We start from the raw sequence: 66998 nt of genomic DNA, 5'->3' as shown, positions 1-66998 counted from the left end.
ACGCGCGGGGGGTACCTTAAAGTCCCCGAACTGAGCCAGGTAGTTCTCCATCAACCGCAGGGCTTGGTCGGCCAGCTTCGCCTCGTAGTCATCCCACAGGAGGTCATTGCTCTGCAGGGTGGAAAAAGGGGGGACAGGGGTATAACGCCTGGATTTCCCCCCCAACCTCCCCTCCAGCTGTACGTGCAGGGCTGCATCCCCAGGGACCACCCCCCCCGGCTCAGCTCGCCGGCCCCCCCGATGCTCGAAGGGGACCCTTGGGGACAGCGGGGGCACGTCAAGGGGCTCACGTCTGCGATGGCTTTTAGCTCCTCATGACCGTCCCAGTCGGTGCTGTAAATCTCCTGCAGCGTTTCGGCCACTTTCCGGGAGCTCTCGTGCATCACTGCGGCCCGGTTAGGGGATGCAAAATTTTACTTATTATTATTAATTATTATCAATTAATTATTACATTTTATTATTTATTATCATTTATTATTATTTATTATTTATTATCCCGGCTAAGAAAACGCAGCGATGCTCAACACCCTCCCGGCTCCTCCGTGGTGCCCACGGGGTTTTCCCAGCGTATTTACGGGGACGGGGTGCCGTACCTTTCACCGCGCCAAGGAAAGCCTTGAGGTCTTTGTAGAGTTTATTACCTTCGTTCTGCAAAGCAACGCGGCGAGGGGACAGGTCAGGGCCGTCCCCGAGGGCTCGTGGTGATTTCCACGAGCCCGGCAGGGTCGGAGGGGCCCTGGGAGGCAGCGGGGCCAAGGGATGGTGCAGGGGTGTCCCCGTCCCCCACCCTTCCCCGCTCCCCGGCGTGACCTGCTGCAGCTGGAAGTTGTACGCGCTTTGCTCGAACTGCTCGTCTTTGGTTTCCACCGTTTTGCCCAATTTTTGCAAAACCTGGGATGGAGAGAGATGGAGCCGTGGGAAAAGCCGTCAGCCCCGAGCTCGGCGCTGGGCGCTGGGCTCTACCTCCCGGTGGGGAGCGGGGTCAGCCCCGGCCAACGCCCCTCTTGGGGGATGCTGCCGGATCGGCAGACCTGAGGCCGAGCAGGGATTTGGATGGGGGATGCAAAATTTCGGCACATCCCTTGGTGCTTTTATTTTTTAGAGGAAAAGGGTGACTTTTTGGGTGCTAACCCATCACCCTACCCTGTAAAACCTTATGGTTGCAGCCCTATGTACCCCCAAACATCCATGCACATGACTATGGGTGCAGGCGAAGCCCCGGGTGCTGCCTCGTCGGGCATTGGTGACACCGTGCCGAGGATGAGGATGGTCTGCGGCTGAAGGCTGCCTCTGGAATCACCATCCCAGGAGCGCAGCGAGGCTGGGGTCGTGCAGGAGGGAGCTTTGGGGTGTCCAGGAAGAGGTTGACTCCCCCGGGAAGCAGCCGGAGCCTGGCCTGCGCCGATAGAGCCGCGGCGGAGCCGAATTTAGCACTGAGCCCCAGCCAGGAAACCCGGGAGCGTGTGGGTTTGGTGGGGGGGGAGGCTTCGCATCGCCCCCAAAATGGGAGTCGCTGCCTGCTTTTTTGGGGAGCGAAAGGGAAAGAGACACCCCCAAACTGCCTCAAAACAGCCGAGAATTGCCCCGTTTCTGCCTGCTTCCGGAGCCCTTCCCCCTCGCTTCCTGTGCGGCCGGTGCGGACTCTGCCAGCGTTCCTGGGACCATCCCCACGCCGGGTCCTGCTGGGGACTGTCACCTCCGGCCAGCCCCAAGGGACCCCATGCCAGCAGCGCACGGTGCCCCCCGTAACCTCCGGCAGGTGTTTTTGGGTGGAAAAATCCCACTTTTAGAGCACCCAGCGGCTGCCAATGCGGCTTGGGGGACTTTGGGGAGAGGCCATCAAGCCCAAAGCCTTGGAGCAACGATGACGTTGACCCAGAAGCGCCCAAATTAACACCTTATGAGCACCCATGGGTGCTGAGTGGTGCCCGTTGTGCCACCCCCTCAGCGCTGCGGTGGAAAAAAATTAGAGAGTCAAATAAAATAAGGGATTTTGGGGCTGGGCGCCGCGGGCGGGCATCGCGCCGTACCTTCTCCTGCGCCCGGCTGAACCGTTTCTGGACCTGCTTGGCGAAGAGCCCGGCTCCCCCGCTCTTGCCCTCTGCCATGGCTGCAGCTCGGTTCCTGCTCGCAGCCGTGTGCTGCGGTTTGATGTTTTCTACGGAGGAAGTTCGAGGCGAGGCAGCTGCCGGCATCCGCCGAGCACCCGGGCACCCCCCGCCGCGCTCCCCCCGGAAAGGCTCCCCTGTGTACCCAGCAACATGGGTGGGCCAAAGGGGTGATGGGGAACCCGCTCCCGCCTCTTAATTCTTCCGCGAACGTCTGGTTTTGGGTTTAAATTTGGCTTTTGGTGCAATTTGGTGCTGGTATTTTATCCCCAGGGTTGTGGCACAGTTGATGCTCCAGGATGCAGCCACGGGGTGAGGTGGTAACAGTCACCGAGTCCGACATCCCTCATTGCAAAGGAGGTCAGTTTTGGAAGCGAAATGGAGCTCACGGCAGGGAAAAATCCCAACTGGATCCCCACATATCCCTCTGTATGCCCATGAAGGGGATTTGCAGCATTTTCCCCTTTCCCATTATCTCAAGGACTTTCTGGCTGCCCCGAAAGCGCGGAGTCGGTTGCTTTTCCCCACGGCTCTTTGCTAAGGTGCGAGGAAGAGGAGGGACACGGCTGAAGGGATGCTCTGGAAGACTGGAGGGGAAAAGGATGCTGAGGGTTGGAGGAGGAAGGATTGCCGGGCTGTGGGACAAAGCATCCACCAGCGCGCCACAAAGAGGAACAGATTTTATTGACACCAACTACGGGTTTTAAACCCCTCCAACTGAAACGTGGGGGAAGATGATGTCCATCGCCCGAGCCGGGGACCGGGCTCTTCTCCTGCCACTGCTCAGTTCTGGGCCATCACCTGGAAGGAGAAGAAAGGCAACGGTTGAGCCGAGCAGGGATAGAGCCGGTGCATCGGTGCAATGACAGTGCCAGGTCTCAGCCCCTGGCCGCCCGAGCCCGGCCGTCGCCTTACGCTTGCCATCCAGGAGACGTAGGCAGAGACGCGGGTGAAGACGGTGGGTTTGCGCTTGACGTTGCAGCCCAGACTGGAGACGAAGCTGGTGACGCCGTGGACCTGGTACTGCCCGTTCACCGCGCAGTGGAGGGGACCGCCCGAATCACCCTGCCGGACCGAGGAACCCGTATGAGATGGGAGGAATGGGGATGCCGGTGGGATGCCGGGGAGGGGGGGGAAGCGGGATGCCGGGGACGTACCTGGCAGCCGGAGCGTACGCCGTCACCGCCGGCGCAGACCATGGTGGTCTTGACGATGGAGCCCCAGTAGGAGGAGCTGGAGCAGATCTGGTAGTCCACCACGGGCAGGTACGCCTGCAGCAGGACGCTGGAGAGCTGCCCGTTGGCTGCACGCAACCGGGCGCCGGTTAAAGCCGTGCTGGCAAAGACCTGCGAGACCCACGGCCAGAAACACGGCAACCCCCCGCCCTCGCCAAAGCAGAGCCCGCGGCCGCTGCCGAGGGTCCCCCCAAACCAACCCAATGCTGGGCATCTCCACGCCCGGAGCGAAGCCCTGCATGATGCCTCCTGGGACCTCAAAGGGCTTAAAAATATCATTCAGCTCCCTACGTTTCCCATGGTTTTTGGGTGATTTAGGGCCGGGGTGACCCATCGGCACTCACTGCGGGTAAGACCCCAGCCCGTGATGTAGCAGGGGTAGTTGTTGGGCAGGACGGATCCCTCCTGGGGCAGGACCGCCAGCTGCACGTAGCTGTTCAGGGTGGCGTAGCTGGACAGGCGGATCAGGGCGATGTCGTAGCTGGCGAGAGCAGGGAGAGGATGTTGCCCCCCCCATTCCCAGCGATGCTCCCGCCAAATCCCCCTCCCCACATGCGTTACCCCCCGGCGACGTTGTTGGTATTCCAGTAGGGATGGATGACGATCTTGCTCACGCTGAAGACCTGCTCGCTGCTGTCTTTCACGTTGAGGTTGTGATCGCCGGCCACGACGCGGAAGTTCAGATTACTGCCAGGAAGGCGACAAACCACAGGATCAGGCCATAAATGATTATTAATTGAATCATGAGCTGATATGGAAAGGATCAGTGCAAGAAGAAGATGCTCCCAGAGATGGTCCATGTAACCCCTTAATGGAGGACCAGCAAAGACCTTAAAGGACTGTTGCTCTCTGGGTTGGGGCAGCCAAAATTTCTCCTTGGAAAGGTTTTTGGTGGCAAACGGCTTTTCCACGAGAGGAAGGAGGGGTCCCTGCGCCTGCTCACCGATCCACGCAATGGGCTGCTGTCATCACCCAGTTCCTCTGGATGAGGGACCCTCCGCAAGTGTGATGCCAGCCGCCACTGGAGTAATACTGGAGGGAGATCTGGGGAGGGGGGGATGCGAGACATGGGGGAGCCTCACCGCATGGTCCCGGGGGGATGAGACCCCCATGGGATTTACCGGCTGACCCAGGGCAGGACCCACCTGGGAGGGCCAGGCGTGCGAGCGTGCTTCCGTCCCGCCGACCACCCGTTGCACCCCATCGAGATCCGGCTCGGAGCAGCGTCCTGCGGGAGAGAGGAGGGGGCGGCGGGGGGGGAAGGGAGTGAATCGCAACCGGGGGGTCGTCACCAGCTAACAAGGCCGATGGCTTCCCGCGGAGGACGCACCGCAGAGGGCGAGGGCGGCGAGGAACAGGAGCTGCAGCATCATCCTGGACCACGGCGGCGCTTCGTCTGTGGCGGGGGCTGCACCGCCGGCGGCTTTAAAGGGGACGGAGGAGGAGGGACGGGAAGAAAACCAGGTGACATGGCCCTGTCAAGCGGCGTTGGTCCCTCTTCCAAAACACACATGGCCTCAAAGGTCGAGGCCGAAAAACCCTGGGTGCACCCCAAGCCTCCCTGGGCTTTAGCCAGGCAGCCCAAATCCCCGGGGGCACGATGCCCTGCTCTTGCGTCTTCCTCGTCTGTGCATCTCGGGCAATGTTGTCATGAGTTTCTTCCGGTCTCGAGCCCCGCTGATGCCCCAGCTGCGGCTCCTGCATCGCGTTTATTCGTGGGATGCCTCCAAGAGTTTTATCCAACGCATGAACAGTGCCTGCATCGCCCCCGGGGCAGGGAAATCGAGGCAAACACAGGGCAAGACCTTCACCCCCTCCAAAAAACCCACCCAGGACAGCCAGCACTGGAGCAGCGACTGGACATGACCTCCATGGGGCATTATTTTGAGGGTAAATGAAACACCACATGGTTTGTAATAAAAACCTGGTTTCTGGCCAAACCAGTTTTATTTTTTCCCCCTTTAAAAAGAAATTGAGGCCGTTCTCGGGGGTGAACCTGCGGCATCAAGGTTTTCGCTCCACCGGTGGAGCAGCCGCTGGAAACAGCATTTGTGATAGCGGCGATTATCGGTTCACCCAGTGTGAAAAAAAAAAAAAGAAAAAAAGAAAGGGAAGAAAGCACCTGCTGCATTTCTGCTCTTATCTCTAAGGAAAACATGAGATTTCATGGGGAAAATGGTCTCCAAGTAATCACTTATTTGCTTTATCAGCACGGAAGGGAACACAGCGAGGGACAGCAGCGAAGCCTCCGCCCCGGCACAGGGACAGCGCAACCCAAATTTGAACCACCCCAAAGGTGACACGTCATTGCAAAAGTGGCTTTAAACCCACTTTAGGGCTGCAAAAGGGAGTTTGCAGGGCAAGAAGAGGGAGGGAAATCAAATCAGAGGAGGGATGGGAGCTTGGAGGACGCTGGAGACGGGATGTCCGTAAAATAAATCATCTCTTTATTTGAGGTTGTGTATCCAAAGACAGGTTCTCCCACCCCCACACCACTTCCAGGAAGGGTTTCCCCCCCCCACTATAAATGAAGTGGCAACGAAAGTGGCGGCTACAGTAGTCAGGCTTGAAGAAAACCAGGGAGGGAGGAGATCTCATGCCTGGGTGCTGGCGAGAGCCTCTGCGGGAGGATGCTGCGGTGCCTTCGAGCTGTGCCGTCTGGGGAAAAACCCTCCTCCAGATCAGCGCGAGGACGAGCAGAATCGCACCCAGGAATCATCATCATATAATAATAATAATAAAAATAATCTAACTTCCCCCCCTGCCCCCAAATCAAGCCTGATATCTAAGGCAGACAGCCCAACTTCTCCCATCCTGGCAGCGGCGATGAGCGATGCTTGCAGTGCCATGGCGGGCGAGGGTCGGATCCTGGCAGCCCCCTGGCAGTACCGGGGGGGATTCCCTCACCCGCGTGGGGCCATGACAAACCATGATCCACCCTCCCGCGGGATGAGCCGCATGGCCGGTCACCATCCTCCTCCTCGCTGGCAGGAGTTTCCCCACCCGGCTTTCACGTGCGGGGTGGTGCGACCGCGTTTTTCAATGCCCGATATGAATTTAAGAGTCTCTGGCTGGAGCCGGGGAGGGGAAGGATGAGCAGCAGTCGGGTATCGAAGAGCATCCTCGGGCACCTCTACGACCGGCGCGTTCCGGGCTCTGTGGGGTACCGCTGGCCGAGCTCGGCTCCCCGGGCTTCCCCACTCCGAAGGCACGGGACTGAGTTCAAGGCAACCGTGAAATGCAGCATATTTCAGGCTTTCGCTTCTTAAATAAAGAAAAAAGGGGAATTTTTTTTTTTGGATTCTGGTTTCCTGAGCACGGATGGGGATGGCCGGGGGCTCGGGCCTCTCTGCTCCCCGCCTAGGTGAAGGACCAGAGCTGGTGGCGGTCTGCTGGGTTGCAGGGAACCATCGCCGGGTGCTTCCCTCGTGCCGTCAAGCACGTACCAGAGGCTGGGTTTTTAATCAGCTGGCCCTGCCGAAAAATAAAGACGGCATCAGCTCAGTGATGCCGGTGGGACGAAGAAAGGATGCGACCGAGGGGAAGCGGCAGAGAAGCATCATCGTGAGGGGGATGATGCCACCATCCCCTTGGGTGATTCCAGGGATGCAGATACATCTCCTCACCTGCGCCAGGTCCCACTCCTCGCTGGCTGGCACCCGGCCGGGCTTCCCTCTGTACTGGCAGTCACCCAGCTCGGCCGATCCCGAGCCCGCCCGCAGGCAAAGCTCCTTCCCAATGTTGTGCCGCAGCTCCCGCTGGCTCGTGTACTCAAAATACTGGGGGGCAAGACCAGAGAGGGGACGTCACGCTGCTGCGCCCCAAGAAAGTAACCCCCAGGGCAAAACCAGGGGGGTCGCAGGAGGGGGAAATGCCGGGGGCTGATGGGTGCCCACCTGGTTGCCCCCCATCCGTGGCAGGGGTACATGATGAGCGGTTTCCCACCGTGGTTGTTCTCACCAACGTCCAGGCAGCTCTCGGTGCCCTTGTTTTTTATCTGCAGGGAGGGGGGGGGGGGAAAAAGGGGCAGGGAGGTGAGCTGGGCTCCGAGGTGCTGGGGTAAGGACCCGCCTTGGGTTTGGGCTTTGCGGGGCGCTTAATTATTGCTGTACAAACACGATCCTGGTACTAGGCGCCGTGTCCGGGTCCCTTGTCCTTTCCAGGACGTGAGGAACGCCCGTGCCAACACCTCCGTCCCACCGAGTCAAAGGTGAGAGCTGCCTGGGACGAGGTTTCAGGAAACAAAGGTGAATTAAAACCCGGATGGCAGCCAGCGCCCAGCCCTCGCCCTGGCTGTCACCGCGTCCGATGGCTGCTTTCACATTGCCCCGGCTGAGGGAGGTCGGACTCAGACCCCAACACCCAGCTCGGAGGAAAGGGGCTTTTTTTTCTTGGCAGCTCCATCCTCGGGGATGGAGCCGGCGCTCCGCATCCTGCCCGTCCCCACCTCAGTTTTTCAAGTCCAGCCTGTGCGTGTCGATGCCGGCATGGTGCTCGTGGAAGCTTTCAGCTCTTTCGCCCGATTTAACCCAAAGCCATGTCCCTTCGGGTCCCCCACCCCGTAACTCGCCCCAAACCAGCTCTGCTGGATTCCAGCTCTTTCACTGTCAGCCAGAGCCCGAACTGGCCCCGCCAGCCGGTGACGGATGTGGTGACGGATGCGGTGACGGATACGGCTGCACCAAAACCCTCCAGCATGCTGGTTTAAATGCAAAACCCTCAAACCCAACCTTTTGAGGACTTCACTGCTGTTGCTATTTCTAGCCAAGGACTGAGCCCAGCGGGATGCTCCGAGCAGCCCCGTACTTACCGCTCCGTAAAAAGCTGGAGTCAGGTCGGGGACGAACATCTCTGGGTAGACGGTCTGGAGGTACCAGGTGAAGTTCTTGCAGTGGAGTTGCTCCCTCAGCTTGCGCCGGTCTGTAATGTCACCATACGTCTTCTATCGACAAAGTCATGTGAGAAAATTAAACTAACCTCTGAAGCTAGCAAGGGGAAAAAAAAAAAAAAACCAACAAAAAAACCCTCCCAAGCCGGGGCTCAGAGCTGAGGGGTCCTCCCGGCTTTGTCATCGTCCGTCACGGCGTGCCCAGGACCCAGACCGGTGGTGGGCTCTTACAAGACATCCCCAGCCCCTGGCAGGTACCCCAGGCCCTGGCCGCTCACCGAGAGGGCTGGGACAGTTTGGCATCACAATGTTTTGGTGTTGTAAAAAAAAAAAAAAATTACAAATCGGTATTTTTCTACTAGGAAACATTATGGCCAAACAGAAAAAAAAAAGCAAAAAAAAAAAAAAAAAAAGCTTTTTGGCCAAATCTTGGCCAAACAGAAAAAAAAAAGAAAAAAAAAAAAAAAAAAAAGCTTTTTGGCCAAATCTTTCCACCTGCATTTGCCTTCCCGCCTCCAGGCTGAGCCCACCTCTTCCCTCTGCTCAGGCCTGAGCTCCCAGCAGGATCAGCCCCCGCCGGAGAACAAGAAGCCCGCCGGCGTGCCCGGTACCTCTCTGGCCATCTGCGCAGCTTGCTGGTTCCTCCTGTAGAAGATCTCCTTGTAGTCGTCCATCCAGACCTCGGCCAGGCGGACCAGGTTCCTGGAGATGACCTGGGTGCCCTTGGGGAAGGTGTGGGGGCTCTTGGAGCGGAAGACGTGACCCACGACAGAGCAAGGGATGATCTCGACTTGACCCCCGCACTGCCAGACCTACGGGGAGGCAACGCCTGAGATGTGGGGGGTCCAACCCCCCCCCCCCCCCATGCCCCCCAACAAGGAGCATCCCTGAAGACGCCCTTTGAAGACGACACCGACCCATCCTTACCCTGAAGGACATTTCCACGTTCTCACCCCCCCAGATCTCCATCTGATCGTCGTAGGAGCCGATGTGCTCGAAGTAGGACCTGGAGATGGCAAAGAGGCCGCCGGCAAAGGTCGGGGACCTACGGGGGAGGGAGAAAGGGGGACAAAATAGGGTTAAAATAAAAATAGAAAAGCAGAAGTCTGCGTTTTGGGGACATCATGGCCCTCACGGTGGGGGTGAGCACCTTGCAGATGTGTCCCCCCATCTCCCTGCCCCATCCAGCTGCGCCCCAGATGTGGTGGCTTTGGCGGAGGGGCCGGTCCCAGCTGCCAGGAGGGGACGGAGGTGGCGGTGGCAGCCTGACACCGAGGGGCCTCGCCGCCAGCTCTCGACTCAAAGCGAAAGGGGGATATTGTTACCGAAAACCTAGCGCCGAAAAGAAGGGGGGAGATTAGAGCTCAGCAGCCGGCGCCCCATTCACTCCTCCGGCTTCTCTAATCTTTTCCATCTGATCTTTAGAAGAGGCTGGAACAGAAACTTGCTTTTATTCAGGAAAAATAAAAAAAAAAAAAAAAAAAAAGGATTCGCTGAGCTGCTGCGTTCCTCCGAGCGGAGATGAGACACCGCCGGGAGCCAAACCGCCGGCTCGCGGTAAAAGGGACCTTTATTGGGACGGGGACGTCTCCCGGGTGACCTCTGCACAAAGCCAGCCCTGCCGCTGGCCAGGGGACGGGATGCGGACGGGGCCAGGCAGGGTGTCCGGTATCTCCCAGTGGGAGCACCCGGCTTATCGTGGGGCACCGACAGAGAGGCGCAGTGGGATAAACCGTTCAGGGTTTCTCTGTGTGCAAAATAAGGGGATAAAAATAGGGGTTTCGGTGCAGTCCGATCTGCAGGTGACATATTCTTGCCACTGTGCCAGCGCAGGTGCCCACCCTGTGCCCAGGTAGCTGGGTATCCAAGAGCGAGAAGATACAAGACAGCGATAAAACCCTTAACGAGAGACTTTGCAGGAGTGGAGAGATGGCTGGGGGCAATTCAAAGGTGTTTTTGCAAAAGGTCCTTTATGGCTCCACGCTCGCCAGACCCCAGGGGAGGTTTCTCCTCTGCCAGCCCCACGGCTCTGACTGGGCCTGAGCATCCTCTCCTGGGCACAAACCACCCAAGATCCCTCAAGCCAAGCACTGCTTGGGGGAAACTCCACTGGGAAGGGACAGCATCACCCGCCCGGAGGCACCAAAAACCACAGCGACAACACCAATTTGTTGGAAAAAGGAGCAAAAACAACCGGAGGAAGGGGCAGTTTCCCAGCACAGGGCACCCAGCTCTTTGCCACCCCTGGCTGTCCCTCCCCAAGCACCCCGCAGCAGCCACGCACCCTCAGCCGGTTCATTTTGCAGCCTTTGGGTCCGGACACGGCGTTCCCAGGGCTCATCCAACCTTTGCTACCATCACACCAGCTCCGAAGCAGATAACAATCCCTGCCCCGCGATGGCTTACTTGATGGGGAAGGTCTCATCCTTCCTCCGCTGCCTCTCCCGGGGCGGGATGACCTCCCAGCCGAAAGTCAGACTCCAGTCGAAGTTGCCCCGGCTGTGCTGTTTGCCGTTCTGGACGGGCTTGGAGAACTCGAAGGTGTTGAGATCGATGGTGACGATATCGGGGCTTACGACAGCCATGGGCTCTTCGGCGATGCGGGATAAGAGGGGCTCCAGCCAGCCGTGGAAACACTCGCCTGGGACCCAGGGAAGGGTTGGCCGTTGAGTGGAGACAACTTCACCCCCCAGCTCCCTGGGGACCCCCGGGAGGTGGTGGGTACTCACAGTGGGCATCCAGGAAGGTCAGGACCTCCCCGCTGGCCATGCTGGCCCCCAGCAGCCGCGCCGTGATCAGCCCTTTCCTCTCCTCCTGCCGCACGACTCGCACGATCTGGAGCTGCTCCACGTAGCGATCCAGCTCGTCCTTCAGGTAGTCTGGGGTGGGGTGGGGGGGAGAAAGAGCAACCGGCTCCGTCAGAGGGGGGAGATGCCGGTCCCTGCATCCCACCGGCCCACCCCGCTGCCCCCATCCCATCCCTGCCCCTCGCAGGAGCTGCTGCTCAGACCCTGGCCCCGGGTTCAGGCCCGGGGACACACGGAGCCTCTTTTCCCCCAAATCCAAGAGTGTTTTCCGCTAAAGAAAGTGAGTTTTGCAAAGGAGCCGGCCACCCGTCCCGTCTAATCCCCCGCTAGAGAGAGATTAGGGGAACGATGGGGTGAGAAGGTCTCGTGCCCTGCGGTTGAAGTGTCACCGGGACCGAGCGGACTGGCTGTCACCGAGGGAAGGGACAGTAGACAAGGTGTCACCGAAAGAAACCGGGATTTCTCTCCTTCCTTGGCAGATGCAGCCAAGCCAAAAGCTGGGAATGGCCAAGCCAGAGCTGGGAAGTCCAGAGACCTGTGCTGGGAAGGGACCCCAAGTCCGACTCGTGTCCCCACCACAGCGGGAGCCAAGCTCACGGGCAATAAAGCCCTGCACTGCCCCGAGGTTTCTGCTCCTTGGGAGCCCATGCAGACGCCATGGGCGGAAAGGAAGCATTTATCTCTGGGGCGAGGGCAAAGTCTGCTCCTCTCCAGTGCCCTGACACTGAACCACATCGTTAATTTGCTCTAGGTGTAGCTAATGAGGATTGAAGCCTGGCGGCAAGCCAGCCAGCAGACGAGGTGTTTGCAGGATGAGGGAGGAGCGCCCGGTTTTTCTCCAGGGCTGGGTTAACAGTAGTGCCGGAGAAGGGAAAATCCCCGAGGGCACTCCCGGGTGGATGTGAAACAATGTGGAAGAACCGTTGGCTGCATCCTGGGCTGCTCGGAGACTCGGCATGAGCCGCTTCTCCTCCGAGCGGCTCAGAACCGCTGCTCCCGGGGATGGAAAGATGCTTGGCATCACCCTGCATCCCGCCGCGGCTCCCGCGTCCCGCCGCAGCTCCCACCCACCATCCGTGCTGGCATCGTCCACCAAGATGATCTCCTTCAGCAGGAGGGCCGGGGAGGCGTGCAGGACGCTGTACACCGTCCGCAGCAGCGTCGACCAAGCTTCGTTATGGAAGATGATGATGACGCTGGTGGTGGGCAGGGGGGGGCATCGCTTGAATTTCTGGTCGATGCACCTCCGAGAGAGAAAAGCAGCGGTCTAAGCAAGACGGGAAGGGTGGCACGCCAGAAACAAAACACCCCTCATCCCCCCCCCAAACCCCACGGCAGGAGAGCGGCTCCTGGCCCCGGCAGCTCTCGGCTCATCGCCGCTTTGATTTCAATTGATTTCTACCTCTCCCCCACCGTGAATCACATTCCTGCTGCCTGCGCGGCCCCGGTGTCCCCCCCATTGTCACCGCTACACCTGCTAAGCATGGATAATCGCCTGTCGGCGTGGGGGGGGGGGGCCGGTTTCCACACCAGGACTGGGTTTCTACCTCCTATTCAAGCCTTTTTTCCATCCCAAAATCCTCCCCCCTAAAGCCTTCCCCAGCCCACCCCCCGCCCCCCGGAGCAGGCAGGGGTTGGGGGGGAGCCATGCTTTAATCCGGCAGCCCGCAGCCGGAGGGCAGGCGAGGAAATCTCTTGAGTTTATGCCGCTTCCTTCGCCCCCCCCCACCCCAGCGGGGTCTGAGGCTGTTCCACTCGGCTAAGAAAAGAAAAAGTCCGATTACTGGAGCCGGCTGAAATAAAAGAGGGAGGGGAGGGAAAGAGGGGGGGGGAGATGCCGGAGCCACCCAGCCGCGAGCAGGTACACGGAGACACAAAGAGCCGCTGCTGGCTTTTGCCCACTGCCATTAAAAACCAACCCCAAGGGGACAAAAATTAGGGGGAAATAAAATTAATAAATATAGGTATTTTTTTCAGCCCTCCCTCCATTCGATCCCCTGCCAACACTTGGTGACATCCTGCTCCCGATCAGCTTTTATTTCCCCTTAAAGTTGCCCTCCCGGGAGCGAACGGAGGCGCGGGGCTCTTTGGGTGATGGCTCTTACTCCGGTGGGCGGCTGTCGGGTCCCAGCGCTCGCTGGAGGGAGATGCGGTCGCTGGCGAAGGCGTTGAAGCAATGCTTCTCGTAACCTCGCTCCTTCTCCTTCGTCTCCTCCGGCGTCCATCGATCCTTCTTGAAGGCTTTGCCGTCGGCTCCGGGGCTGGCAGGGTCTTGGGGGGGTCTCTCCATCAGCGGCCGAAGCTCCGCCGCCGTGTAGACGCCGGGCAGGCAGGAGCGAGCGCTGGGCGGCAGTTCCTCCTGCCGAACCGGAGCTCCGATCTGCAGCTTCGGCATCGAGTCTCGGATGTTGTTGACCGCCCCCAGCATCAGGTCAAGGACTTGGTCCTTCCCCTGGACGATGTTCTTCAGCCAGGGTTCCTCGCTCGGGTCCTTGTTCCCCACGTCCTTCTGCAGGATGAAGAGGAAGATGACGAAGATGGCGCCCGCCAAAGCCACCTTCAAGGGGCTGTAACGTCTCCGGAAGAGCCTCATTTTTTTTTTTTTTGTTTTCCGTGTGGTTTCTGGAGTGTCCTCCCTGCAGCGATGGGCGTTTCAGGGACGTGGGGTCTCAGGGTGCTTCATGATGATCTGCTCTGCTCCACTAACCTGGGGAGAGGGAGAAACACCCACAGGTTAATTCACAGACTGGATGCACTTGGGGTGCATCCCCTTGATATTAACATAATATTAATTATGTATTAATACAAAGTTCATTCCCTGCTACAGAGCAAGCGAGACCCCTGCAATCCTCTTCCCCCCAGCCCGTAAATCCGCAGTGAAAATAAAACACCAGGAAAAAGTGGGGTTCAAAAGACGCTGTGAGATGCGCTGGATCCGGCCACCACGAGCGCGGGACATCCCCGGCAGCTTGTCCTGCGACCGAGCCAGCTGCTGCAGCATCCCCCCTGCAACCTCCCCACACACACCGGGAGCAGCGTAACAAAGCTAAAATAAAGCCGCAAAATTGGCCGAAATATTTTTGGCCGCGCGGAAAGAGCCTTTCCCCGGGTATTTTTCCTGCCTGCAGCATCGCTAGGAAGGAAAACATGTGCAAAGACCCCACGGCGCTTCGGTTTTGGCTGAAATGGAGCAGCAGATTCGGTGTCCGGTACCCTGCCCGGTGCGGCGGCCACCGAGAGCTCAGCACCGGCTGCAAAGCCTCTGCCGGGACCCGGCAAAAGCACCGCGACCGGCCGAGCTTTTCCACCGTGAGCAAACCTCCTGTGGCTGCTCTTTGTGAGCCGCTGCCGCCGGAGCATGGACAAGCTCCGCGGGAGCCATTCACCGGCATCTCCTCCTCCTCCTCCTCCACTTCGGGGTTCCCCCTCCTCCTTTATTTCTTTTTTCCTTTTCTTTTTATTGCCTTGGAAATGGTGCGGCCCCGGAGTGGAGAAGGGCACCTGCCAGCAACTTCAAGGCCGAGGAAGCTTCAGCTTGTAAAGGAGGAGGGACGAGGCGGTCCCCGGGGTCACTGCTTTCAGTGCTGCGGGGATCAAAGCCGGCGGCCGGAGCACGCTTCACTGCCAAGGGCGCCCATTCCCGAGTCGCGGCGGGACCGGGTGGCACTGGCTCCATGGTGGAGGGGCAAGAATAAGCAGAATTGAGGAAAAAAAAAAATCCACCTCAATTTCTGCTCGTATCTGAGCAAAGATGCTCCCACCCCACTCGCGCCCCTGAGCCCCGACGCTTTCATTGCGCGGTGCAAGCTGCTGCCGTGCAAGGAGGCAAGCGGCAAAGAGCAACCTGTTTTGGGGAGGAAAACCCTGTTTCCACTATCTCTCCGCATCTCTCCTAGAGTCTCCTTCCTGCCACGTTGCTGTGACCACGTTAACGAAGCACGCTCGTTAGCCGTGCCACGCTAATAAACCCCGGGGCGGCACTCGGGCACGCAGGGAGAGGGCGCGGGTTTGTGCACAACAGCGGCGCTGCAGCTCCCGAGGGGGCTCCGACCCCAAACCCCCTCCTCAATCCCTTCCCAAAAAGGGCCAAAAAGCGAAATAACCCCCCCCCAAAAATCCCCCCAAAAAGCGCTGGGGTGGATTTTGCAACGAGCTGCAGTGCGAGCTCCTGGCACACTTGCGCTCTGTGCCGCCAGCCCTGCAAACCCACGGGTTGATGCTGCTCCGTCCCATCCAGCCCATCCCGAAAATCCCATGTTGGGATGGGGCTCGCCCTGCACCCAAGAAAACCAACACCCAAATTATCCGGTGGAGCCCATCGGGTTCGGAAGAGGGGGGAAAAGGGGTTTGGTGGAAATTTGGTGGCAGCCGGAGCATCCTCCGTGGCGTGGGAGGGAGGAATCGTGGGGAGAGGCGGAAATCGAGAGACGCTCCCCCAGCAGGGGGGGGAAAAAAAGGGGGAAATAAATAAAATAAAAGCAAATTAACACCGACACGACGCCGTGAGCAAACAGGGTGGCTGCGGTCAATGTGGCCACGCACTCCACACGGCAGCGAGCCGGCGGCCACGATTGCGACGTCGGAAGCGGTCGGGATTGCAAAAAGCCAACAGCGGGAAGCGGGGTGCAATCCTGCAGCACCCCGCAACCCCGCCGCCGGCTGGGATGGGGGACAAGCCAGGTTCGTTACCGGCGGTGCCGAGAAATGGTTGGTGCTGCCGGCGGGATTCGGCTCCTCATGCCGGAGCATCGCGGCACGACTCCGGTTTTCGGAACCGATGATGCCAGGGGGGTGCGAGGGGAAGGTGGGCGCTGCTCGGCATGAAGGGGGGTCCCACCAGGCTCCCGCCGTCGGCCTCGCCCTGGTTGGGATGAGCCCTCGGGGGCCTGGACCTGATCCCGGTGGTGGGGGACCGGGACCCCCGGAGACAGGCTGGGTGGCAGCTCTGCCCGGCTGGGGTGGGGTGCTTGGATGCTCCGTGGGGGTGAAGGGGGGCCGGACCCTGCCCACCACGGTGCACGGAGCCACACAGCCCCGGGGACCCGCTGGGCTGCCCCGGGGGCTCCGCCCGGGGCCCCCCTTCCCTGACGGGGCTCCATCCCGGGACCCCAGATGCTTCCTCCGGGAGGGGCTCTGCACCGGAACCCCCCGACCCCTCTTTGTCCCGGGGGACTCCATCTCGGGACCCCCCAGCCCCTTCTCCGGAGGGGGGGGGGAGCTCCGCACCGGGATCCCCCGGCCCCCCCTTCCCCCGGGAGGGGGGAGGGGTTCCGCACCGGGACCCCTCCGGACCCCCGTTCCCTCGGAGAGGGGCTCCGCACTAGGACTCCCCGGACCCTCTTCCCCCGGGAGGGAGGGGCTCCGCACCGGGACCCCTCGGACCCCCTTTCCCCCTGGGCGGGGGCTCCAGACCGGCCCCTTCCCTAGTGCGCACGGGCACAGCCGGTGCACGGGATCTGCAACCAGACCGGGGACCGGAGACCGGAGACCGGGACCGGGACCGGGACCGGGACCGGGACCGGGACCGGGACCGGGACCGGGACCGGAGCACCCGGCCCCCCCTGCCCGACCCCGGCAGCTCCCCCCCCCCCGCTGCGCCCCCCCCCCCGCTCACCCGGCTCCGCAGCGGCGGCGGGCGCGGGGCCGCAGGTGCCGTCCCGGCAGGGCGGGGCGGGGCTGGCGCGCGGGCGAGGCGGGGCTACCGCCGCCACCTGCCGCCGCCCCGGGGTACAGGTGCACGGGGCGCCGCCGCCGCGGTCCTAGCGCCGCCCGCCAGGGGAGCGACGCCGCCGTCCTAGCGCCGCCCGCCAGACCCGCGCCGGCCTCCCGGGGGCGACGGCGGCCTGACACCGGGGTACCGGCGGGGACGGGGGTCTATAGGGGTCGTATGGGCTGGGCACGGTGGGTACCGCGAGTGGCAGGGGCCTATAGGGGCCTGACATCGGGGTACCGGCGAGGACAGGAGTCTATAGGGGCTGCATGTGCTGGGCATGGGGGGTACCGTGAGTGGCAGGGGCCTATAGGGGCTATAGGGGCCTGACACCAGGGGCGCAGGGGGTGACAGGGGCCTACAGGGGCCACAGGGGCCACAAGGGCCTGGCACTGGGGGTGCTGGGAGCCACAGGGGCCTATAGAGGCCATAAGGGCTACAAGGGCCTGGCACTGGGGGTGTTGGGAGCCACAGGGGCCTACAGGGGCCACAGGGGCCACAAGGGCCTGGCACTGGGGGTGCTGGGAGCCACAGGGGCCTATAGAGGCCATAAGGGCTACAAGGGCCTGGCACTGGGGGTGTTGGGAGCCACAGGGGCCTACAGGGGCCACAGGGGCCACAAGGGCCTGGCACTGGGGGTGTTGGGAGCCACAGGGGCCTACAGGGGCCACAGGGGCCACAAGGGCCTGGCACTGGGGGTGCTGGGAGCCACAGGGGCCTATAGAGGCCATAAGGGCTACAAGGGCCTGGCACTGGGGGTGTTGGGAGCCACAGGGGCCTACAGGGGCCACAGGGGCCACAAGGGCCTGGCACTGGGGGTGTTGGGAGCCACAGGGGCCTACAGGGGCCACAGGGGCCACAAGGGCCTGGCACTGGGGGTGCTGGGAGCCACAGGGGCCTATAGAGGCCATAAGGGCTACAAGGGCCTGGCACTGGGGGTGCTGGGAGCCACAGGGGCCTATAGAGGCCATAGGGGCTAGAGGGGCCTGGCACTGGGGGTGCTGGGAGCTGCAGGGCTCTATAGAGGCCATAGGAGCATGACCCCACGTGTGCTGGGGCCTATAAAGGCCTGGCACTGGGGGTACTGCCAGGAGCTATAGGTCCTATACTGCCCGACTGCCAGGCGGAGGGGACAGAGGCACCGGCATGGTGCGAACGCCCTTCCTACCCGTGCTTGTTCCTTAGTTTATGCCACGTTTGCTGTTATTATTGTTATTTATTAATTATTCTGTGGGCGCTGCGGAGTCTCCTGAGCTTCCCGGCACGGGGGCAGCGGTTCGCTGTGGCTGGGAGTTTATTTACTGTTGGTTTTACCGGGATGCAATAATCGCTGGTAATATTTTTTGTGAGCACACCGGTTGCTATAAATAGACTATAAACATGGGAACTTGCTAATTATTCCCATCCCTCTGTGTCATCCCTTATTTGTCTGTCTCTTCGCATCGACCTGCCGATTGCACCAGCTTGCTGCTCTCCACTGGTGCCCCGAGCCCACGCTTGGGGACGAGGCCGCGATCCCCCCTGGCATGCAATGGGGCGGCAGCCCCAAACGGCGAGCCCCCCGCTCCGAGCGCCCCGTTTCCCACGTCCTCAAGACCCATGTTTAACACTAGATGGTGGTAGCTTCATGAAGCTTCGGCCTGAGGATCAGCAGCTGCTAGACACAGCATGAAAACTCCCCGGAAAAGCCAGGTGAGTTATCAGTGGTGTGAAAAAGCCGCTCAAAGCCCCTTCAGGGACGATGTGACAGGTACAAGCCCATCGGCAGGGGATTCCTGTGCTTGCAAGGAAGGGCAGGAGCAGCCCCTAAACCTCCCCTGCACCCCAGGAGAGGCTGCGATCGAGAGGAGCAGGAGGGTGGAGAAGCAAGGGGGTGATGGGGAAAACCCCAGCGGCTTCTCCAGTATCCCGGAGGGACGAGCCCTGGGTGGGTTTTAATCGCCCACCTGAGGATTTTGCTTTGGCTCCTGCGCTGTACAGAGGATTTGGGAGATTTGAGCTGGAGCAGAGTGAGTATTAATTTGGATTATTGGGATATTAACTTGAATATTAGCTGCCTTACAGCGGAAAAGTTGGGCAGGGCTCCGGGGCACCGTAGACGCACAAATACCCAGCAGCCTCCACATTAAAGCACTAACGAGTCGCTAGAGAAAGGCAGGGGGAAACTGAGTCACAGAAAAGGCACCTGCCTCACCCAGCACGGCGCAGAGAGGAGCCAACGCTCACCCGCCATGAGGCCACCCTTGGCCTTCATGGCTTTTCAGAGCTAAATTTAAACCCTGGGTTTGTGCAGCGGCTGCCTGTAATTCACTGCCGCTTTGTTTCCTGCCTCGCTGCCGTGCAAAGGTTTCGCTCTTAGCACAAAAACTGACGGGGAAATTCCCTACCCCAAAGTTCGCTGCTGCTGAGCTTTTTTCAGCTGCGACTCGCCGAGCCCGATGTCGTGCCGCTGCCGCCCGGCTGGGGGAAGGAGGGCCCCCCGCCAAAGTAAGTGCGCTTCTGTGGAAAATGGAGCTTTTTTGGCTTCACGGGGTCCACACCGGGCTGTGTCGCGGGGGACGGGGTGGGGACGGGCTTTTCACTGCGTTAAACCAGCCCCGTTCCCCGGCACCGAGGGAGAACGCGGCTGAAGGCAGGTCCTGCCCCTCCGAGATGCTCGGTGAACCCCGAGCATCTGATTTCCCCAGGATTTTTGTGTTCTCGGATTGCGTCCTTTAATTGCAATTTGTGAAATGCTTTTCAGGTTACGCAGGAGATTAAAATCTCCTGGTGCACCGTCCTCCTAGTGTCACAAAAGTAATTTGGGGGAAATGAAGAAACAGTTAACTACTGAAAAAAACAGCAGGGATCGTACAAAATCAATACAGGCTTGCTTGGGAATGACAGCTCCAAATCACACACTTCTTAATAATTAATTGGCATAGTTATATATAACTCTCAGACAAAATATACCCTCTTAATTTTTAATTTGACGTGTTAGCTATGGAGTTAGCTGTTTTGGAGGGTGCAAAATCTTTATCCTTGGTTTTTAAGAATCAGTGGGACCCAAACAGCCGAAAATACCATGCAGTTACCGTCACAGCTTTTTTGTGGTGTGAGAAGCGCAGAAATACCTGTGCTGGAAGCGAACCTTACCATTTTGTCTGCAGTTTTCCTTGCGCCGGGTGTGTTTCCTTTGGGCCGGTTGGGATTTCTGCCCTTCGCCCTTACCGGGCAATCCACATCGCCCTGAGCGTCAGAGGAGACTCCATCAAACCGATCAGCCGAGCCCCTAATTACAGAGCCGGAGCTTAAATTTGCAGCGCTGAGCAGCAGCGAACCTGGAAAATATGACAGGAAGCAAAGCTGATTTGCATATTTATGCTAATCGAGATTGCACGAATCTTTCAAATTAAAATGTACTTTGCAGATGGCTTGCAGATTTGTACTGAGCTTTGGTTTTATTTATTATCTTTCAGACTGGTAATAATTGGTGCAATATGGTAAAACTGGAAAGTCTAATCCACAATAAAGCTGTTAAAGCAAGGAAAAATGTGTTGAACACAATGCAGAGGGATTTTTCTTCGTAATAACAATATTTGGTTACCGCATACCGTGTGGGCATGAACTAGATTTTAATTTCCAGGGTGTTTTTGAGAGCAGAAGAGGCAGCTCAGGGCTGAGCATCTCAAGAAAGGGGAATTGTGCCCCCACGCTTGGACGTCGTTCCCTGTATGGGTTTGTTTCCGGGAGTTTGTTTGCTCTCATGCCACCGCACAAAAAATTAAATCCCTTGGTACTGAGTGAATGGGAAATGCAACTTTTTCCAGGTAGATTTTTCAGTAAATGGGACTTTTTGGTTGTTTGGAGCTGAGCTCGTGGCAGCTGTGGGCTGAGAGGTGGAAAAGCCCAGCTTGGCTGTTCAGTTATCCCCTGACTCGGAAAGAATCGCTTCCCTTTTCAGTTTTTTTCTGTAAATTGTAAGAGAACTGGGAGTGCTTCTTTCTTTGCAGTCCCCCACGCATGAGCACGTGGGATCTCCAGGGATCCTGCTGCACGACCGAGCCCGGTCCTCCCCATCCCACCGGCTTGGGGTAACCTCAGCGGCTCCGCGGATAACCTTGGATAACGCACAGCCAGTGATTTCCTCTTGCTTTTCTCCTGATCAGGCGCGATGGAGATGGAAGAAATATTCCTCCAGCTCTGCGAGGAGGTCGCCAGGCTGCAGGATCTGTGCACCAAGCAGGGCAAGCTCCTCCAGAAGCTGACTGCCAGGAAGGGACCCGTCCTCGGTAAGCAGCGGGGCCGGGGAGGGTGCACTGAAAGTGCAGATCCGGGCTGACAAGTGTAAATTGAACCTTCGTCCTGATGCCGGCAAGAAGTTTGCTGCGGAAAGTGGGGGTAACGTGGAGCTGGTTGAAGGCAGAAACGTGCTCTGCAACCCGTGCTGGCTGTCGTGGCTTTTTGGCTTCGCCTTCTCCATCAAACGCGGAGTAACGTGTGTGTGTGTCTGCTTAGAGTCATGTTAAAACCGTCGCAAGCGTGCCGCTGCTTATTCATGCGTCTCTCCCCTGGGGAGAGGGGGAAGGAGCGTGGGGCAGATAGTACCCATTGCCTAGAGCCGTTTTGGGAAGCAGGGGTGGTGGTGGAACCTCCACAGCCTGGAAACCACCCAGGGAAACGTTCTCGCCCTCCCCAACAGCCTGCCTGGTTTTCCAAGAGATCTCCCTCCCGGTCCCCGGGCCGTGGTCCATGTGCTCATCCGTCCCCCCAGCAGTCACATCATTCCCGCAGGGTGTTTTCTGTGGTCAGGAGGGATTCGCTTGGGCAAACGACTGCCGTGTGCTGCAAAACCAGCTGCCGGGCAGGCTTTCGTGCTGCCCACCCCTGCATTCGCCTCCTTTCCCTGCAGCTCTGCCGTCTGTGTGCCCTTCCCGGGGCTGGTGTGCAAATAAATGTCTCCAAACAGGACCCAAACCAAAGCCGTTACTGGGATCAGCCCAGCTTTTGGGGACGCAGTGATGTCTCAACATCTCCTAAGGTAGCTAATACTCCTCCGACTCTCAGCCCTCTCTGGCTGTCCTCGGATGCTCTTTCTTCGCTGGTCCAGCTTTGTATTTAACCGAGCGATGGGGACAGGCGAGCTTTGCCAGCAAGGAGGTAGCGCCCAGTTCTTTTGCAAGCGCCAAAGGAGAATTAGGCAATGGGAAGGCAAAACACAAACGCCGTTAAAGTCCCAGGAATGACCGCTCTGGCTTGCTTTCTTTCAAAGATATCCCCGTGTCGCTGCCGATCCAGTGCACGGAGGATATGGTCACGGAGGAAGGGGAAAGGCCACCGGACAGCCACCAGAAATGCTCAGAGGCCCTGGCATCCGCCGCCTCCGACCCGGAGAGCTCTGCTCATCCCCTGGCGCAGCCGCATGCTGCCGGCACGCTGCCCGGCTTCGACGGCAAGTACCTGCCAAGCGCCGTGAACGGCAGCGTCTTCGGTGGAGGAACTGGAGGAGCGGCTCTTGCTGTAGCCTTTGGCAGCAACAAGACGGAGAGGAGGGAGAAGGTGGATGTAGACACGTGGCTGAAAACCTGTAGGATGCTTCCTACCGTGAAAACCCTCAAGGAAGAAGTGAGAGCCTGCTGCAGTCCGCAGGAGCTGGCGGCACCAAACCAGGTTGTCGTGGACTCCTTCCTGACTCTTCTGGACCTTTATGAAGCCCCAGAAACCCTTCGGAGGGAAGATGCTCCCAGCGAAAGTGCTCTGCCTGCTGAGGCTAAAGTCCCGGTAGAGATCCGAGGCCCCGTGAAGGTAAATTGTGAGGCTGACGGGGATTTTTGTCTGTGACTTTTGCGTGCTCTTCCCAGTGTAATGGCATCTGTCAATCTTCAGCATCCTCTCCATCAGCCCTGCTGTAATGCCTGGGAAGCTGTGGCAGAATGGAGGTGTAGGGTTGTGTCCTGAAAAAGTCTCTAGGCTCCCATTTCTCTGGTTCCCAGGGGAATTAGGTACATAAAAGCCCCTGGGATCTGGCTGCCAAGCAGCACCTGATGCACTTTGGGAGAAGTCCCTCCCGTGATCCTTTCTGAGGCATTGAGGAACCCTTGAAGCAGTCGATTCAGTCTTGGGGTGAGAAACTGTATCGACCTCCTTTGGATCTGCAAATTAAATGAGCTCTTAAGTATTTCCTTTATTCTCTCTGATTTATATGCCCCCAAACGGATGATTTCTACAGACATCCTAAACTCTGGCCCCTCAGTCCTCCTGGTAAGCCTTCGCAATGTGTGTTACGGGTGGGACACCAACCCTGGACTTACCGGCGAGGCTCCCTATAATGCCAAGCGCATTTCTTTTCGTTCCTTCTTCCAAATGAGGCCCTTAGAAATTGTTTCACGACTGCTGTCGCTACATATTCATGGGGAAAGCTATTGATTTTGAGCCTGGGCTATATTTAGAAGGTAGTTTCTTTCTAAGAAGGAGGAGAAGAAAGAAAGAAGTGGAAGCGGTGTCTGTCTGGTAAAGCCCTAATGTGCCTTATCAGCACTTAAATGATAATGGCACAAAAAGGAAATTACAAATGCGCTCCAGTTTGCTTCTTACAAAAGCACTTTTCTCATGTTCTAGCTTGGATAGTGATTGTAGCTGCTGAGGGATAAGCGATGGGCGACGGGGGATGCTCAGGTGCCATACGGAGACAGGATCCTCCGGTGGATTTTGGCAAGGATGGAGCAAGGGGGGGGACTCAAACTGCCCCAGCCTCCAGCACGGGGGAGCAGCCCTTAGCCCAGCCTTTCTGCGGGCACAAAAATGTGGGGTCTGCTTTTGGAGGCTGCGCTTCGGCGTGGCAGACCCCGGGATGGAGGCTGGACACAGCTCGGGGCTTGAAAAGAGGCTGCCTCTGCCGTTCCCACTGACCGCTTTTCCCCTTCGCTCCTCGCAGACGTCCTGGACGCCGGGCTGGATGCTGGAGGACGGTACGCTCGGGCAAGGCCCTGTCCTTGCCTCCAAGGATGCTCAGGCTTGTGACATTTGCCAGGAGATTTTCCCCTCGGACGCAACGGGCCAAGCGGACTATTTAAAGCACGTCTTAGCCCATATGAAGTAGGACTTGTCTTCACGATCGGAAATTCGTGTATTTGCACCTTGACCGACGTGACGGGCTCTGGACCTTCACGAGATCCTGCCGCTGGCTTTGACCGGGGCCAGCTCAGGCAGCAATCCTTTTCTGTGTAATCCGATGTGCTCCCAAACTCGGTCCCTGATGCGCTGCTTGATGGGCCGGTTGAGGGCTCTGGGTGTGTTTTGGCTTGTTGAGCTTTGTGGATATCAAAGCCGCTTCTGTCCTGGGGTCCGGACATGTGTGGGGCTGGGCAGGGGAGCTGTAACTCAATGGGAAATGGAAATTTTTCAAAATTCACCTTTACCTGGGTGGAAATTAATTTTCCATAAATTGTTAGGGATGTTTGAAAAGTCACAGTGGCTTTTTCCAAGAACATGGAAGGCTGGGTAGGAGAATCACAAGGTTTTCACGGTCACTAAACCTGAATTGGCCTTTTGAGAGAGGCTCAGCGATGCGATGGCACGGACTGGATCACACCTTCCAAGTGTGTTCCCAGGAAGGGCATAACCGAGAGTTCTTCTCACTCCTCATGAAAACCTCATCAGCTCCAGCTCAGTGGGAGTTCAATTGATCCCTCTCCGGGTGGGAAGAGGCTTATCAGCACCCATCGGCATGGGGTCCGCTCTCCCGGCTCGGGTCCCGCTGGGTTTAGAGAGCAGCGGAGCAGCAAGGGGCTCCTCCAGCGCAGGGATGTGACCGACACGTGTGTTATTGTCCCGTCTTTCTATTTTGCCTCTTGGAGAAAGCGTCTTTGGAACGAAAGGCTCTGGGAGGCGGTGGGTGGCTGTGACTGGGGGATGCGGAGGATGCAGCTTCTGGTCCTGTGGCCGGTTCTTCGCCAGAGCCTGGCTGAACCTCGCTGGGCTGTGGTTTGCCCTCAGGCAAGGTTTTGATCTTGCCCTGACTAATAGGAGCAAGTAATTGCATGTAAGCGTGTCATCCGTGCGACCAGAGTTAAGATTATATTCGTTCATTAACAGCACCCGTAGTCTGAGTGTTACAGAGCGCTCTCCGTCAGTGGCTAGCCGTGTGTTTTGCAAAGGAATTCACCTGCAGAGGTGAGGAAACTGAAGCACGAAGCACAGATTGGCTCCAAATCCCCAAATAGACCTTTTTTTTTTTTCTTTTTTGAAAAAACGTCATCTCGGGCCTTTGTGTTTTGCAAGTTGCTTCTGACATGGACTTGGCATCCCATATTTGAGGCAACTTGCATTGAAATCGATAGCCAGATTCTCCTCTACTTCCACGGATCAGGACCAATGGCGATCTCCAGCTCCAACGTCTCATCTTTAGCAGCGCAGATAACAGTCATGAGTCAAGTCTCCTCCCAGAAACGGAGCCGCATTTATGAAGTTGCTGCGACCGTGGCGGAGCTGATGACAAACATCTATGTCCCCCGAGGATCTTGTCCTTTCAGACAAGACGTGCACGGGGCAGGGCGCTGGGTTGAGAGCCCTGTGGTCCCTGGCTAACCTGGGCTTCGCGGGGGGCGAAGCTGTCTCTCCAAGGACTGTTTTCCAAGACAAATCCTACAACTTCTTTCTTTAGAGCCGCAGCTTTGAGCTTGGTTTCTCCATTCGCGTGGATGTTGGAGCTGCTTTCTGCCCTGGGCAGAATCAGGATCTTTATTTCACTGAAGGTCAAAGTGGATTTTCTCAATGTCACGGTGCAGCTTTCCCACTAGCATCTCCTGCTCCAAGTTTTCTCCTGTGGCGCCTCAAATTAATTAGGTGCTGGGATGATTTTATAGTGTTTTGTGCTCTTCTACAGGGCCTGGAAGCAAATATTGTTTCCCAGCGTGCTGAGTTTACTGGAAGCACCAGATCAGAAAGCGAGCTGGAGCAAGAAAAACCATAAATTTATTTGGTATAAAATTGTAACAGCCATCCATAATTCGCCGGAAGGAAGAAAACCAGCCCGGTTCTTCTTGCTTTGAGAGCACGTCCAGTAAATTTAATTTAAAAATCGCAAGCACAGATGGCTTTTCTCAAGAGTCAAAGCAACCGTGGCGCAGTGCTGGTTTCCACGAGCGGCCGTGCTGAGGCAGCTGCCCTGTGTGAGGCACCGTATTGCCCAAAACGATGTGAAAAATCACACCGGGTGTGTTTGGGGTCACCCGTGATGAAATTTTGGCCTGATGCTCCATCCCTGGTGACTCGGGATGGTCAAGCAGTTGAAGTTCAACAAACTAACTTCGCTGCTTGGCCTTCCTCAACGTGCTTCGTTATATTTTTAGATGTCGTGTTGTACGGTGCAATTAGTCACCCCCTTCCCGGCCAGATGGTCCACAATGACACAGGAGCTTCTTTTTTTAATCCAGCACTTTCCACTGGCGTGAACGTGCCTCTGCTTCCTAAATAACCTTAAGTATAGGGTGCTTGTCTTAACTGCAGAGAGTGGGTGGCATGTTATTGTTTTTGCCCAGGCTCGGCTCACCGGTGGGTGTCATTTTAGAAAAGGCAGGAGCTGGATGAGGACAGTTTCCCGTAAGGAGAAATTGGAAAATCGAGACTGGATTAAACCTGCTTTAATTCTCGCTGCTGGGCGTATGCGTCGGGCAAACACAGCAATATGCGCCTCCTCCCTCGGCTCTTGTTTTCAAACCAAGGCTTGAAAAAGCTGGAGCCGGCAATAACGCTCCTAGTGAAAACCAAACCAGCAAAAATGCAGCTGAAAACCAGATTTGGGTGGAAAATGTTCAGTTGTTGAGTTTTCTAATTAAGGAGCCTGGGATATGGTGAGGGAGAAGGGGCTGCCTAGGTGCTGGGGGGGAGCGTGGGTGTCCTGGCAATGTGCACGCACCCATGCACACACGTGTGCGCATGCGCGTGGCCACAAGCTCTGTGCACCAAAGCGTGTACGAACGCCCCCAAACTCCGATATCGGACTCTTTTGGGGCCACATTTTCAGAGGAGCCAAAAGAAACGGGGATCCCACGGGGCAGGAGGGGGAGATTTAATCCCTCTAATGGGAGAGTGATGAAAAATTTAAATTTTCTGCAGCAAGAACAATATTTCTCAAAGGAAAAACTCTCCGACTACTGTGGTTGTCGCCAATCTCTTGATCGTTCCGGGAATTGTCATGGGAAATAAGGGAAAGGGGGATCATCCCCCCCCACCTGCAGCAGGAACCCATCTGTGCCACCAGCAAGGATGGGAAATCGCTAATGGCTCTGTTAATTAATAACTGACCCTCTATTTTCATCTCCCATTAATGGGAGAGAAATGTTTCTTGGTCCCGTTGCGTTTGGACATGAGCTCAAGGAGGCTGAAACTGGAAGATGGCACAAAGGATGTAAATTTTCAAGCAATTCAATAGTTTTCAATGATTGTTTTTAGAAGGGTTTTAGCTGACTGCAATATCTTGGGCTGGTGGTTTTGGGAGAGGATTTTACATTTCATTTAAGATTTTTGCCAGAGGCCTTTCTTGGGGAAAAACAAGCAACTGGGACTAGTGGGGAGGGCTAAGGGGGCGATTGCTGCAGCGGGGCAGGCCTTGCTGCCGGTCCCCCACGTGAGTGATTGAAGGGTGTTTTTGAGCTCAGTTTCTCTTGAAAATATTAAATGCTTTTGGGGTTGTAGAGGACACAATGTTGTGTCCGGAGCCCTCAACCTCTCGGGGCACAGCAGCGTTTCAAGTGTTTGCCAAGACTTTTGTAAAATGCCCGTTGGAGGGGGAAACCTCCGTTCCCCCCCTCGCCCTGGTTTCTGACCCTTTCCTGCTGGGACAATGGGATCTTTGGAGGCGCAAAGAGCTGGCTTTGCCCTGAGCGGAGGGTGGGGGTGTGGGGGCAGCGCTGGCTGCAGCTCGGGGCTGGCAGGTTGGGTGGGAGGATGCTGGAGGAGAGCGGGAGGGGTGCTGGAGGGGGCCTGGGGGGGATGCCGCAGGGAATCTGGGGGTGATGCTGGAGGGGATCTGGGGGTGATGCTGGAGGGGATCTGGAGGTGATGCTGGAGGGGATCTGGGGGTGATGCTGGAGGGGAACAAGGGGAATGATGCTGGAGGGGATCTGGGGGTGATGCTGGAGGGGAATAAGGGGAACGATGCTGGAGGGGATCTGGGGGTGATGCTGGAGGGGATCTGGGGGTGATGCTGGAGGGGAGCAAGGGGGATGATGCTGGAGGGAATCTGGGGGTGATGCTGGAGGGGAATAAGGGGAACGATGCTGGAGGGGATCTGGGGGTGATGCTGGAGGGGACCTGGGGGTGATGCTGGAGGGGAACAAGGGGGATGATGCTGGAGGGGATCTGCAGTGGTGCTGGAGGGGATCTGGGGGTGATACTGGAGGGGACCTGGGGGTGATGCTGGAGGGGACCTGGGAGTGATGCTGGAGGGGAACTGAGGGGGGAGATGGTGGAGGGGATCTGGTGTTGATGCTGGAGCGGGATCAGGGGGTGATGCTGGAGGAGAGGTTTTTTGGGGGGAATGCTGGAGGGGCCCGGGGGCGATGATTCTGGAGGGGGACCACTAAGATGCTGGAGGGGATCGGGGCGGGGGGGGCGGGGTGATGCTGGAGGGTGCCGGGAGGATGATGCTGGAGGAGGCCGGGGGGAGGATGCTGGTGGGGGCCCGGGGGGTGGGGGGGGGGGGGGGGCGGGGAGGGGACTGCCGAAGCGGGGCTGCAGTGCCCTCGCCGGGCGCTGCCCCCCAGCCCCCCCGAACCCCCCGGCCCTGCCTCCTCCCTCCGCCCGCCGCCTCCTCCCGGCCCTGGGCGGGGTTTGGCCCCGGCTCCGGGAGATGGTGGAGCCGGTGTGAGCGGCACCGGGGCTGCAGCCGGCTGCGGCCCCCCCTGGCCGCCAGCCCCGGGGGGGAGCCCGGCCCCCCGGCCCCGGCCCAGCCATGCCCGCCGGCAGCAACGAGCCCGATGGGATCCTCAGCTACCAGGTGGGGGGCAGCGGCACCGGGGGGGGGCGGGGGGGGGATGCCCGGTACCCCCGGGCGGGCCGTGCCGCCGGTGCGGCCGGAGGATGCTCCGTGGCTGCTCACTGCGGCATTTCCGATGGCGGGGGGGGGGACACAGGGGGAGCAGGGGGTGGGGGTGCATGGGGGAGGCAAGGCGTCTGCAAGGAGGGGTGCGTGGGGGGGGTGTAAGGGGTGTGCGAAGGGGGTGAAGGGCGTCTGCAAGGTGGGGGGTGTAAGGGGGGTGGTAGGTGTCTGTAAAATGGGGTGCCGGGGATGTGCAAGGGGGTGCCAGGCCTCTGAAGGGGGGTGCAAGGCAGCAGCAAGGCATCTGCAAGGCGGAGGGGCGGGGGCACAAAGAGGGGGAGGTGAGGGGTGCCCAAGGTGGGTGCAGGAGGGATGTGAGGAGGGGAGGAAGGCCCCTGTGCGATGCCTGTTGGGGGGCTCCCCGCTGGGCCCCCCTTGTCCACTCCTCCACATCCAGATGTGACCCCCTGGTGATGCTGCGGCCCTTTGGAGGGGGGACAAAGGCCACTGTCCCCTCAGAGCCCTGCTGCCACCCAGTCACCGGGGGGGGCTCAGCTATTGTCCCCACCAGGTGCTTGAATGGATGCACCCAGTGCTGGGGTGCAGGCAGGAGGCAGCTGGGTGGTCCCCCCTCTTTCAGCATCTCTTTGTCCCGGGGAGGGCCTGCCTGACCCCCCGCTGCACCCGTGGGACCTGGCTGGAGGAGCTACTCTCAGTGGCAAACGAGAGGTGGGGAATTAATTAATCTGCCCTGAAATTACAGCTCAAGGGACAGAGTGAAAGGAATTTACAGCTCCCCCAGCAAGGGATGACAGTCACGTCCTGGTGATGCTTGGCCGTGACCTGCGTCCCCCCCTCGCAGCCCCACTTTGGGGCTCCGGAGACCTGTCCCCTCCTGTTGCAAGCACCCGGGTCCAGTCCCCGTCACAGCTCAAATCCTGGCCCAGGAGCCGGAGGGGTCCCTGCGGGGGGGACGGTGCTGACCCCCACGATAGCAAAGGAGGGAGCCATGGGGACGGTGGCTTCATCCAGGCGGGATGGAGATGGAGAGGGGCGAGGAGGGAGTCTCCTGCTCTGCTGCCAGAGCAGCCCCCCCAATTTGGCCCCTGTTACCCTCATCCCATAATAACACCGGGATCAGTGTTATTAATTACACTTTGGGCACGATTAATTACATTAATCCTCCCTCCTGCTGCTGGTGGCCGGTCCTGCTTGTGTGTGACGGGACGAGGGGGCCGGGACGCGAGGTTTGCCTGCTCGCGTGATGCTTTCGGCCTCCCCCGGCACCAGGAGGACTCAAAGCCAGACCTGAACCTCTGCTTTGTGCTTTTCCTTGTCCTCAATTACACCAAAGCTTCCCCAAGGAAAGATTTTTCTTTCTTAACCAGAGGAGTTGCGCTGAGACAGGTAAACCGAGGCAGAACACAAAAATCCCTCTCTCTCCTGCTGGGACAAAAAAAATCACAGCAAAATGATAACTTGGAGAAGTTTTCTTGAGATGGACGTGGGGAGAGGATGCACCGAGCTTGTGACACGAAGGGGTTCACTGCAGCCGTGTCAAAATGGGCTTTCCTCCTTTGCTCCAGCGATTTCTGATTTCATTTTTACAAGCAATAATTACTTTCAGCCTCCCACCAAAACCAGCTTCAAAGCAGCCAGCCAGAGCTTTGCGCTTAGAAAATAGTGAAATGGAACAACTCTGGCTGCTCCAAAACTCAAAAGTGAGCGATGCAAAGCTTGGCGTCCCCTTTCCCAGCCCAGTTTCAATGATTTGATGTTTTCCAGGCACCTGTCGGCAGCGGAGAAGGACGGAGAGGGAGGGCGAAGCATCTGCGAGCGCTGGTACCCATCCTGGGATGGGATAACTTGCTTTCCAGAGGCATCTCTCCTTCCTGCTCCATCCCATCCCAAGCCCATGGGTCCACAACCCTGCAGCTCTATTAAATCCTTAACTCCTCCAGCAATTTCCTCAGTGAAATAACCACTCCGAGTCCATTTGAGTGGCCTAACCGGGACCAAGTGAGTTTTGAGTGGGGCCGTTTCCTTCGGTGGCATCTCCATGCAAGGCTTGCCGCGATTTCGGGGATGCTGCGATGGCCGGGGAAGGGCGATGGGGTGCTCGGAGCATCTTGCCGCAGACCCGGACATGCCCACTTGTCCCGTTTCCTCCTATTTTTGCTCCTGAAGCTTTAATACTAAATAAAAAAAAAGCAGCGGGGATCTGAGCTTGGATCACGATGGGATTTTAACTGATTAGACCTCGGTGTCAGCTTCCTTTGCCGTGTTATTTTACACCCCGTGTCGCCTTTCAGGGCAAGCCGGGCAGTTAACCTTTGTGCCAAGCGGCGCTGGGGAGGAAGTTCATTAGAGCAAACGAATTTGTAGGATGGAAATGACAGATTAGCTCAGCTCGGAAAATAAAGTAGAGCTGGAGATAGCTGGAGGAAGCGAGGAGAGTAAAAAATGTCGCTTATCTGGACATTTCCGTACCGTGCTAGGACTTGGTCTGGCTAACGAGGATTTCTTGAAGCACCAAAGGGATGGAGGCCGTGCCAAAGCGAGACCTTCCTGAAATGCCCTGATTTTTTGCAGGAGATTTTGATGAAAATTAGTGCCGCCCCGTAACGTTTATTTTCCCAACCGTTTGCACCTCACTTGTATTTTGGCAGCTTGTGCTTTTAAATACACCCAAACACTGCTTATGCCTTTTGGCCCAGCAGGATGCGGCATTTACACCCCATTTCTCTATTCTGGATAGTTTTTGCTCAAAACGGGGCCGTTTTCTCCCCATCCACTACGTTTTCCAAGTGGGAAGAGTCTTGGGGTGTGTGGCTTTAAATAACTGCCTGGATCTGCATCGTAGGTACTGGTTCCCTAACGGTCACTTCTGAGTCTCTGGAGCTGGTGCACACTGGGTGCCCCCGAGCTCCTCTCGCTGAGGGCTACCCTGGTGTCCCGGGGGGAATCTGGCCCCCTGAGTGATCTGGAGGTTCAATTATCCCCAAAAACCGGTGACCGACATGAGGATGAACTGGAACGGGGGTTACAAAATGACACTTCTGGAAGAGTTACAGGTAGCACGGCCGGGGCTCTGCCGAGGGGCTGAGTGTCCCCCAAACAGTGGGAAAACTCTCCCCGAAATCCCATTGGCATTTCCCCGGCGCGCAGAAGGATGGGCAGGGGGAGATGCTTTGTGCCGGGGAGGGCTGCCGGGGGCAGGTTTAGCGTCGCTGGTCAGAGCACGGAGGCAAAACGGTTTCTAAGAGAGAGGCAGCCTTTCCCCGTGTCGCCCGCGGGGCGTTTGAAAGCTGTGACTGCCAAATCGCTCCGTTTATTCCCACTCCGACACCTGCATAACGCGCTCCAGCTTATTTAAATTGCGATTTTACTTAAATTGCGATTTAAAGCGATTTTATTAAGCCCTTTTGTCCCGTGCCTTTTCCGAGGTTGGGGTTTGGGGTTTTTTTTGGCAAATCTGGAGGGGAGCAGGATGCGTTGCTCAGAAGGGACGGAGGGTGGCGGAGGCTGGCATCGGAGAGAGGATGGGAAAGCCACAGGCGCGCGATAATCCGGCTGCCGGGTAACGTGGGCGAGTCCCGGGAGCTGGTGGGGAGGTAGCAACAAGTCAGCTCTGAAATTAGTACTCAGGGACCAGCAAACTCATTTCCAGACAGGAGCGGTTGTTCCTCTTGCTTGTCAAATTAACTGGGAGGCGTGCGCTTTCCCGAGCATCGCTGCCGCATGGCGGCAGGTCATGCTATTCAGTCGAAGCAGGAATTTGGGGGATAAAAAGCAGATTTCACATTAGCGTTTGCAGCTTAAATCATAAGTTATTTATTCTCTTAAGTCTTCATGGTTAATGCATCATTATTAGTACAACGGGCAGCGTATGCCAGCACGGCATTTGAAGTTTTACTTGAAAATTACCGATTTGGTTGTTTTGGGCTGTTTCCCAGTGCACGGTGTAGCTCTTGCTTCTTGAATGTTGTCCAACAGCCCTGCCGGTTCCCTCAGTTTTCTCGGTATTTTGCTCTTCTTCAAACTTCAGTTTCAGAAATCGAGCAACTGGGTGCGAATCTCGGCGTATTTTTTTTTGTTTGAACAGTTTTTGGTTGCTCTGATGACAGCAACGGTCTTGGAAAGACGAACCTCAGCAATTCAATAGTCCCAAACCTTCCCCTTGTGCTTTAATAAAGGAATAATTTGTAAACGGATGGAAACGAGAGGGTGTTTGGGCATTGCAGAGTTTTTCTTTGCATGGGTGAACAGATTGTGGTTTTCTTGGATTAGTTACTGTCCATGCAGGCAAGGAAGGAGAAACAGAGCAGCGGTAACATATTTTCTTTAGTATTTAAGACATTCATAGCAATTAAAAGTGCAGCCTGAAGAGGGGAAAAAAAGAGATCAAGTGTTTCCAGGCAGCCCTTCTTCAAGCCGTGGTTGCGACTCGAGTGTGAGATGTGGTCGGGTTTTTATTTCTTTGAGCGCAGTAATCCTGGTAATCCCCTTCCCCAGCCCAGGTGGCAAGGGGAAAAGAGAAGCAAAAAGCGACATTTCTGTTTGCTCCTGTAGTTCTCCTTCGGCTTTTAAGGCACAACTGCTCTTCATGCAGTGCTGGCAGTGGTATTTCAGCCGAGGAGGGCATTAGCTCTCAGCCCTTGGCTTTCGCAAGGAGAACAATCACGTTTTCTGTGGAAAGCGCGCTTGCAGCGAGGGAAGCCGGAGCCTCCTTGGGCTGAAGATGAAGCTTTGCCCTTGCAGGTTCTTGAGGGCCTTTGGAGGTTGTTGGTGGCCATGTCCTGTGGCCAAGTGCCATCTAGTGAGTCCTGCAGGTATCACGTTTGGAGACTGAAACTTGCTGTGATCAAAAGTGCAGGGTGGGTTTTTTTCCCCGGTTTGGAAATCCCTTTTTTTTTTTTTTTAAAAAAAAAAGGAACTGCAAGAACAAAGCAGGAGAGGTTTTTTTTCTGGTCTGAAACACTCAGCCCTCTCCCCCTGTAGTAAATACTTCCAGACTCACACTGTGGACAATATAGGTGATGTTACGGGCTGTTTTATTTGGGTACGGGAAGAAAAACCTCCAACAAGTCCGTGTTTTTAGGGCTGTGCCTGGAGGAGGAGGCACGCAGAGGCGTGATGCTCGTGGACTGGCGTGGCCGCAGGGGTGGGTGATGGCTGGGAGGACGTAAGGGAGCTCTACACACCCAGCCCCAACTTTTACCTTCTTCTCATTGCTAAACAGAGACATGACGAAGAGGCCGTGATTGACCAGGGAAGAACGAGCAATGTTGTCAATATTCACTATGAGAAGGAGGAGTTGGAAGGTGAGTCTCTGCTGAGATCCTGGTAGAGCGGCCACCAGCCCGGCGTGTTCTCCCGTTGCGCAAAATCCCTACGACGTCCCTTGCTCGGTGTACACATCATGTGCAGCAAAACTTGCTGTGCTTCTTAATAAAGCCACACAGTTATTTTCACATTTTTTAATATTACAGCTTTTAAACAGAGGGAAAAAGCCCCCGCGGAGGCCATGGTGTGAGTTTTAGCTGCGGGGCTGGATAATTCACGGCTTGTTTTCTCGCGGAGGCTGCTCCTGGCGTGGAGAGGTCAGGAGAACAGTGTAACGGCTGCAGACGTGGGGCTGTGATTTTCTTTTTTTGTTCTGGAGTTCGTTATCATGGGACTGATTGATCTTCTCTTGTCGCCTTGTGCCATACAAAGATTGTAAAAATAATTACCTTCTGTCGCTGCTTAATGAGCAAGTCTGAGTGTTGTCCAGCCGAAGCTGGAATTTGAGAAGAGGTTCGATACTTTCAGGGCACTTTTAGATGACCCGGAGCCATCACTTGTTGTTGCTCTGTTGTTGCAAAGCTCGAGTGAAATAGGCTTGGCAAAAAGGACAGGTCTGTGACATTCCGGGATCCAGTGAAAATAAAATGAAGAGAAGTTGGTGTTTCCTCCTGGGAGGGCTGCACTGATTGAATCGTGGCATCTGTGTCAACCATCTCCGCAATATTGGGAGTGCTGCAAATGCCACTTTTTCGCAGGCCACCGGACCCTGTACGTGGGCGTGCGGATGCCGCTGGTGAGGCAAAGCCACCGGCATCACCGACCCCACAGCCAGAAGCATCGGAAACGGGAACGGGAGAAGGACTCTGCCCTGACAGAGCAGGGCTGCCACTGTAAGTCCTGCCGCAGCGTTCACTAAACTCCTCGGGGATACGTGGGCGTGGGGTCTTCTGCAAGCAGGTCCACGTGGCGAGTTTGAGTGACTTGCTGTTCTTCCGAGGGAAAGTGGCATTATTTAGCAAGACCTTCTTTTTCCAAACTTTTCTCATTATTTTTTTTTTTTAAGGCAGTTAAATGCATAATAGATTTAGGCTCGTCTTCCTTAGAGGGATCCTGGCTTTAAAACTGGAAATGTGGGGAAGGAAAGCTGGCCATCCTTATGCAGAGGTGGAATAGATGCTTCTCCTTCTCCATGGCTCTGTGCAAGCCTGGACGAACCCAAGGGAGAGGGGCCAGCCCAATATTTATGGCTGACCTGGTGCCGATCTGATGGCCACTTTGCATGTGAGCGTGACGGGCCGTATTCAGGCACGGTAACGGGCCAGGGCTTTGTCTTCTGCCCCCAGACACCCCGTCCCAGCGGGTGCAGTTCATCCTCGGGACCGAGGAGGACGAGCAGCACGTTCCCCACGACTTGTTCACCGAGCTGGATGAGATCTGTGTGAAAGAGGGCGAAGATGCCGAGTGGAAGGAAATGGCAAGGTAAATCCCTGCTGCCGGCTGCGGTGGGAGAGGAGTCCCCGCGCCAGCAGTGCCCGCGGGCTGTGCTTTCCGCTCTCCGGGACGCGAAGCTTTTGCAGCTCCAGGTGCCGATGCGAGGAGCCTTCTCCTCTCGCCACCCCGTAGCTCTGTCAAAGGGATTGCAGAGCTGGGGCTGTTTTCTCACAATGGGGCTGATCGTACCCGATGTCTGCAGGTGGCTGAAGTTTGAGGAGGACGTGGAAGACGGCGGCGAGCGCTGGAGCAAGCCCTACGTGGCCACGCTGTCCTTGCACAGCCTCTTTGAGCTGAGGAGCTGCATCATCAACGGCACGGTGCTGCTGGACATTTGTGCCAACAGCATCGAAGAGATTGCAGGTACCGTGGGCGCCGCATCCCTCTGGGAACGGCCGAGCTCGGTTTGTCGGGTGCCCTTCACTCCCGAATCAAACCCTGCCCCAATGGCGGGTCCCTTTCTAGAAGTCCCACTGTGTTTTTAAGTCCTGAGTTGGTTTTGGATGTAGACTGGGCATGCAACAGTCGCACCAGCTTTTTCTTCCAATGTGGGATCCTTTTGAAAGCAATTTGTGGGGTTAGAGAAGCAATTAGAGAATATTCTCCGGCCAAAAAGGAGTGTGTGTCAGGGCTTAGCAGGCTGCTCTGAGAAATACGGAGTCTGCGTAAGAGCTGAACCTCCTTAAATAAGCTTTTTATTACAAGCCATTTCCTCACGTTCTTTTTTTTTTCTTTTGCCTGAACATCTAGGATTTAAGAGTTTTAAAGGCAGAGTTTATGTGGCAGATGACCAAACAGTGTATTTCTGTGGGGAAGATAATTGAAGTTAATTGAAAAAGCAGCTTTGGGGAAATTATCTTTGACTGGCAGGTCTCCATTCAGCCCTTTCAAGAGCTGGAGAAGTCGGAGCCGTTTTTAGCACATTTCTCCCTGGGCTCGGCAAATTGCAGTCGATCAGCCAAGGAAACTCTGGGAAAGCCTGTGCTATGGATTGCTTATAGTTTGGTTAAATGTGTAGAGTCAGACAGAAAGGCCAGATCGGGCAAGAAAATGGCATTATTTAGAATGGCAATAATTATCTTAGTGGAGTGATGAATAAGCACTTGGATGATGTTTTTTAGCAGAAGAAAATTCTTGCTTTCGCTGCAAAGGCGGAACTGTATTAAAATGTCTTGCTAAGCAAGGCTGAACCCGCGTTAGGGTATCCTGCGTGGCACAGCCTTCCCCGGGGGCTGTGGGGGTCGGGACTTGAAGGGGTTTCTGCTCTGACGGCTTCATTTCCCTTCGCCATCCCCAGATATGATCCTGGGCCAGCAAGAACAGTCCGCGGAGTTTGACGAGCGCATGCGGGCGAAAGTTCGAGAAGTCCTTTTGAAGAAGCATCACCATCAGAACGAGAAGAAAAGAAACAACCTTCTCCCCATCGTCCGCTCGTTTGCTGATGTGAGCAAGAGGCAGTCAGACCTGCACCTCCTCGACAAGCCAGGTGAGGGTTCCTGCAGGGTTTGGCACCAGGAGAGGGTTCCTGCAGGGCTTTGGCCCCATTAGACTTGTCCTGGCAAAGGAGAAGCGTCCCAATTGCTCCTTGTCCGTCTTTCTGAGGGTCTTTCTTTTTCCTGCCAGCCCAAACACTCACCCCTCATCCTTCTCCCACCACTGCAGAAGCTAAAAATGGGGTGAACCATGAGACCGGCGCAATGGATTTAAGCAAGGTGAGACGCTCGTAGCTTTCTTACGCCTTTAGGGCCAGATTTGCTCTTGCAAACTTGGCTGCAGAGCGGGCTGCAGAGTGCTGTGGGCTTTGCTTTTGGGGTAGTTGCCTGAAAATCGCTTGTCATGCCCAGGCGGAGCTGCACTTCATGAAGAAAATTCCCACTGGGGCTGAAGCATCCAACGTGCTCGTAGGAGAGCTGGATTTCCTTCGCCAGCCCATCGTGGCATTTGTCCGCCTGACCCCGGCTGTCCTCCTCTCGGGCATGACAGAAGTTCCCATCCCAACAAGGTCTGAATGAGAAGCACAAAGTTTTTCTTTAAACCCCCCCCCAACAAAACAACATCAAATTGCATGCATCACTTTGGCATCCCAAGGGAACAAGGCCAGTGGGAGCAAGCACATTTCCCCCCCCCCCATCTCCTTGCCTTTGTTTCTCCCTTCCCTGCTGTATCTTTTAAACCCATTGGCCAATTTTAATGAAAGTTGGCCTAAAAATTAAATTTGTCATCGGTTTTGATGAATTTCAAATTCATCGCGGAGTCAGTGAGCGTATGCCTTCCCTCTCAAGCCACGCTCGGGGCTGGGAGCTCCCGGGGATTTCGTTGGGTGCCCTTTGAACAAGGACACGTTCTTGTCTCTCATTTTGTTTTTCTTGCCCAGGTTCCTGTTTGTTTTGCTTGGACCAGAAGGAAAAGCCCATCAGTACCATGAGATCGGCAGGTCCATGGCTACTATCATGACGGATGAGGTGCGACGAGATAAGTGATATCTCCGGGTCATTTTTGGCTTTCTTCACCTCTCCCTGTCTCTGTAGTAGGGAGGAAGAGGATTTGCTGTCCCAGCTGCCCGCAGCTCTCCAAATAGCCCACCCCTCATTCTCACCCCAAAGCAAACGTGCGGATTTGCATCATCCCACATCCTGGAGGCTGAAATCCCACCCGGGGTGCATCCTGCACCTCATCCTTCTCCCCGGCGTCCCCAGCACGCTGTCCCCAGTGGTGGCATTGCCAGGGCCAGAAAAACTTCTCCTCTTTCAGCAAAAGGCTGTGGTGTGCCATGGGGGACGGGGGCCTCGTGGAGGTGATTACAAATACCACGACGCACAGATTTTTCCTTTTGAGGGAATATTTCCTGCCATTTCCAGCAGGAAATTTGGGGAAAATCATCTTGCGTTTAGCCAAGAGCTTATTGCACTGGTTAGGACATCCGAGATGGGTTGTCCTCTCACCAGGTTGTCTCCTATCGGCAGGTTTTCCATGACGTTGCCTATAAAGCCAAGAACCGGGCTGACCTCGTGGCCGGCATCGACGAGTTCCTGGATCAGGTCACGGTCTTGCCGCCAGGAGAGTGGGATCCATCGATCCGAATCGAGCCCCCGAAAAATGTCCCTTCGCAGGTGGGTGCTGCGGTGGAGGGAGGCGCGAGGGGGACGGGCAGGACGGCAGCGCGGCTGGGGATGCTGTGCAGGGGCCCAGAGTCACGAGGTCCCAGTTTGACACGGTCACATACCCAGACCAGAAACAAAACAAGCCAGTGGTTACAAATACATCTCTTTATCTTACTTCCATTTTAACAGGAAAAAAGGAAGATGCCAGGAGCTCTCGATGACAATGCTTCTCACAGCAAGCCAGAGAAACACAGTGGTCCTGAACTGGAGCGGACAGGAAGGTGTGAGCTTTAATAGTTTGAGGGTTTTTTTTGTTTTCCTCTCAAATCTGAGCATGCGTCTTCCCTTCTAGCAGGTTTTGGGGGTTAGTTGGTTCAGGGAAGGGGCTCCACGTTACCAGCTTGGTCCCCTGGGCTGGGCAGGTGGGAGATGTGGGCAGCTGGGCTCAGCCACAGCGTCACTGCACCGAGGTTTTCTTGATTTGGGCTGGAAGCAGATGTGTCGATACCTCCAGGTAGAGCTCTGCTGCTTCTCAAAGCAAGGGACTATTGCAATAAGAGGGGATGGGCTCTCAGGTTAGGTCCTTTTTCTTTTTGTTGGAGGGGGTTTTTTGTGTGCCTCAGTTTCTAGTAGGTATAAAATGGGAGAAGGAGACTGCTTCTTTTTAGCAAGGAAAGCTCTTCTGTGCCTGTGATTGCCCACAAATTCAATGTGGTCTTCCAGGAGGAGAGTCTATGTTTTTTTCCTTCCTCCAGGCTCTTTGGAGGTTTGATCCTGGATGTGAAGCGGAAAGCCCCGTGGTTCTGGAGCGACTTTCGGGATGGTCTGAGCCTGCAGTGTCTGGCGTCCTTCCTCTTCCTCTACTGTGCCTGCATGTCCCCTGTCATCACCTTCGGGGGACTGCTGGGGGAGGCGACCAACGGCCACATAGTGAGCACCTCTCTCTGTTGGGTGGCATGGGGGAGGATAAAACTCATGCCAAAGTCCTTGCTGCAGTGCATTTGCTTTGGTTTTTTTTTTTTCTTCCCCTAATGCTTTATTTACTCGCTGCTGCCTCTCTTCCCTGGACAGAGTGCCATGGAGTCGCTGCTGGGCGCATCCATGACCGGCGTGGTGTATTCCCTCTTTGCTGGCCAACCTCTCACCATCCTCGGCAGCACCGGCCCCGTCCTCGTGTTTGAGAAGATCCTCTACAAATTCTGCAAGTGAGGCTGGCTGCCGCGGCCGGGTGCTGCGAGAGCCTTCAGAAGAAGGCAGTGATGGAGAAAAGATGTTTTTCTTATATTTTTCTTAGTGGGAGTTGTTAGATTTAAGTTGTCTTCTGTGTCACAGACGTTGCACGCTGCTGCTTTAGTACGTGATGGTGCAAGAGCCCTCAGTCTCTGAAGGATGGATGGGGTCGTTTGGGGTTTTTAGGGTTAAAGTGAAGCAGTGGGAGGAGGAGAAAGCACAAGGATGTGGATGCCCAAGATGGGCTGCACAAGGAAGATGAGACAAATGGCTCTGGTTTGGGAACGAGGGAAGATTTGCTTCCCTCTGAGTACAAAACCAGGCGCTTTTTAGCCTGATTTTTGCTGGAAGTGGAAATATATTTTCCCCAAATATCCAAATAGTTTTCTGCTGAGATATGTTGAGTTCTGATGATTTTATTGAAAAAATAGGAGCTTTTCATGTGAAATGGATATTTTCCATGACAGTCCTTTTGTTGGGATGACTTTGATGTGAGATGAACCACCCTTATTGCAATTAAATTTATTATTAAGGCCCAGCTTGCTGGCAGCAGGTGACTGGGCACAAAACCAGCCGCTTTCGGTGTTAGGGCATCAGGGTGATGTGGGAGAACACCGCCCACAACAGGGACCTGACCTCAATTAGCCTCCAAGGCCTTAACACAAGATAATTGTTAAATAATGATAAATAATTGGCCTCTCCTCCTGCGGGTCCACACCCTGCACCACAGCCCCGAGGCTGTCTGTAGTAGTCCATGGAAACTGCATTTACCATCCGCAGCCTTGACGCGCTCCTAAATTGCTCCCAGTGTTCCCTGAGGGAAGGCCCGGCTCGGAGCCTCTTGCTGGCCTTTCCACCCTTCGTTTTATTTTGGTTTCCCAGGGAGTACACGCTCTCCTATCTCTCTCTGCGGGCGTGCATCGGGCTGTGGACTGCCTTCTTCTGCATAGTGCTGGTGGCCACCGACGCCAGCTGTTTGGTGTGCTACATCACCCGCTTCACCGAAGAAGCCTTCGCCTCGCTCATCTGCATCATCTTCATCTACGAGGCTCTAGAGAAGCTGAGTCACCTGCGAGAGACCTACCCTGTGCACATGCACAGCAAGCTCGACTTCCTCACCATCTACTAGTGGGTTTTTTCCCTCCTAAAGCACTGCTGCCCCTTGGCAGGAGCTCAGGGCTGCACCTCCGTCGCCTTTCCCTTACCCCTGTCTTGGCTTCTCTCCTCCCAGCTGTAAGTGTGAGGCACCGAGCCATCCCAGCAACGAAACCCTGCGTTTCTGGGAGAGCAACAAGATCAACGCGTCTGGCATCACCTGGGAAAACCTCACGGTGACTGTAAGTGCCCCGAGCCACTGCTTCCTCGCGCCGCGGCCGTGGGGTCCAGGGGCGTTCGCGTGGTGCAAAAGTCAGAGCCCTTCAGGTGACGATGGGCTTCGCGCTGGGCTAGTGCTGCTCTGAAAAGTCATTGCTTACATCTAATGTGTGGGTTTAACCCGCTTGGTCCTGGGAAGGAGAGTCCACCTTGTCCAGTCCACCTTGTCCCCACCATCGTGGGCAATAACTGTCCGCCTCAACCCTGCTGCAGGACAGTATTTCTGACCGGGAGCAAGCTTAAGTGGGTGCTTTGATTATTGTAGAAGTTGGAGGACTTAAGTTCATGCTTGAAGGTAGTAATTGGCTTCCTTAATTGGTTCCTAATAACTCCAGGCCTTGCTTTCTTATTCAGCACTGTCTGTAGGTACATGTATAAATTTGCATGTCTGAGCAGCCTCTCGGTCTGTTGTTGCTGGAAGGAGAGCCCGGGCATAGGATGGGAGGCTCTTAGGGACATCTTCATCCCCTCTTGGCCAGGTTCTGCGAGCCCTCCACTGGGAAGGGACAATTTGTCTCTTCTCCTTTCCTACCATGGTTGTCTTAGCCCTCCTTCCCCGTTCCCTCTTTCTCTATCCCCAAGAGTTTCCAGCCTTTCCTTCCCCTCTGGTGTCGTCTTCAGCCACAGTTACCTGCCATTCAAGCGGAGGATGTGCCACGGGTCTGTGGTATGGTGTCCCATCACATCGCATCTCTCCGCTCTCCTCTGTGTAGTTCGATGTGTCACTTGTTCAGCTGCTGCTGCTGATGATTAAATACAAATCTCCATCATCAGCAGCATTCACAAGGCCATGGATCTTGGACCAAGATCCTCAAAACCCCTAGTTATCCGAGGTTTCCTTGCCACACGTGCACTGCCTTTGTGTCCTGACACTGTGTTTCTCCAGGAATGTCGGTATTTGCATGGAGAGTTTCAAGGACCTGCCTGTGGACGCAATGGCCCCTACACGCCTAATGTCCTCTTCTGGTGCTGCATCCTCTTCTTCTCCACCTTTGTCCTGTCGAGCTTATTGAAGAAGTTTAAAACCAGCCGTTACTTCCCAACCAGAGTAGGTAGAAGATGGTGGCCAGCAGCAGCCTCCACACTCATTTCCCAAAATGGCTTTCCTGGAGCACTAAGCAGTATTTGCCACTGCTTGGTCAAGCTGGGAAACGTTGACCGTGTGTCGTGGTTTAACCCCAGCCGGCAGCTAAGCACCACGCAGCCGCTCGCTCACTGCCCCCCCACCCCTGGGATGGGGGAGAGAATCAGGAAAAAAAACCTCGGGAGTTGAGATAAAGACAGTTTAATAGGACAGAAAGGAATGAAAACCAATGATAATGATAATAATAATATGACAATAGCAATACTAAAAAAATTAAACTATACAAAGCAAGCGGTGCACAATGCAATTGCTCACCACTCGTTGACCGATGCCCAGTTAGTTCCCGAGCCGCGATCCCCCCTCCCAGTTAACTCCCCCAGTTTATATACTGGGCATGATGTCGTATGGTATGGAATAGCTCTTTGGCCAGTTTGGGTCAGCTGTCCTGGCGGTGTCCCCTCCCAGCTTGTCGTGCCCCTCCAGCCTTCTTGCTGGCTGAGCATGAGAAGCTGAAAAATCCTTGACTTAGTATAAACACTACTTAGCAACAACTAAAAACATCAGTGTGTTATCAACATTCTTTTCCTACTAAATCCAAAACACAGCACTATACCAGCTACTAGAAAGAACATTAACTCTGTCCTAGCCGAAACCAGGACACCGTGAAGGCCAAGCTCTCCATCAGCTTGCATGTCCCTCACTCATTTCCATGAGTGCAAAACGATGGTAGCATTTCCCACCTGCCTCGCGACCTGCCCCAGGGCCTTTTTTTTTTTTTTTTTTGGCTCAGGCAGTGGGAAATCAGGTCTTCCAAAGGTGTGCGGTGGGTTTTTTTTCACCTTCTGTGCATTATGTGCTCAAGGGGAAAGTTGATTCAAATGAGGAGCTGCCGTAGAAAATGACACTGTTTCTTCCTTTTGAGGAACAAATGATGCCTCGCTGCCTTATTCCTGTTTTAGCTGTGAGCGTGGCTGTCGTGGCAGACATGTTTCCTTATTTTTTAATTTTTTTTTTTTAAGGTTTGAATTAAAACAACCCTTTTCCACCTAATGAAACTTTTTTAATTGTCTGACGCCGGACCTCACGGGGACAAACACAGCAACAGTATCTAACCAAGGGATTTGGCTGCATGTCCTCTGAGTGGTGGGATCTTGTTAACGAGCCTTAATGTTGTTGATGTCCCCAACTTTTCCATCTCATGTTATGGCCCTGTTTGTGATGCCCCTTTCAGCCCTGGTTTCTTGCCCCAGGTACGGTCCACAGTAAGTGACTTTGCTGTTTTCCTCACCATCGTCATCATGGTGCTCATTGACTTCATGATTGGGATCCCATCACCGAAGCTCCACGTCCCCCATATGTTCAAGGTAACGGGGTGTTTGGCATGGGGCGGGTTTCAGCCCTTGGGGATGCCACAAGGTGATGGCGGGGCGGGACAGGGCTGAGTCTGGAGGAGATGCTGGTGGTGTGACCATCTCCTTGTCCACCTCCAAATGCATCGTTTCCTTCTGGAGACGAGAAGACAGCCCCAAAACTAGATACCTTCAGGAGAAGTATCTATAGGTGCTTGCAAAGAGGACACTGGCACTGCTGAACCCCATGGGCGAGGGTGACATGAAGCCAGGGCTGGGAGATGCTCTGACGCAGGCATGGAGGGCAAAATCAAAGCCAGCGAAGTGGCTGGGCTGGGAGATGACGCTGATGCGTGTGCTTTGTTGCAGCCTACCAGAGACGACCGCGGGTGGTTCATCAACCCCATAGGACCCAACCCTTGGTGGACGGTGTTGGCTGCGCTCATCCCAGCTCTGCTCTGCACCATCTTGATATTCATGGACCAGCAGATCACCGCCGTTATTGTGAACAGGAAGGAGCACAGGCTGAAGGTAAGGGGCTGCAGGAGATGACCCCCTCCCCACCCTACCCCGGGCTGCAGGTATGGGGAGAAGCTCCTGTTCCAAATGCTTTGTGAAGGCATTGGTTTGGGACAACGTCAGGCTGCGTGGCAGGATGCTTTCCGGGATTAATGACGACGCAGGGAGCAAACAGCAGGGGAGTTCAGATGAGCAATCTTTCGGAGCAGCAAATTAATCTTAGAGCAATATAGAAGCGTGTTTTTGTTTTAAAATGTCAGCAGCAGCTGGGGGAACGAATCATTTTGATGAGCTGCCAGGGATAACTCGGGGTCACCTCTTACTTGCAAGTGGCGGAACTTTCTTTGTGAATGAAAAAAATAGTCAATTTTTTTTTTTTTTTTGGAGAAGTAGATATCACACAAACTCTCCAAATCCACTTTGTCTGAATTCCCGCCAGATTTTCATGCAAGGTGCTTGCGCAAAGACTGGATCCATCCTTATTTGTTTCCAATTGTTGTTTTAAATTTTCAAGAAGTTGACTTGCGCTCGTGTAGGGTTTGAGCCTGACTTGCGACGTTGTCCGTGCTCTTGTGCTGTGGGATGCTATGTTTCTTGTTTTGCTTCCCACAGAAAGGATGCGGGTACCACCTGGACCTTTTCATGGTGGCCGTGATGCTCGGGGTGTGCTCCGTGATGGGGCTGCCCTGGTTTGTAGCTGCGACCGTTCTGTCCATCACCCACGTGAACAGCCTCAAAGTAGAGTCTGGCTGCTCAGCTCCAGGAGAACAACCCAAGTTTCTGGGGATACGAGAGCAGAGAGTCACTGGCTTGATGATCTTTGTGCTCATGGGCTGCTCTGTCTTCTTCACTTCTGTGTTAAAGGTAAGAGGAAAATGCAAAACACCCAACAACCACGAGCTTTTTGGAGGTTATACAATAATAGTCCCCTCTCTCCAGGCCTGAGTAGTTGTGGAGCGGAGGAGGAGGTGATCCCAAACCTTGGGGCTTGACCCACAGTGGGAACCAGCCTCGGTTACGCTTTCCAGCCCTTCAGACCCCAGTTTGGTGTGCTTGAGGCAAGCGAGCAGCGCAACTGCTTTAATTTTCAGGTGTCTTTCAGGCCCACCCGTCTTTATGGGTTAGAATTAAGTGTATTCAGACCAGTACATCTGCTCGCTTTCAAACAGGCGGCACTTTATCGGTTGCAATTTGCTCCCCCAAATGCCTCAGAACAGCCGTTCCCAGTAGCTAAACACACCGACATCATCCCCACGGGCTTCCTTGCACATTCCTCCCACAAAGTAATCTCACCTCTAGGCTAAAAGGAGGCACGTCGCTTTTGCGTGTTGCCACAGGAATATGTAGAAATGTTTTTCTACAGTCACAGAACACGGCATGTGGTAGCAGGGGTGAAATCACCTGTTTTCCTCCAACCTTTCTGGAAAATAGTTACTGAATACTGAATACTCAATCTGGAAAATACATTTCTAATGAAACGCAACTCAAAAGTTCAGCCTAAAGCAGAGCATTAGCTCACTGGCACGCGCAAACTCTCTAATGGTTAAAATCCGACACATCTCTAACCCTGTGGAAACTGGAAAGCTTTAGGCAATTTTAGGCAGTGCCTGTAGAAGAGAGTGGTAATACTGCAAATGCAATTTAAAAAAATAAATGATTGCATTCTTTTTTCCAGTTCATACCAATGCCCGTGCTTTACGGTGTCTTTCTCTACATGGGTGTGTCGTCGCTCAGAGGAATTCAGGTACGGATTCTTTTACAGCGTGCAGCATGTCGGCTCCCTGGTATTTCATCTTCGTAGAAGCGGGAAAAAAAGCAGTGGCATGGGAAAAAACCTCTCCGAAAGCAAGCAATGAAAATATTTTGTGTAAGAAAAAGATTGGTGGCGGCACAGGAGGTATATAGGGCTGGGAGGGCCAGGCAAGTTCAGTGTGCTCTGTTTCACGGTTTAGGGCAGGTCGGGGTTTGGTTACGTGAAAATGGGGGAGTTCAGTGCAAAGGGAGGGCAATTTCTACCACTGGCGGAAATCCTTGCTGGGGGATTCGGTGGGCCATGACACGCTAGTCACAGAATAACGTGGAATAATTGCAATTTGGCGGGCAGCTCTCGTGGGCAAGCTGGTTTATAGATGGAGCGAAGGGGAAATGGGTGCTGCTGCCAGGAGGAACATCGTGGGATCCAGGATTTCTCATTGCAAGCGAGATCCTGAAAACTCCCTCCACGTCTCAACGGGGCCAGAAGCTTTCCACAGTCCCAAGGTGGCAACTTTTCGCTTTTATTTTGCAGTTCTTCGATCGCTTGAAGCTGTTCTGGATGCCGGCAAAACACCAGCCAGATTTCATCTACCTGCGGCACGTCCCCTTGCGAAAGGTGCATTTCTTCACCATGATCCAGCTGATCTGCCTCGTCCTGCTCTGGGCCATCAAGGTGTCCCGTGCTGCCATCATCTTTCCCATGATGGTAAGAGCCGGTGCCGCTTGGCAGCGGGGTGTTTGCAGCGTTGGAGGGAGATGTAGCATCGCGTCTGGCCTCACCGCATCTTCCCTCTTATTCCTGAAGGTTTTGGCTCTCGTTTTTGTCCGCAAAGTGATGGATTTCTGCTTCTCGAAGCGAGAGCTCAGCTTTCTGGATGACCTTATGCCAGAAAGCAAGAAAAAGAAGTTGGACGATGCCAAAAATGAAGCCAAAGAAGAGGAGGTAACGCTTGCTGGGTGCTCAGGGCTGGACGTCTCCCTTGGGCTGTGAGATTGCCTGTTTCTATCAGAGCTTGTCTTGAAATGTTGGGGGGAGATCAGAACTCAATAGAAATAGATCCTAATAGCCTGGATCCCACATCGTAACCTTTTTTCCCTGAATTAGCAGTGAGCTTAACACTTGAATAGAGCTATAATTTTTAAAATGAGTCTTTTATAGTAAAGATGATTATTATTCTTACGGAGAGATTTGCTCATAATGGTGTTTTTAACCGCCCCCAGAATGTTTGGAGAGAAAGATCTTTACCCTGCTGCGCTAATAGCTAAAGCTGCCACGGGTCAGAAGGAGAGGGCAGCATGCAGTGTTTTTGCTGGCGGTTTAGTTTGTCTCCACTTTGATCAAAGACAGAGAACTTGATTTGTCCCTTTTTTACGTCAGGAGTCCCAGAAGATGATGGAAGCTGCCGCTGCAAGTTCAGTTCAGCTGAAACTGGGGAAGATCAGCGACTCGGATATCCCAAAGCAAAGCAGTGACAGGTAAAGCCCCACCAAGTGCCAGGAGCCCCGGCAAGATTAGTTTGAAGGTGTTTGGCACAGTTTTCTCCACTTGCATCTTTCTTGAGCATCCCGCAGAAACCAGCAGTCAGCTTGGTGGGAAAATCACATTTCCAGGCAGGGCTGCAGGAGGGATTGCAGGGCTCTGACCCCAAGCAGAGTGGCTGCGCAACTCACGTTTGACCCCCAAAACTTGCATCATCAGTGACTTTACGGTAGCTGGAGATCCTCATACTTAAAAATGAGGAGTTGCAGGCATGATCTGTACCAGCAGTGGCTTCGGAGCCCAGTCCAGGGCTAAACACCGGCAAGAGCCTTTGCACGGAGCTGTTGCTCTGCAGCTCGCAGGCTTGCCTCCCAAAACTCCTCATCCAGCAAACCCTCCTGTGCTTGTGCTGAGCTTGGATTCTCCAGGCCCCCCTGTTCCTCTTGCTGATGCTGATGCACTTGGTGGCATCGGTTCCCGTAATCACGGATTGCTATGTAAAATATTTATTGCAGGACTGATCCTTCTGAGATTAATATCTCGGATGAAATGTCGAAAACGACTGTATGGAAGGCTCTCACTATGAACACAGAAACACACTGAATCCGGGGAGGAAAAAGGTAAAGGGTTGCGTGTGAACGTGACCGTGCTCCTCTGCAAGCGACAGCGCGTGCCTACGGTTTTCCTGTGCTTTGGCCGGCAATGCCGAGCAAACGGCCCGTCCCTGGGAACAGGCAGTGAGGACCGTGGCGTGCAAACCAGCTCCTCTCTGCCGGGGTGGTCCCACGAACGGGGCTGAATCAGCAGCAGCCGGCAGGTCTTCCACTGATGGTGCTCTCCCTCTTTTTCTCTTTTTCTCCCCCCAGTTTTCATGTTTAGGAATCTTGACTTTGAAGGAGAGGAGTGAGAACGTGACTCAGGGATGTGCCAACGCAGACACGGGGAGAAACCGCTGCTTTTCAATTGGAGGATTCCCATTAAAGCCATGCCGATGTTTTCAGTTATCCTTGGTGTGCTTCAGGCATTCAGTATCTCTAGACCAGCAAACTGAGGTGCCCATCAGAGTCCATGGGAGTTCGGTGTTGTTAAGCCTCCGTGTGTACGTGCGTGTGTTGTTGTGGTTTTGTAGTGGTAGAGGGACTGCTACCGCTTTTATCATTCAGTGCTATTTTTTTAAGATCTAATTCCTCCTCTCCTTTCTCTTTTTTCCAAATATAAACTCTGAATGTACAAAATCATTTTCTGCTATATTTGACGCATTCTCCGTTTCCTTCTTCGTCACGACCGGGTTTTTTGGTCTGGTTTGGGGTCGTGGCTTTAATTCACTCTTGTGTCTCTTACTGGGACGAGAGGGATGCCCTCCATGGCGGGGCAGCGTACAGAGCGTCCGAGCAGTTGGGCTACGGCGAAGGAAAAGCGTTTGCTCCCTGTGCTCCAGTTTTACATCTTTTTTTTTTTTTTTTTTTTTTTGTTTTTTTGGCTTTGGCTCTGCCACCAGCCTGGAAGCGGCAAAATGCAGCAAAGCCACCTTCTTGTCCCCTGGCTGTAAACTGAATATAAGGGAGCACTTAAAATCGAATACCTTGCATACGCCGTATGGTCATGGGAGCGGCCAGGCGAGACCTGGGGCTCTGTGCCCCTGGGCTGCCCCCTCCCTTGTTCCTCCACTTTCCTTCCTTTTACCTCCCTCCTTTAAACTCTGTGTAGTTTTTTTGTTCACCCCTGTCCTTGCAAAGTCTCTTCTCTGGCAGGGTGGGATGAGCCGGGAGGAAAGTGGGAAGATGCCTTTTCCTTCTCCCTTCCCCTGCCGCTTTGCAGGAAGAAGCTGTTAAGCAGAGATGGTTCTCGCGCTCTCTTCACCTTCTGGGGGGTCGTTGGGCTGCGGTGTCACCCCAGACACATGCGGTCGAGCCTGGGAGGAGAGGACAACCCGGCAGAAAAGGTCCCCTTGCAGCCCTCCACCTTGCTGTGGGCTCAGCACGTGTTCCAGGCTCTTGGTGTCTGCAGCCGGTGCCCCGTGCCCAGCTGGGACGGGTGCACGAACCCTCCTGCCGTCGGCTTGTCCCGTCCGCTGCGGGAGCCTTTTCGTGCATCAAACCAAGCCCAAATGACAGCGGCAAGTTGTTGCTCCTTGCAGACGGGTGGGGAAAAGAAAAGATAAACTTGCTCTGTGAAGCTGAAAGCGGCGCATCACCGAGCAGGGCCAAAATCGGACGGCTTTTACGGGACGGGGTTTTGCAAACTGCGGTTTGGCTGGTGCCAGCGTGGCATGGTGACTGTCAGAGGGGGAGGAGACTGGTTCAGCTCTTCAAAAAGGAGGGGGAGGCAAAAAAGAAAAAGGCTTGGAGGAAGGGAAAGGTGCAAAGCCTGGGTTTTCTTGCTGCTATTCCTCCGTGAGGCCCATGCACGTCCCGTCCACGCTGCCTTCCTGTGCCCGGCTCTGAGCATGGGACTGCGCTTGCCGCTCCGACGTGCCGTCTCTCCCTCCCCAGAGAGAAAAGGTCCCGGTGGAGGGGAGCCCTGATCTCTCCACCGTTTGGAAAATAAACTTTAATTCCTGCGGAGGTATGAGCATTAAGCCAGTGAACCGCAATGGGTGCAGAGCTGGGTGGTTGTGGTACCGGTCCTATTACTGCCCTGCCCCTAAAATGGGATTATTGGGCTTCTAATATAGGACAATTTTGTTTTTCCCTTTTTGTTTTCCTCTGTGTAAGAGGGGAGAGCCGGGCTGGACTCGGCTCCCTCCTGGCAGGGCCCAGGGCCAGGGGCTGGGATTGTTTTCAGCACGTGCCTGGCATCTCCCCAGCTTAGAAAGAAAGAAAGAAACCCACCCCGGACGGAAAACGGGGCCGGTTTTAATGAAGAGCAGGCTGGGTCCAGCTCCGTGGGGTCTGCATCTCCCCTGCCCTCAGGGGGGCTGCGAAATGTTGGCAGCTGCCTTGGCAATTGCTTAGTTCAAAAGCAAACCAGGCCTCCTCGGCGTGCCCCAGCGCGGCCGTCTGCTCCATTTGAAGCTTTGTTTTCGCTATTTACAGGGCTAGAATTTTTTTCTTTATTTTAATATTTTTAATTAAATGAAAGCTGAGGTCTTGCTTAATAATGTGGCTCTGGGCCATCTAAAAGGTAGTTGTAACCCCCCGGGCTGGCTGTGGGACCCAGCGCTGCGGCTGCCTGCCCCCTTTATACACCCTAAACCCATGGACGGCTCCTTATTTTTGGGAAGATTTAATATTTCCTTCTGCAGAGGAAAATTATTTTGGGGGGAAAATCCTCTGAAAGGTGTTCCTGGAGTTGCTTTAGGACTAAAGAAAGAAATATCTTTGAAGTGGCCCGTGATGCTTTAATTGGCAGCAAACCCCCTTCTCATCGATGCGGGATGGGTGCTGGGTGTTTTCCTCATCTTTGGTGCCTTAAAAGAGCTCCCCGAATCTCCCGTGGGCCCCTTCAAAAAGTTTCCTAAAATGAAGTGCGTGGGAATCCCTGAGGGGGGGGGGGAAGATGTAAAAAGGTAATAAATATGGTGCTGGCACACTTTTTTTTTTTTTAATTCTTTTATTTTTCCCCCAGTGTGCTACATGTAGAAATACCGAAATTATTTTTGTTTTGGAGATGCTGAAATATATTTATTTTATTGTAAGAGATGATCTAGTTTGGAAACGCTCCGTGTTGTAAATAAAACTGAGGGGGAAAAAAAATCCACCAAGCAAATCCGTGTTGTTTATCACTTTGAATCCATGTGGGTTTGTGGTGTGGTTGGGTTTGTTTTTTTTTTTTTTGCTTTGTTTTTTTTTAAGTTTGATTTATTTTGGGTTCATTCTCTGGAACTCAAATAACAGAAATCCATGTCGCCGTCTCGTGGGTCCCGTCTGTGAAGCGTCGCTGTTGACTGACGGGTTCCGCCCGCCAGAGCTGTCTCTGTCTTTGATTTTTCTGTTGTCGCCCATTGAACGTAACGGGAAAATCGTACAATAAAAGTCTCGTTTGTCTCACTGTGCGGCTCCGAAGTCTTTTGAAGGGTGGAGAGGAGTCGGAGGCCTCTCTGGAGCTTTTGAAGGGGGGGTTGGAGGTGATGGGGGAGTGGGCAGCGCTGCTCTGGGGGAAATCCATCTCCCTGGGCTTTGGGTCAGGAACCAGCTGGTTGGGGAAAGACTTGGAATTAGTGGGTTTGGGGTTTTATTTTTTTAAATTTTTAAAATGACTTATTTTTTCAAATTTTATTTTAAAATTGTTTTAGTTTTTTAAGTTTTAGTTCTTTAAGTTTTAGTTTTTAAAGTTTTTTTAAGTTTAGGTTTTTAAGTTTTTTAAGTTTTAGTTTTTTAAGTTTTAGTTTTGTTTTTTAAGTTTTAGTTTTTTAAGTGTTATTATTTCTCTGTGCAAGTAATTGCAATGAGCTCTGCGTTGCAGGAGGGAGGGGACAGCAGTGTCACACGTGTCACCTCTGCCAGAGCCGGGGGTGGACAGGGAGTTCAGAAACGGGACTGGGGGGATGAAGATGCCGGCGCAAGAAAGAAATCCCCTCACCCAGAGCGAGCAGTTCCTCCTCCCTGCGTTGTTCTTTCGGGTTTTTTTTGTTTGTTGGACCACTTGCAATACAATTCATTAGAATTAAATTAAATCCAAGGAAGTTCTAGTTATTTTTCATATAGTCGTTTGTTGGTTTTTTTAATTTCTTTCAAAATCCCCTCTGGCCCAGGTCTGTGGGGTCAGGCAGGCGCATCCTGCTTGCCCTTTTATCTAAAAATCGAGGAATTGAGAGAAAACCAGGGCACCTGAGCGAAGCTGGGGTTGGAGCCCAGCGCCTCGAAATCCCTGGGACCAGCGGCGCACGGGATCCCGATGGGAGGCTCAGAAGGGTTGGAGATGTCGGAAACCAGCTGCTGGATTTAGCAAAGGTTTTATTAGGATTTAGGGAAAGCTGCAGGATCTGCAGCGTCGCGGGAGCGGTTACAGAGAAAAAGAAGCCGGAGAAATCCAGGTTTGAAGGGAAGGCTGATCCGTGGGTGCAAACTTTAGGAGGAGGTGACTGGGAAACACCGAACGGGTTAGCACGGCTGCGTGTGATGGGTAAATCCTTCCCGTGGAGCGTCCGATCGCTGCCATGGAGGGGTCCAACATCCCCAGGCTGATGCTGCTGGAAAGCCGATGCCTTGATATGCCATTTAATTGTACCTTAAAAAGTAACAAACAAACCAACACCAAACAGCTTCACGGAATAGAAACTCCCCCTAAAATCAGTTTAGGAGCTTTGAAAGAGCGGCGCTGATTTCCTCGTTTGCAAAGGAGCAACCGCTTTGCTTCAACGAGACCGAAACAGGATAATATCCCCTATAAATGCAAATGATCCCACCACGTTAACCCTGAAATGAAGTGTAAAATGTCAGAACAAAGCATGGTGAGAACAAAACAGCCTCATCCCATCGTAAACTATTAAATCTCCCCGCAAATAGCTTAATTTTACTTGTCTTATTTTATTGCAAATAAACACCAGAGAACCCACGTGTGCCACCAAAAATGAGAAGCAGCATCAGGCGTAGGGAGCCGCGCTCTGCCTTTGCACCGAAACCACCGATCTGTGTCTACGTTTTAAAATTACGCATTTATTTGGTTTTAATTCACCGTGTTTGCCGTTTGGGATGACTTACGCGAGCAGTGGGAACATGGCCGGTAAGGGGACGCTGCGGGGCTCCTCCTTCAGGTGCCTCTTCGTGGAGCTGCCAAAAATAAGAAAACACCCAGGAGAAAACTAGAACTGCATTATCGATCGGGATCAGGGGCTCGTAGCGTGGTGGGAGGTTCCTTCCCAGCATGGTCCCGTTCCCCTCTCCCCTTTTTACCTGTACCGCTTGGTGTTGATGAGCCAGTGCACAAAGTCCTTGGCCTTCATCTTGTCCAGGTAGCGGGTGAAGTCGCTGGTGAAGGTGCCTTCCGAGTGTCGCTTGATGTTGGATGCGAAGCTTCCGGCGCTTTGCGACTCATACGACTGCCATCTGCTCGGAAGAGAAGGATGGGGGAAGAAAATGTGGTTTAATGCACATCATGGCGTGGGGACCCTGCACCCTTCCTGCGTGAGGTCCCCAGGGCAGGGGCTGTGTCCTGTAAAGTACTTTGCTGTGTCCTGTAAAGTGCTTTACTGTGTGGAGCATCCTCCAGAAAAGCTATAATAATACATAAAAATAATTTTCAGTTTCAGGGGGTTCTACCAAGCCTGGCCAGGGTTGTTCCTGACATCAAATAATGCAAGATCCTATCCTATATTATTTGCCCTACGTCTTGCTCGGCTGCGGTGAGTTCGTGCCTCCACCCTGGTCCCTGCTTGCCGCTCCTGGGAGGGAGCATGGCACCGCCCCGAGGTTTGGATCAACCTCCTCCAGCTCCAGGATGGAGAGCTGATGTTGGGGTTCATGGCAGAAGGTCCCAAAGGGTTTTCCTCCCACGCGGCCGCTGGTGCGGAGTGGGGCTCAGCACCCTGCCCAAAGCATCGCCCCGTCCTGACTCTGCTCTGCCGCGTCCCTGTGCAGCCCGTCTCTGGTCTGACACAGCCGAGAAGTCCTGCGGGGAGACATGGCAATGTCCCTGCGTGGGCTGCTAGAGAGCCAGGAGGGAGCTTGTCCGGATCAATACAAAAGAAACAGGAACATTGCAATAGCCCCGGAGCCGGGAGAGCCGGCAGCAACGGTAACGGAGAGGGCTGAGCTGCTGCGACAGCGCCTGCCCGCGCCGGCCGTCTCCCCGGGCCAGCTCCACCAACGCCCCGTACCTGGACGTGTCATCCAAGTCCTCGGGGCCCATCTGCCACCCTGCCGGGATCAGCACGGCAAACGCCAGCCCGGAGAGGTACAGCCACCGGATGATCTGCATTTGTTTTTCTGGAGAAGGCAGAAGTCGAGATAGAAATGTCCAGGGCTGCAATCGCCATTGATCCCCCCAGCCCCGGCCGGAGCCCTGGCAGCGTGGCACGGGACAGAACCCGCATGAGACAACCTCCTTCCCGGGTGTCTTGGCAGCACTTTGATGGGCACATGTGAAAATCGCGTCCTCACAATTCCCTGTCGGCACGTCTGCCATTGCTTAGGCGCAGGCTCACAGCCGCAAGAATGGGTTTGTATAATCTAAAGACATAATTTATTGCAATAAACTTTATCACGACCCTCCCCTTTTCTACCTAGGAGCAATATTTCTATCTTCAGCTTATCACCAGAGTGCTGGAGAACTTTCCTGACCATAAGCTGCTCAGAAAAGCAGCTTTCAGAGGAGTTGATTAATTAGAGTTTTAAATTTCTTATCTTTGCTGGATGCCTTAGCAGTTCAGGGCCACCCCCCCCCCCCCCTTTATTTGCTGAAAATCAGACTTTTGGTTGCCTATCACCAAGCACTTTCATTAGTCTGGTTTAATTTCTTCAGAGATTGGTAGTAAAGAAGGGAGGAAAAGGCGCTTACCTTCTGCAAAGACAACCGTTCCCCTAAAAGCAAGATCCTATTTTCCTCCTTCAAGCTGGTTGTGGCTAAACTCTTCTCCTTACCGGTGCTTTTAAGCTTGTTAGCAGGATGCTAAAAGCTGACAGGTAGGTCATCGGTACTCCTGGTTTTAGTCGGATGGGTCATGATGAATCATTACAGGATTTTTTAAGTGGGGCTGTTGCAAAAAATATAGTTGTTGCCATATTTTTCAGCTTACGCCTTCAGCGAGGGTTTTTGTTGTTGTTGTTGCTGCTGTTTCTCTTACCTTTTCTATTTTTTTCCACTTCTTGGACCAAAGGAGTGACCTATTGGTTTCCTCCTTTCAGGTGAGATGGCCCCTTATTGCCACAGTGCATCTTGCATGGAGAAATGATTTCTCTGCCCGCAGGGCTGCCCTTTCAAAACCTTTTGTTTGAGTTAAAAAACATTAAGGAAAAAAGCAAGAGCGAAAATGCAAAAGCAGCATTTGGGTACCTAAGCACTTGCTGCTGTTTCTGCAGTGTAAAATTCGAGTTACAGCTCATCAGCTGGACAGACACCACTTTTGATCCAAGCCTGGTTTTCTCCCCCAAGGCCAGATCTGAAACCGGGGCCGTTCACCATCATTTCTTCGATTTGGGGATGACAGGAGGCACCGTGGGCGGCTGCAGATCTGGGTCAGTGCTTTTCCCCGTGGGACATCCAGGCTCAGCCCAGGAGCTGGAGGAACATCTGGAACTCATCAGGCCAAGGACAATAGCTTTGCAGGGGCGTCTCCAGAGAACTGGGCTCATTTTTTTAAATCCTTGAGTCCAGCGAAGGAAAAAAGGCTTGAGCAGAGCAAAACTGAAGGTAGCCCTAAAGAACCGGATCCATCCCTGGAGGAGAGGGTGCTGACAGCTCCAGGTGGACACGGAGCAAAGCCCTCAGCTCCCTGAAGACGCTGGGAGGTCAGATGAGCTTTTGAGGGCTGCTTATTCAGAGGATTGGTGGCAGGCTGCATTTCTGGGGTAGTTTTGAGATATTTGGGGAACTCTTGGCTAAGGAATCTCTATGGTTGAGTGCTCAGGGGACGAAATGTGCCCTTTTCACAGCTGCATGGTCAATGGGCAGAGAAAAGCAAGCCTTAGGAAGCTGGGCCATGTTTCTCCCTCGCCCAACACCAACCACCAGAAGAGACGAGGGCTCCAAGCCCTGATTTCTCCGCCACTTACTGTCCTCTCCTCCTAGGACCTTTCTTCTCACAGTTGGGTAATTATTATTATTCTACCAAAGAGATTTCTGTAATTATTGTCACTGTCAAAATATGGCTGGTGTTCAGGGGACACTCATCTTGAAGAGCCTTTTAATTAGGGCCAGCAATGGCCTTATGAGAAAGCCTGACATCAGAGAAGGAAGGTAGGAGACTAATTAGCTCAACCTTCAGAGGAGAGGTCCAGATCTCCTACCCATCACTTGGATGGGATATTTATTAATGCCACCATATTAGCTCACCATGACATCGTTTGCGATGTCCCCCTGGCCCAGGAAGGCAGATGAGCTATCTACAGCGTTGGGGGGCTCAGGAAAAGAGAAATTCAGCTCAGCCAGCGCAGTGCGTGTCACGTTGCTTCTTGGTTTTCTTAAGCGTGGCTCCCAGTGTCAGAGTGGGTTGGAGAAATGTCCTACAGGACACTTTCTCCACTGTCCGCGGGTGATGTTCTCTGGCCCCTTGGGACGCGATGGTCTCCCCTTCCCAAGTGTCCTCTGCGGTCTTCCCCTTTCCACCTGGGTTGAGTTGCTGGTGGCTCTCCTACCCTGGAGGACCACACCATGGGGGGTGTGAACCTGTGTTTTAAGATGCACGTGCAGATCTGGGTTTTGTCCCATTTTATGACTTGGAGAGGTTTTTATGGACAGCAGGTGGCAGCCTTCCTCTGCCCGTCCTTCCTCTGCCCGTCCTTCCCCTGCTCATCCTTCCCTGCCCATCCTTCCTCTTCCCGTCCTTCCCCTGCCCGTCCTTCCTCTGCCCGTCCTTCCCCTGCTCATCCTTCCTCTGCCCGTCCTTCCCTGCCCGTCCTTCCTCTGCCCGTCCTTCCCCTGCCCGTCCTTCCTCTGCCCGTCCTTCCTCTGCCCGTCCTTCCTCTGCCCGTCCTTCCCTGCTCATCCTTCCTCTGCCTGTCTTTCCCCTGCCTGTCCTTCCTCTGCCTGCCCTTCAGCTGCCTCGCAGCCACCTCCTCATTGCTCGGCGGCTCCCAAGCCACCCGGTCTGTCCCTGCAAGGACCGAAGCGAAGTGATGTCCCTCTCTTTGGGGGTGGAAGACCCCAGGCTGGGGGATGCTGTTGGTGGCAGCACGGTGATGCCACAGCCCAGTTGGGTTGGTTTTGGTTCAAATCCTTGCTTGGTGTGCGTCTTTGGAGAAGCACCTTTGAGGACACAGGAGCATCCTGCACTGATGGAGCATGAACCAGAGAAGCTGATAAGGGAAAACTCCTGGACTGTACTCCATGTCCACCAACGCTTAGATAAACTCATCCATACCCCATCCAAGCTTTGCTGCATTTTCCCATCAGGTCGCACCAGGACCGGCTGTGTGGCTGGCCTGCCCACCTCTGCCAGTCTTGGTCTCTGCAGGCATGGGGAGAGGCAGGAGGAGCCAGGCTGCTCTGATGGGGATGGTGGGCAGTGGCCTTGCTGGGCTGTCCAAAATCAGGCTGGAAACAAGAGGAGTTTATGCTTAAGCCTGCTCTTACATTATAACGCAGACCTGCCGAGCCTCATTCTGCCACCAGCCAGCTCCTGCTTTGGGGCTCGATCTCCCTGCCTGGTGCGACGGGGTCAGGCCGGCATGCCTTGATGCCTTGATGCCTCAATGCAACAGCCTGAGGGCAACCACAAAGTCACCACAGATACATCAAACTGCTCCAATACTACTGTCCTGCAGCTGCAGGTGCAGTCAAACCAAGTGATGGTTAATTTTGGAGGGATTTACTGCAAGCAAGGAGCAATAAAGGCTTTGATTTCTCCTTCTTGGGTCCTCTGCAAAGAGACCTTCATTTCCCACAGAGCTACATTTCAGGTCTAACCCAGCGCAAGAGAGCAGGGGATGGAAAAACCTTCCCCTGTGTGTCCCCTCCAACCGCAGCTCAGAGCCCGGTGCTCTCCACTCTCGTTTCCCCAATGGCTGAAGGTGTTTGTGGCTGCCTCCCTCCCCGCCACAACTGGAGGCAATTTTATACCCGTGCGTCAGAGCATGCTGCCTCTCGCTGGCAGTGGCTACTGCCAAGGCATAACTGGGCAGAGAAAGACCTTCTTGGGTCAGTGGTTTAACCAGGAACACCTCCTTCAGGGTGATGCTGAGTGCGTGGTTTCAGTTTCTTTTGGGCTTTTTTCCTGTGTTTTGCTTTACAGGTGTTTGAAAGCAAAGGGAGGGCCATTAAAGAAAGACATTCTGCGTTCCCAGCAAGGTATTTTGGCAGCTCTGAAGGGATGTGGATTATTTTCCTGCCTCTTTTCCCCTTTGTGCATGCTTTTTAAGGCAGGAAACAGTATCTGCCTTCGATGCTGCAGAGTCGAGGGCCCGCAGCCTCCTGGCTTGTGCTCGTGGCTGACCCTTGATGCCAGGGAGGAAGAGTGTGGTGGGATGCAGAGATGGTGCCGAGCTATGCGGCAGGCTGCGACGAGCTCATTTGGAGCCATGAGCCCTTAAGAGTAGGGGTCAATGCCACATAGCCCTTCCTGAAATCAAGCTCAGGCTGCATCTACCCCGTGGGGGATCTCTATTTTTGATGAATCTATTACTTTTCTCCCTTTGCTGTTGACATAGAAGGAAACTGGGTGAGATCCCTCTGCCCCCAGCTCCCATCGCTCTCCTGTCCCTGAGTACCTTTCATGAGTGCTAAATGTCCGTGATACACGCACGGCAAGGCAAGCTGTTGGGTGCCAAGGACATGCTTCCCACATGGGAAACTTGAACGTGAGGCTGGAGAAGTGGAAGTGGTTTCATTAGTAGACGGTGGGACGAGAAACCAGCTTGCACCCATGCCGGGCTGGGAGATGGGTGAGCTAATGGAGAATTGCAGGCAAAATGCATTGGGGTCAAGCATGGGGCTCTCACATTTGGGATCTGGATGCCTGGTGGGTATCCGGCTGTGCTGATGCTGCTGCAAGAGTGTCCCTGCTCCTCCTCATCAGTGGGAGCCGCTGGTCATGGGGGATCACGTGAAGGTCAGATTAGAGGCTCTGTCCTTTCACCTGGGTTAACTAGTGCCTTTTACCTCCTTCGGCTAAAACCCCAGCGATCAGCCTCAGCAGGTGGAGCAGGATGCGGGACCCCTGCCCGAGCCCTTGCCGCCTCCACAGCCTGGTGCTCAGTCCCTCCATGGTCTTCAGCCCTGCAAGCCTGCCGTCCCTCCTGCTCCCTGACCCTCCTTGGCTGTCCCTTGCTCCCGCGTGCTCTCAGCGTGATGCTCTGCGGCGAAGGTGGGTGCTTCCCTGTTGCTTTTGGAGGCGAGCGGTTGCTGTGAGCTGTGCCAGGTGCTATTAGGTGGTTTTGAGCAAGCTGTGGGTGCGCTGAGCAGGCTCGGTCCCTCGGGGCACCCTGGCCCTGCACCAAGCGATTGCTGGCTTGTGCTGGGGCCCTGTGGGAGCTGAACTGGGGCAGCTCTGGGCAAGCAAAGCTGCGAGCTTGTGGGGAGCTCCCGGGGTGATGCCCATGGGGTTGGGTGGCTGTGGGAAGGTTTGGCTCGACACCTCGATGGTTATGTGCCTGCAGCCTGCCAAAATCCTGATTTAGGGTTAGGGTGGTTTTTTTTTTTAACTACCCTTCTTTATTTGACACAAAGGGAGATGGTGGTTAATGGTTTATTTCTGCTAAATGTCCCCTTGGCTTTGAAACGTGGAAAACTTTGTCAGGTTTATTTTTTTACCTGCCTCTTCTTCCTGCCCATAATGCTATAAAAATCTTATAGACCCTAATGAGACAAGTTACCATTGTGCATGGGCTAAAAAGTCCTCAGTAGAGTCTGGAGCAAATGTGGTAGAGGTTTTAATTTCACCCTCTTGATTTCTATGGGCCCTTAGCAGGCTTGTGTGTGATTAAATAACTCCTGACTCCTTAGCTTTGCAAAAAAATCCCCTATTAAAGACCTTCTTTGGCTGTTTGCAGTGGCTTTTAGTTTGGCAGCAATCATTGGTAACCGGCTGATGAAACCTGATCATGCCATAAATCAAAACTTCTTCACATTCAAATGCAACAATTAATCCTGGGTGTGTTGGTGCAATTAGATGACCAATTATGCCTCAAGATTCACTTGCTTGTTTATATAGAGAAGCTATGTTTGCTCAGCCAGGGATGTTTGGCTATGGTTTTCAATCTACCCCAGGGGATGTCGAATGATAAACTCGGGGAGTTGCACCCTGCTGCAGCTGCAGAATTCGGACCCTTTGGCCTCAGCTCGTTCACCTGGAGACTGAAAGTTTGTCTGCTCGCTTGCACCGACTGTATTTTGGCTCACTTGAATTGTCTGGGCTCTCCTTTTTCCAAGACGTTAATGCAGAACTTATTCTTGCAATGCTCAAGCCTTGTACAGGAGGATTTGAGCCCTCCCCGATTGGGACAGGGGTTGCCTTCGGACCTGCAGCTCCCATGCCCAGGTAGAAAGACTCCTAGCAGTCGTGGGTACCTGATTTGACTGCTCTGGTCCAGTTTTGAGACTGCAGGGCTGGTGCTGAACAGCAACGGCACAAGCTGAAAACCCAGCAGCTAATCTGGTGACAGACGTTTGCTCCTGATGATCCTGGTGCCGTGGGATGTCTCATGTACAGACAGTCTTGGAGTGTGCCTTGATGTGGGTGGATGCACTCTGCGGTGGGGAAGTCTTATCAATGCAACAAGGCGTTGTTTTGCTTGAACCCCTGAAAAGTTGGGGTGGCTGCTGGAGCAAAGGTGTGTTCTTCAGCTGCATTGCTGTTTCCATGAAAAAAATGAGTATTTGGGGGTTGAACGATACAGAAGAGATGAGTAAACTCAAGCACAGGCTCTCATTCTTGCAGGGGTGCTGCCTGCAGAGAGGGAGAGCTGAGCTCTGCTGGTTAATGATGTGGTTCAGCTGTGGTTTTTAGCTCAAAACCCAAAGCAAAATCCTAACACAGACAACGTGGCAGAAATCCAGGACAAAGAGGTATCGATAAAAAGGCTGCTGATGTCACTAGTGCTAGTCAGTGCATATTTACACACTCGACTTAAATAAAGGCTTTATCCACTGATTAACTGTTCTTAAGGGATTTCTTTGTGAAACACCCATAGACGTTTTCTTATCTACTTGGAACAAAATAAGCTGATAGCATTTTATATCCCTTTCCCTTATGATGGTGATTGGTGCTGATAACAGCTATCGTAATTCCTATGGACTCTGATCTCTAAGTGTGGGGCAATGGCTCTTGATGAGAAAGCAATTGGCTGTTTGGATAAGTAGCTTAAAAAATAAGGAGTTTTTTAAGAGTGGAGAAAGGGCTCATTTTCTCTAGCTGATGCTGCTTTGGCAGGCAAACAACTGCTCTGTCACCAAATAAATACAGCTCCTGGGAATGAGGGAAAAATCCTGACTGTTAAACGTCGAAAGAATTGTTGGGGAAGGGGAATTGATTTTTCTTTATTTGCGGTTTTTTTAAAAAGGCAAATTGTATGGGACATTTTAAGTTTGTTTTCATCCGTTTTTTTCCAGGCTGCACAAGAAGGCATTATATCAACCTGCAGCTGCACCTTGCTTGTGGGCAAAAGAGCTCTTGCTGTCTTGCCAAACAGGATTAATGTCAAGCCGGCAGAGAAGGGCCTGTATCCTGGAGAACGCATGCCAGAGAACTTGTTTTATTTTGTTGGTTAGTGTTTATTCTTTAGAGTTTTTTTCTGAGCTGAACCGGTTCCCAGACCTCGTGCCCAGCCCTGCAGTTTTGCTGCATGGGAAGGGTCCTCGAGGACTCGTCCTCCCTTGCTCCTGTGCATCCTGATGCTGGTTGGAGGCAATAAGCTTGGGGACCTCTTGTTTTGGAGTAAACCAGCCCAAATCCTGAGCGTGCATCTCCCCTGGGTGGGAGCTCGGACAGTTCAGAGGCCTCCACTGGGCTGCGGTTTAACAAAGCTGTGTTTAATCCCCTCCTTGGTTGCTAAATCCTTGCATCCTCCTTGCTCTCGGCAGCTGTGCCTGGGAAACCCTCCTGGCTCCAGAGCTGACCTTTCCCAACAAAGCACCTTTGTCGGGCAGACCTCAGGGCTGCGGCGTTGCTTTTTTATTTTCGCTTCTTATTACTCTTTTTTATTATTGATGTCACCACCCAGCAGCACAAGGATCCATTATATGAGCCGCCATTGGACTTTGCTTGTTTGCAGGAAGGTGATTAAGAACAAACGGGCAGTGGCAGGCTGTATCCTGGAAAGCGGAGGCCAAAAGTTTGAGCAAGAGGAAACCTGGCAGCAGAAAGGCAGCCCTGATCCAGCCGGCGCTGAGCCTGCAGTCCCCGTGTGCTGGGGAGGGAGGGAGGGAGGGAGGGAACCTTCTTTTCCCATGGGGTGCTGTGGCTGATCTTTGAGAAGGGGTGGGTGGAAGCGAGAGTGGGCTTTTTTTTCCCCCTCAGGTGGATCTGTTCTGGTGAGGGTTTTCCTGGTCCCCTGTCTGTTCTCCGTGGAGCATCCCAGCAGAGGGCCACAAGAGCAAGAGATGCCCCAGGCACCCATTGCTCTCCCATGGGTGCTGCTCTAGAGCACCCATGCTTGGTGCCAGGGCACAGGCCGCAGCACCCCTGTCTCCTTCTGGTCCCCCACCTTGGGGCACCTGCTAATAACTCCCAACTCTGCTGGGCTTTAAAGAGGCATTTTTGGGGCTGTAGGAGGGTGTTGAGGTGGGAACAGAGACAGCATGCAAATCTACTCTTGCCCTCCCTGGTCTCTGGACATCTTCTGCCCTTCTTCTCTTTAATTGCATGGTTTATTTGGGGGCAACACTCACCTTATCCTGTATTTCCATGTATTATGGTGCTGCATCTCCCCACGTCTGCCCATGCACACAGCGGGGTCTTGGTGCACTGCAGCGATGCTGAAGCAAGGACCAAGCGAGGCACTGGTGGCTTCACGCTCACGTGAGCATGGCAGCCTGTCCCAGTGGTGCCTGTTGCCGGTGGGTGCCAAAGCCTGACCCAACGTGTTGGGGCATTCAACCCCAAATCATGCATGATATGAGCCAGAGAGCAAAATACAAATTACGGCAGCTGATCTTCAGGCGGAGGCTGCATTACCCAGCCGGGGTGATGCCTTTCGACAACAGGAAGGGTGGCTGTCGGCCCTCAATGGCTGTGTGAGCTGTTTCCTGGCTCGTAACAAATTGGTACCGCAGCAACTATTGGCTGGGCAGAGGCTGAGTAGGAGGGGGAAGACTCGGTGCTTGCACTCAAGAGGAGGTGGGTGCTGACACAGTCTCTACCATGACTAACACCACCACCCATGCCAGCCTCTGCCGTGTCTCTGCGCAGAGGTTTCTCCTCTGTTGGCAGCATTTCTGCCCACCAGCCCTGGATGATGCACTGGAAACTTCTTTATTTGCAAGCCTTGCACATCTCCCAGTGCGGATGGAGCCATCTGCAGAGGGAGGATGTCTCTAGGTTGGCTTCTTAGTGGCTCACGTTGCTCCTGAGTTGGTCCCTGGCTGCTTGGGACTCTCTAGCAAAGCGGTGGAAATCCTCCTGGAGCGGGGTCTGCTTCCCTGTGCCGCTTGGACTTTCTAGCAGCACTTGGTGGGCTGCAATACCCCTCTGCAATGCTTTTCCATCTTCGCTGGTGTTTGCCCGGGTTTCTTTTTCATCTCTCATCCTGTTTTCAACAAGCAGGACTGGGCACTGCTCTGCTTTGTTCTGCAGGTGAAACCAGCCTCATGCTTTTCATGTGAAGTCAGAAACTGCGGCTTTAAGCTAAGCACTTAGGGTTGCAAAATAGTCTGAGCTGGTAGCAGGGTAGAAGGGATGTGCTCCCAAATTGTGGAGCATTATCCCTTCTTGCTCCGGGGCAGAGTGATGGCGAGAGCTGGGGTTGACCCTTTGCAAGGGACTGAAGCAGAGGCACCTGTAACCCCTCAAAAAAAATCTTTGTTTAATTGAGATATCACCACTGGGTCTCGGTTCTCCTCAAGCACTTGGTTCCTTCCCCGTCTCTACAATGGCCCGGCAAGCTTGCGTTTCAGGGACTTTAAATGACAAACAGAGCTGCTAGAGACCTTCCTTAAATAGACTGAAAGCCCTTTGATGCGTAAAAAGATATAAGGTTTCTAGAGCGTTACAACGTGTGAAAATAGTTGGTTTTTTCCTCCCTGCCAGAAAAAATTGATATTTTTAAAGCTGTGCCGTAATTGCCTGCTAATGGAAAAGATATTCAAGAATAAGAAATAGTCTGAAATCCTCTTAGTGCAAAGCAATTCCTAGTAGACATGTTTAGGAAATAACTGCATCCATTCCCCTCTTAATTATGGCAAATATGTACCAGAATGGTACGCTGAGGTGCTTTGGTGTAATAGTTTCACCTGGTGATATGCCTCTAAAATAGGAAAAAATAGCTGGTAATACAAAGCACCAATATAGTTCACTTTTTTGATAACCAAAATGGTGCTGGATCTGTACGGCTGTAAGGAAGGGTCAGTGGCAGTGGGGGCGTACGGGATGGAGGTGTGCTGAGATACTGCTTCTGAAATGGAAACTCCTGTTTCGGGGGAGAAGCTGGGAAAACGAGCGTGGCGTAGCTGTGACTGCGTTAGTGCACTACAGGTAAATCTGGTTTGAATGCGCAGGGATTATACCAGCCCTTGCTGTGTCTGCTGGAATAAAGGTATTTTTTCTGTGAACTGGCTATTTCTGCTAAGGGAGTGTTGAAAGGCTGGTGGTCAGTAGTGACAATCTCATTAAAAATGAGGGTGAAGAAGCTTGAATGTTTAAAAAAACAAAAAAATGTCTCTGTTTTTAAGCACTGCTGTTCCCATCTCCGGGCGGGTGAGAACAGGCAGAAGGACCTCGGGGTTTCCCAGCCACGTCCTGGGCTCTGCCCGAGCCTGTCCTGGTGAAGGTGAGGTCACGGCGCTTGCTGGGTGCCAGGGTTTCATCTGGATTAAATGCGACACGGACCAGCGAGAAGCCGGGCAGGGAAGGTGTGCCAGGGCTCATGCTGAGCACCAGACCTCTGCACTGTGTAGGAATGCTGCTGGCTTCACCGGAGGGCTCACCGGGCTCCGGCCGGCATTCGCCCTGTGGTTTAGGGTTTGCCCGTGCCTGTGCCCTGGGGAAGGGGGTTAATTGCTTGTGCCCCCCTTCCCGCTGACCCCAGCCCTGTGTGGGGCCATCCTGCCTGTGTTTTCAGGCCAGGCCCTGGATGCTTTTTGTGCTGACGCAAAGCTGCTGCTGCAGGATCCTCTGATTCATCCCCATGGAGGGCTCACACCCAGGCTGGGTTTCTTCTCCTCGTTGTTGATCATGCTGGCAGTGCTGGTGTGGGCTGGGCCCCTCCATGGGGTGCTGCGGTGGCCCCCGATTCCCACTACAGGATGGGGTGTGGGCTATGCTGGGACTCCTGGATCCCTTCTCCGGTCCTAGGGTGGATGGGGTTCAGAGCAGCAAAGCAAGGGGGATGCCCAGGGTTCCCTGCTCTGGGAGGGGTCTGAAGGCACCCCTTGGGTGCATCTTCAGGGTCTAGGGGTGCAGTGGAAGGAGATTGGGATGCGGCTTTTGGGGATGCTGACCTGCCCCAGCCCCATGCTTCACTGTGGGTCGCTCTGAGAGGGGTGTCTCTGGGATCTGGAGGCGCTTTAGCGTTTCCTTGGGGCTGGTGTCTGTACAGCATCTCCCATGCCACGTGTGACCTTGCTGCCCTTTCCCAATGAGAAAGGGGCTTAATATTCTTCCCCCTTATAAAAGGGGAAACTGAGACACAGAAGGATTGTAGATCTTGGCCCATCCCTGAGGAGGGGTGAGGTGGGAGGGTTAAGACAGGGTGCAGGCTTGCATTTTTAGCTTCCTAGCTCTGCTGCTGACCTGTGTGACCCAAACTAGGGGCTTTTCTGCCTCCTTTTCTTCTCCTGCTTGTCACCAGCTTCTTCTGTTGAGAAACTGGGGGGGGCAAAGGAAAATGAGGGACAAGGGTCTGCTGCTACCCAGGCTCATACAGTGCCACAGCCAGGATTGCAAATCTGCTTAGGCATGCTAAAATACAGCTGATGCTGCCCATCCTCCCTGGCACTGCCATGTGAAGGTGGCATAACCTGTCTGATTGGGATCGAGCTGCATCTGGGATCGGGGAGCTCCCAGGCAAGCATCTCCCACCTCCTTGGGGGTCCGTGCTCAGCGGAAACCTCTTCTGTGCAGCAAGAAGAGGGGCTGTGACGGCGGAGCTTTGCACGGGGCTGGATTTAGGGAGCTGGTGGGAGGGACGGCTGGGATGGTGCCAGCGTGCAGTGTCCCCGTGCCCAGATTGGGAGCGAGATGCTTTGGTAGAGGTTGTGGCAGAACTGGAAGAGCAGGGCTGCAGCAGAAGGTCAGGGCGAAGGTGTGGGTTTGGCACCCAGCGAGGGGGCTGGGGAGCGTTGTGGGTCAGTTTTTGAGGGCACCTGTGGAGCTGTCTGGGAGAACTGGTATGGCAGAAAGCCGTGCCTGAGTCAAACTGGCAAAATGCATGAAGGATTGCTGCTGGCTCCTCCCAGCTCATGCCAGCCTCAGAGATGGGCTTCCAACTGCCCTGGCCCCAGCACCCTGTCATGAGGCACCTCCTGCTTTCACCCCACTCCAACACTAGTGCCCCTTTATCCTTCTCAGGATTAATGACTATCACCTCCCAAACCACCTGCTCGTGGTGCCAGCTGCCACAGGATTTGGGATCCAAGCACTTGCTCTTGCCCTGGCTCTTTGGGATGGCTTTGCATCCAGCTTAATCCATTTTTGCTCCTAAAATCGAGCAGATTTGCGTCCATGACTTTTTTTAAAATTTCCTTTATTCACAATAAATAATATACTATATTACAAAGATCTCAACACACAATCCAAAAATCACGTTTTTTTCTGCAGGCATGAATGAATAGGACTCACCAGCACCAGCTAATGCGAGAAAGAGCAGCATGGG

General features: G+C 54.4%; 5 protein-coding genes across 5 annotated transcripts in view; 1 reads left to right on the top strand and 4 right to left on the bottom strand.

The window, feature by feature from the left end:
* BIN2 (bridging integrator 2) overlaps positions 1–2108 on the bottom strand; it is a 6335-nt gene extending 4227 nt beyond the window's left edge. The window contains exons 1-5 of the mRNA XM_050914075.1: positions 2031–2108; positions 811–891; positions 594–648; positions 291–385; positions 16–111 (exon numbers count right to left, since the gene is read on the bottom strand). Of these exons, the coding sequence (XP_050770032.1) occupies positions 16–111; positions 291–385; positions 594–648; positions 811–891; positions 2031–2108 (405 nt within the window). The remainder of the gene's footprint in view (positions 1–15; positions 112–290; positions 386–593; positions 649–810; positions 892–2030) is intronic.
* A 783-nt stretch (positions 2109–2891) lies between these two features.
* Positions 2892–4713, bottom strand: CELA1 (chymotrypsin like elastase 1). The gene is made up of 8 exons (XM_050914074.1): positions 4674–4713; positions 4489–4571; positions 4287–4387; positions 3905–4030; positions 3688–3824; positions 3266–3411; positions 3024–3173; positions 2892–2909 (listed from the first exon to the last, which is right to left on the bottom strand). The coding sequence occupies exons 1-8, from the start codon at positions 4711–4713 to the stop codon at positions 2892–2894; spliced, it is 801 nt and encodes a 266-aa protein (XP_050770031.1).
* Positions 4714–6493: 1780 nt separating this feature from the next.
* Positions 6494–13631, bottom strand: GALNT6 (polypeptide N-acetylgalactosaminyltransferase 6). The gene is given in 11 exon segments (XM_050914178.1): positions 6494–6817; positions 6970–7122; positions 7240–7253; positions 7256–7340; positions 8154–8285; positions 8843–9043; positions 9159–9276; positions 10638–10872; positions 10961–11110; positions 12110–12282; positions 13144–13631. Coding segments are annotated over 11 exon segments (1863 nt in total). The 3' UTR covers positions 6494–6703.
* Positions 13632–28680: 15049 nt separating this feature from the next.
* Positions 28681–48042, top strand: SLC4A8 (solute carrier family 4 member 8). Its single transcript, XM_050914073.1, has 24 exons — positions 28681–28725; positions 34010–34091; positions 34812–34946; positions 35400–35535; positions 35750–35910; positions 36845–37033; positions 37171–37259; positions 37392–37549; positions 37922–38009; positions 38511–38657; positions 38838–38929; positions 39404–39578; positions 39720–39853; positions 40761–41006; positions 41110–41215; positions 42139–42300; positions 43587–43700; positions 44055–44216; positions 44817–45068; positions 45880–45948; positions 46492–46665; positions 46765–46902; positions 47338–47435; positions 47955–48042. The coding sequence occupies exons 1-24, from the start codon at positions 28681–28683 to the stop codon at positions 48040–48042; spliced, it is 3240 nt and encodes a 1079-aa protein (XP_050770030.1).
* Positions 48043–52735: 4693 nt separating this feature from the next.
* On the bottom strand, positions 52736–54297 carry LOC127028368 (exendin-3-like). Its single transcript, XM_050914071.1, has 4 exons — positions 54197–54297; positions 53274–53426; positions 53082–53150; positions 52736–52796 (listed from the first exon to the last, which is right to left on the bottom strand). Exons 1-4 carry the CDS (start codon positions 54295–54297, stop codon positions 52736–52738), a joined length of 384 nt encoding a protein of 127 aa, XP_050770028.1.
* Positions 54298–66998: the final 12701 nt, after the last annotated feature.

The sequence above is a fragment of the Gymnogyps californianus genome, unplaced genomic scaffold, assembly GCF_018139145.2.
Source record: "Gymnogyps californianus isolate 813 unplaced genomic scaffold, ASM1813914v2 HiC_scaffold_32, whole genome shotgun sequence".
Taxonomy (NCBI): domain Eukaryota; kingdom Metazoa; phylum Chordata; class Aves; order Accipitriformes; family Cathartidae; genus Gymnogyps; species Gymnogyps californianus.
This window is presented reverse-complemented; position numbering and strand designations above follow the sequence as displayed.

What these genes read in the sequence shown, in the direction of transcription:
- CELA1 (XM_050914074.1), bottom strand. Translation starts at nt 4,713, where the DNA reads ATGCTGCAGCTCCTGTTCCTCGCCGCCCTCGCCCTCTGCG. An exon ending in CGCACGCCTGGCCCTCCCAG is followed by an intron (nt 4,388 to 4,488) that starts GTGGGTCCTGCC and finishes CCCCCTCCCCAG; the next exon opens with ATCTCCCTCCAGTATTACTC. An exon ending in GCAGCCCATTGCGTGGATCG is followed by an intron (nt 4,031 to 4,286) that starts GTGAGCAGGCGC and finishes CCTTCCTGGCAG; the next exon opens with TAATCTGAACTTCCGCGTCG.
- LOC127028368 (XM_050914071.1), bottom strand. Translation starts at nt 54,297, where the DNA reads ATGCAGATCATCCGGTGGCTGTACCTCTCCGGGCTGGCGTTTGCCGTG. An exon ending in GACTTGGATGACACGTCCAG is followed by an intron (nt 53,427 to 54,196) that starts GTACGGGGCGTT and finishes TCTTCCGAGCAG; the next exon opens with ATGGCAGTCGTATGAGTCGC. An exon ending in GCCATGTTCCCACTGCTCGC is followed by an intron (nt 52,797 to 53,081) that starts GTAAGTCATCCC and finishes ACTTCATTTCAG; the next exon opens with GGTTAACGTGGTGGGATCAT.
- SLC4A8 (XM_050914073.1), top strand. Translation starts at nt 28,681, where the DNA reads ATGCCCGCCGGCAGCAACGAGCCCGATGGGATCCTCAGCTACCAG. An exon ending in GAACTGGAGCGGACAGGAAG is followed by an intron (nt 38,930 to 39,403) that starts GTGTGAGCTTTA and finishes TCCTTCCTCCAG; the next exon opens with GCTCTTTGGAGGTTTGATCC. An exon ending in CCAAAGCAAAGCAGTGACAG is followed by an intron (nt 47,436 to 47,954) that starts GTAAAGCCCCAC and finishes TATTTATTGCAG; the next exon opens with GACTGATCCTTCTGAGATTA.